The 72,089-nt window shown below is 42.4% G+C and overlaps 2 protein-coding genes across 2 annotated transcripts; one reads left to right on the top strand and one right to left on the bottom strand.

Moving 5' to 3' along the window:
• Nucleotides 1–11,749: 11,749 nt before the first annotated feature.
• On the bottom strand, nt 11,750–13,639 carry LOC141001622 (ras-related and estrogen-regulated growth inhibitor-like protein). Its single transcript, XM_073472759.1, has 4 exons — nt 13,581–13,639; nt 13,438–13,491; nt 13,268–13,344; nt 11,750–12,214 (listed from the first exon to the last, which is right to left on the bottom strand). The coding sequence occupies exons 1-4, from the start codon at nt 13,627–13,629 to the stop codon at nt 11,786–11,788; spliced, it is 609 nt and encodes a 202-aa protein (XP_073328860.1). The 5' UTR covers nt 13,630–13,639; the 3' UTR covers nt 11,750–11,785.
• Nucleotides 13,640–29,108: 15,469 nt separating this feature from the next.
• slco3a1a (solute carrier organic anion transporter family member 3A1a) lies at nt 29,109–65,883 on the top strand. The gene is made up of 11 exons (XM_073472758.1): nt 29,109–29,192; nt 29,371–29,561; nt 36,394–36,841; nt 58,573–58,671; nt 58,762–59,034; nt 59,648–59,812; nt 59,903–60,101; nt 62,073–62,241; nt 62,734–62,906; nt 63,016–63,080; nt 64,081–65,883. Exons 2-11 carry the CDS (start codon nt 29,403–29,405, stop codon nt 64,431–64,433), a joined length of 2,103 nt encoding a protein of 700 aa, XP_073328859.1. The 5' UTR covers nt 29,109–29,192; nt 29,371–29,402; the 3' UTR covers nt 64,434–65,883.
• The last annotated feature ends 6,206 nt before the right edge of the window (nt 65,884–72,089 follow it).

Below are 72,089 nucleotides of genomic sequence, written 5' to 3'. Positions count from 1 at the left end.
AGACAAACAATCAGACAGAGCTCGCTCGTTCAGGGAAGAGTTCACTGGGGAGGTTTTTTTGGACACAGCTGCCCTCCTGTGGTTATTCTCAGAAAATGGGCTTCATTCAACTCAAATTGATTTTTGATGCTGCTTTAAATTGCTTTTAATGTGCGGCCAGTTTTGTTATTGTGTTCATCCTTTGTGTACACAGCTTGTAGCTGGTTTTGATTGATTATTAACATAACACAAGATAATAACAAATAATGATAATTAATTATTATTTCTTATTTATTAAAATCATCTAAAGATAATTTAGACCATCATGAAATCACCACATAAGACTGAACCCTTATGCATCAGTGTAAGAGTGAATAAAATGAGCTTCATGTGTGAATAATTTTGTTGTCATAAATCTGTTGCATGACCTCTAATTTGCTTTGGGAACGTGATGCCCCATCTTATTTACCCATCATCAGATGATTTAGCTAATGATGATAAGTGGTGATGGGAGGTAGGAAGTCATGCCCCACTTCTAATTTTCTTGTACAGCAGTTGAGTGCTTTCCCTTTCAGATAGTGACGTTTACTGGGAGCAGGAGTCTGTGCTGCTGGCCTGCTGCCCGGCTCAGAAGACTTTGGACTCTGGACAGCACTCTGCGCAGTGAAGCTTACGATCAGATGGCTGTCGGCTTTGCTCTGGCACACAAACAAGCATTAAGGGACCTGGTCTTACACATCTACTGTGTGTCATTATCATAGAGAGAGTGTAGTCAGCTTCACCTCTTTGACACTGTGTTGAAGAGCTTTTAGGACTTTACAGGATAGGTTTTTATTTCCCAAATGATCATGTCAAGATCAACTTTATATAACAATTATGGTTTCCTTTGTAAGAAAATTGTAAGAAAAGATTAATTCACAAAAACAGTCCAGCATCTTGGGAAATACGCTACCGGTATCAGATTGATCCATTCAATATGAAACTACAGCCAGCAGCTGCAGAGCTTAGCGTAGGACACAGACTGGAAACAGGTAGTCTAGATCTGGATAACTGTAGCTTTTCGACTTGGGGTTTTTTGTACAAAACAAGATAAAACCTTATAATAAGTGACCCTAGTTGGATTTTGTTACTACTGGACAGTTAATAAAATGGCATTGTACATTTCTGAAAACCAGATATGCTAAGTTTGCACATTTCATTCATTTTTAAGCACAAAACCACTGGATTTCCAGATCAATGGTAGGACTTTACTCCAAAACAAATCTCAGGAACAGGTTAACAGAACAGAAGACTTGACAAAGAGTGAACTTAAGACTGGACTAATAAGGGGGTGACATGCAGGTGGAGAGAGGAGGAGAAACAAGTGGAGAAAAGAAGAGAGCAGTGAAGGAGCAGATGAGCTTGGATTAACTCTGGGAACTGGGCCGGGCTGATGAGACTGATGCAACACAGGTGTGGAGGGAAAAGCAGGCTGGAGAGCAGCACAGGAACACAGAATTAAAACAGAATGAAAGACACAACAAAAGCCCAGAAAACACATAAAACACACTCTATCTGCAGGTAATTTACTCCATCTGCAAAGGAACCATCAAAATTAAAAATCATATTCCTTCGATTGCAGTGACATCCACCATTAGGATGTTAGTCTACATGAAGAAACTATTTGTAGGATTTCACGACTTTGGAGCCTTCAGTGGTCGCATCAGAAAAGACATGGTCCAAACTGCCCACTATGGCCAAATTAGAAAAAACTACTTCATCACAGCTGCTTTCCTGGATGACTTCAGGTTTTCAGAGATAACCGCAGCACAGTTCATGATGACTGATGAGTTCCTCATTTCTCCTGACACAGGGGGTGACTGCTGTCTCCCCCAAATCTGTTAAACCTTTTTCTGCTTTTTGACGTTGTTGATTGCATTCTGCTTATTCACTCAGAAAATTGGTTTTGGCTCACTAATAACGCCCTGAATGTGATTACATCAGATTTTCGAACCTCAGAAGTGGATGAGGGTACTTTGTTTAATCAGCATCAGATTAAAGTTTTGTCTCCCCCTAAGGATTCCTGTTTGGCAAGAAGAGTTTAAATCATAATATAATTTTATGATTATATTATTCTGTCATTGTGTGGCACCTCCTCCAGGTGCTGTTTTTTTTTCCTACCACAGTCCAAAGACATGCATAATGATCATCTGCAAAGTCTCTAAACCGTCCTCGGGTAAGTGAGTCTGTCTTTTTGATAGCACTGAAGCCAATTATCAGTCCAAGGTGTTTTCCTGCCTTTGGCTCATAAACAGAAAAATTTCCATGCAGATTAATTTAACCTCAAGGATTGCTTGTTTTTCTTTCACTTAAACAAAAACTGTATTTTCAACTCATATTAGCTCGATTCTCCATAACATTTCACCCATCGGTAGACATCTAGTGTGAACCTGAGAGATTCTTCAATCAATTGCATTCTTCACATTCAGTGCACATTCCCTGCAACCCCCCTGTTCTCAGCATAATTCAGAGGATGAATATCCGACAAAAGGGGGCTGTTACGCAACATGGGACCCCTGCAGTAAGGTCAGCCTGGCAGTCGGCCAAGGCTGTTAAGATGTATATGCATACTGAGAGGACACAGTATGCACCTGCTGTGTGAAGTATGTCGCATGTAAACTGGATATGATGTAAAACACGCCGAGCCAAGCCATCATTAAAGGATCAGTCCAGGACACAACAACCTTTACAACATTTCTGTGGATGATAAAACAATTTCAGCAATCAGAGAGTCCCGTCTCCTATTCAATTAAAGGGTAACTCCACAAATTTTACGCATTTAAGTGTGTTTACAGGTCTTTATGTGAAAAAAGTAGTATAAAGCCTTTTGTGGCTCCAGACGAAGCTGCATGTGATCTGATGAATATCCTCCAGTGAACAGTGAAAAAAAAAGAACAAAGGCATGGGGAAAAAGGTAATATCATCGTTTCTGCTGAATTGATTTTGATCATTTGTTTTTATAAAACTGTCAATAATGAGTCCAACAGTGTTACAGGAGTGAAATGCTGGACCAGGACCGCTTTTCAAAACCTGGCGCCTACATCACTGCCTCAAAGGGCTTTATACTTTTTTTTCACATATGCAGTGGTACTCCAAAAGACCCATAAACACACTTTCATGTGTAAAATTAGTGGAGATATTCTTCAAAGTATCCTTAAGAGACTCAATCATGTTAACTTCCACTGATAATGAATTGAAAATAGATTTTTAATTGTGTTTATTCAACAATGTGAGAATGTTGCATGCTATCAAGAAATTATTATTATTTATCTCAGATAAATTGAGCTGCAAATGAATCAGAAAAAAATACCTGGCTGTTCAAAGAACAGGATTTCAAATTACAGACTTATGTGTTATGTACTGTAAATCTATTTAAAATATTTAGTCAAGTCATCAGAAAGACACATTCAGTGTTTGTCCTTGTTGATCTATAGTTTAAAGGCCCTGAAAATCTATTTTCTCAATCGACATCTTGTTGTCCTTCTTAATCTTTAAGTTAGAGCTCGTACAATTTGATGATTGCAGCGTACCAAAAACACACATACCAGACATTTGTCATACAGTTGTAGTTTGGTTAGGTTTAGGCGACAAATTAATAGCTGGATTAAAATAAGTATGTTACTAATTTAACTTAACTTACATATTTATGTATCTAATTTACGTGCCTAACATAAGTTACGTTATGTACGTGATGTAAGTTAAGTTGGTTACTGAGTAAGATAACAAGACAAGAACAGTGGTCTCCTGAGCAAATGTCCTGTGTTTGTTTACCCATCTGCCCGGCCCCTCTCCTGATGCAGACTTTGTACACCACAGCACCTGACTACCTGCTTTGTAATAACTAGTACAGCCACTAGAGGACGGTGTGACATGACTATGGGTTGTAATAGGCTGCTTCATGAGGACGGGCTGAGAACAGTTTCTGTTGCATGCACTGGTCAGAGTTCAGCATTACTTGGATCAAAATTTGAAGACAGCGTGGGATTTTTGCTTATTTAGTCATGAATAATGAAGGTAATCTCGTAATAGTTAAGGTCAGAGATCAAGTTCTGAAGGGCTTTAAATTCTTTGCTTTGCTTTTGTAAATCATTACTAATAATTCCTGGCAACCTCACAGTAACAAGACTCCAGGAAATCACTGCACAGGGCCAAGAAATAGTCCTACAAATACAGTGACATCCATAAAACCACAACATGTCGTTTTACATTTTTAGTTTTTTGTACATTATTACATACTGGAAGTGGTATCAATCTTCTCATTAATCCTCAGCGAAAATGCAAACATGGGTTTTAAAAATAACCTGCAGGAGAGCAGGCAGAAGAGGGCGGCTTCAGTTCAAAAACAGACATTTTCTCTAAAAACCCAGTCAGCCGAGGCCTCATGAGCTCTGTTTTCAGATGAGTTGTCCTTCTAAGAAATGTTATTGTACTAGCATTATAGACTAGAGAGTTAAAACATCTTCCTGTCAGTAACGTCCAGTATCATGTGTGCCTCTTTATAAGACCAATATAGCCAGTTAGTCCAGGCAGTGTCTGCTGCAGGAGGGGGGCACCCTTTCAACCTCCTTACACCCATTACAGTGTGATGAGTCACTCATCCCCACGCCTGATTTAATTTACCGTCTCACGTGCGAAAATCTGTCTCACTTCAACTCCACGTGAACCCCTCATGTGAGGGGAAACGTTTTCCCAACTCAATCACCCATTTTATATTAGATCAAAGCATTATGTGCCATGCCCTCCAGACATGACTACCCTGCGCTCCGTGGAGTAAAAAGGCTCAAATGAATATTCTCTTGATCTGCCAGATCATGTTGTTTCTGATGCAAAATACAAATCCTTTGTTTCACCATCTAATTATCCTTGATGGAGAAAACGATGTAAATTACAATCCTTTTTAATCATCGTGTAAGCTGTTTGTGGAGCTTTTTATGAATATGTATGACAAAGGGAGGTGAGCTTAAGACTTAAGAGACTGAAGAGACTAAAGAGACTAAAGAGAAGTGTCTCTGTGATAAATGTCGACATGCATATATCATTCTGAGCGTGTTTCTTCTCATAAACCTATTATACACGTCAACAGCGCTTGACAGCTTGTGAAAATAAACCTCCGCCTTGCTGCCTTTAAGACAGTTTGACACAAGACAAATGGAAAAACTAGAAATGCAATAAAAACCCGACATGAGTGTGTAGAAAGTTTTCATGCAAGAGAGTTAAAGCCTAACACGAAAAAGTACAAAGTGTGACTGAACTTTGAACCGTCACTACTTTCACCGCTGGGGGTTAAATTACGGTTACTGTGTGCTGGAAAGCTGCTGAGCTGTGGAGCGCTGCAGGGGGTCCTTAAGTCTTTGCAGGGGAGCGTAGCAAAGGTAAAAGGGCATAAGCAAAGGGATAGTTGGCATTTTTGAACAGTTAACACATTTCTTATTAAATCTGTTTAGCGAAAAGGCTCATTGAGCACCTTACTTTGTTTTACAGTCCGCACATTCCAGACCCCCTGCGTAAAGCCTTTATTAGGAAACTGAAAGTCATTGTCAGGTGGACAAAGCCTGTAATGCCACAAGGTAAGAGTCCAGGTGTGAGCCTGCCTCAGCTCCAACACAGGATTCAGACAAACAGGTTTGGTAAATGACAAAGTTCTGAGTATTTTACTCCTAGAAGTGAGTGAGTTGACGCAACACGGCATCGTATAACAAGGTTGAAACACAGTAAATACACATTTGTTCAAAACTGAGTGAAGACCTGGCTCTTACTGTCTGCAGTTTATCATGTAAAGGAATAGTTCAACATTTGGGGAAAGATGCTTCTATGCTTGCTCATACCTTCTTCGTACCTTTCTTGTGTCTGTATGCTAAATAAAGCTCACTAATTAAAACGTAATATCACATTTGTTGATCCATACAGTAACTGATTTGTAAAAATGTCCTGTTTTCTTGGGTTTTATTATTTGGGACTACTTCTCGGATAGGAGCAGGTGCCAGACAATCAGCACAGGGTTCTATCTCAATGCTAACTCATCTTGTCTTCTCATCTAAAATGGGCAAGTGTCTTTCCCAAAATGTCGACATAGTGAATGTATATTGTCCATGAAAGCAGCACGTAAGCTTTGCAGCAACCACAAAAACATTTTAAGTTAGCTTTTACTTAGAAAGAGGCAGTTAATAAAACTAGAGCAAGAAAGACATTTAAAGAAAAGCTCTCTGGTGACATAGCTCAAGCTAAATTTTATACTTCTACTTTTTCTTCATGAAAAATATCAGTCTTGTCTACGTAATACAGAAATCGTTTAAGAGTGGTATATTTGCACACGTTCAGCTACCTGTCAAGTCATCAAATTGTCTATTTCAAGAGCATTACTTGTACAAATAGTGGATGAACTGACAGACTCAATGAACTAAAACAAATGGTCATAGTTAATCCTATACACTCTTTAAAATCAGCTTCATTTCATATTTGTTCATTTTTGTATTAGTACAGTACTGTCTGTCACTGCAGGTCTCACCTTCTCCTCTGTTTCATTTCTCTGTTTATCCGCTCTATGAACCAGCTGACCTCCTAGCCCATATATCTCATTTAAGGTTGTTTACACAGTAATGAAATAAGGCCTGCCTGTATTTAATAAGGTAAAATAAAATTACGTTGTCTTGCTGCATTGATCAGTTATGTCTCTTGAAAATGTGCAGGCAGCCGGGCAGTGAACAGCATCTGGTGGAGGTCTGAAATGTGACCTGAAGCTGTGAGACAATGACACGTGTGGGATTGTTTTAGTATATCTGTGTTACTAGAATCTCCCAAAAAAATGAATGAAGTTTGGTGTATTTTCACTTGATTTTAATATCAGTCAGCTGCTTTATCAGAGAATTTAGAAATCGTTTCATGCTGTTTATTCTCCATGTAAGAAAAAATATGAGGATCGGCTGCACTGTTTACTTGTTTACTCGTGTCTCTAAAGCCACAGATACACTAAATACCAGCTGGCACATTAATCCTCAGCTGCCTTTCAGTGATGTTACTGTAGCTGCTCAGCTCTGTGTTGGATGTTCACACTAATTAAGAAATTATGAAGGCCAGACTATTAAGGATGATAAATAGTTTGCCCTGCTGATTGTTTGCTCTGGATTTGTTTTAAGGTCTTAAAGGGTAACTCCGCCAATTTTACCTACAATTCAACTTTGTTCACACATGCAGTAGTATTCCCCAAGACCTGTAGACACACTTTAACGTATAAAATTGGTGGAGTTACCCTTTAAGGATTGCTTTTTGTACTGTTTTGGTGACACCGTCCTTGTTCACTCACCTCATTCTTCCGCTCAGTGACTTTGACTTCATTTTCATATTCAGTCATGGTCCAGTGGTTTAGTTACTAATTGACTAAACACTAACGGGTGAAACTCGCACTACACGATTCAGAATGTGTCACAGTGACAGATGCACGATGGTCTCACTTCTGGGATTCAATTTACTAAAACGGTGTTGCAAACAAAACACATCCGGAAGGTGGAGGAGTGAAAACAGCTTCTTGTTGTTTGTGTTTGAACTTGCTGACGGCAGGTTAAAACTCTGGTGTGAATGACATTAACCCACAGTTAGTGGTGACGTGATGGCTGGTTTCTCACCCTGAGGCTTGTTTCAAAGGTGGTGACCTATTGTTGCTGACCACAGCATCTACAGGAGATATAACAACACATACTGCAAGGACCTTTTAACTGGTTATGAAACAGTTTCAGATAATTACTGATGCCCCTTTATAATAAGTCAACGGGACTCCACGTGAGAAGATTGGCCATTTCTATGTAGTTATTTTAATGCCTGTCATCAGGTTGGCTTATGAATTATGGATTCTGTGTAGTAACCTCTTTCTCTAAGTATGTTTTCCACCTTTTTCTATAAATTAGATTGTATTTTATTATGAGGATATTTCCGTACTATGTGCGCTGATATCTTTGATATTTATAATATTTACTGTCATTGTATAAATTCTGACTTTTGTAATGTAGCGAACTGTATCACCCTCTTCTAATTCAATGTTTTCTGCTGGTTTGATACGCATCTTAATGAGGAAACGTATGTACTTTGTATTATATTTTGTATCCATCTACATTCTGTATCTACAGTTGTCCTCTGTAGTACTGTGACAGCCACACTTTGTATTCTGATCTTCACATTTTTTGGGATCTCACTGTCTTATGCAAAATGCTAATGTAAAATAGTTTTGTACAGTGGTATTGTCTCTTTGTTGTTTTTAACATAATTGTAAATAAAATAAAGTGTCAGTTGTATCGTAGTGTGCGCTGGAATATTGATTTTTATGAACATACTGTATATCAGATTGTGTTACACATAACCCCAGCAAGGTGTAGTAGAAAAAGTGGCCCCTGGGTGAATGTAATAGATATGTGAGATATGATGTGAGAGGCTTTGAAGTGTAGCGCCCACATATATTTCACTGGTTCAGTTTATACGTCAAACTAATGTTCAGATTTTTACGGGGCAGCGAGTGTCACGTGCCGCGTGCAGTACCGTTAAATAATACGAGCAACTTGCACTGTAATACAGAGGATGAGCAGCACTCGCCAAGAATATTGTGCTAACGATGCATTTTCTTGGCACCTTATCGTAGATTAAATGTGTTTAATGATGTAAAGTGCGTCACTGCTGAGCTTTCGCAGCTTTTTACCAAAGCAAAATGGCAAATTGCCTGGTTACTTTTTTCCCCCATGTGCTTAGAAGCATTTCAGGCGACATTAAAGTGTCATAAAAGTATCCTTTGTGGCACAGAAGTGTCAGATAAGTGTGTTTAATTTCAAGGGTTAAGATGCTAATTAAGATGCCAATGTTTTATTTTAATTACATGATAATCAAATGCATCTTCAGCATTGAGTGGCATGAAAAGCTAATTATAAGCTCAATTCTTTTCATCTCCAACTGAAAGGTGTGATTTCCAAATGTCACACGTTCATAGTTTAGCGCAGACATCTTCCCTGTAAGTGTCAGTTTCATTTTGGCAGCACATCGAGACACGTCATTTCAGCTCCAGTGAAGCTGAAGGCAGCTCTCGCAGGTGAAACATCTTTGTCATGTTTCTTTTTATCTAGGATCCCGTTGTGAAGCGACCCGGAGAGGTCAGAGACTGTGACAAGAACCTGCAGGGGCCAGACTGTCTATGCCCAAGTCTTAAGTGTTAACCTCAACCTTGTTCCTGTCAGATTCCTGGTACAAAAGAATAGAAAAGAGGGGGACTTGGCACCAGCTTACCTGCCATTTGCCCTCCCATGCTATTACGTTAACAACCACCAAGATAAACATCTTCCTAAAGGACAGGGCTCGAAGGGAGGAATAGATGAATAAATGTTTCTACCGCCAAACATTGAGGGTCAGAGCAAGTTTACTGGGGCAGGCCGGCGACAAATTAGAGGAATTTTTCAGGGGGAATGGTCTCCTAGTTTCAGAGAGGGTTCACAGACCCTCAAAAAGAGGACGAGGTCTTAGCATAATTTAAGATCCGGGGAGGACAGGAGGAGAAGTGAGAGGGTTTCATCGGGTGTTTTTATGTTTTACAGCCAATATCACCTGTGTGGACAATCCCAATCATTGCATTTGGTATTTAGCTACAAGTTTTTGGTTGTTTAAATGCTTATATACATTTTTAAAATGTTATATACAACTAATTTCATTCCTATTACTAAAAATATCCTCAGTTAACAACTATCTGCACCCGCTGGTCTTGCAGACACGTGTCATTGCTGCCAGAAGAGCATTTTTATTGTGATAAAAGCAGTTTTTTTATTTTCTGTAAATGCGATGGCTGGAGTTCAGCGTCAGGACAGACGCAGCACCGCTCTCGGGATGAGAGGAGGCAGCTCCACTGAAGGTTTTCTGGCTGATTTAAAAGTCTGAGCAGAATCATTTCCACATACTCGCACAAATGAGGATGCTTCTCTTGGCCAGATTTTCCAAATTTGTGAGTCAGTACCTGGTCCCGTGGTATTGTGCTAGAAGGAAGTCTATATTTACGATCCAATCCAATCTAAACGCCTCCCAGTGCATTTGCTAGAGGGAAAATGGACGCCCACAGCTAACGGATGTTTGTGAGGCAAGTGTGTGAACTTCACAACCAGCTACAGCAGGTCATTAACAGATAAGGCCACTGAGAAAAAGATGGGAGGAAAAAGGCTCGTACTGCATGCTCGTAAAAAAGACTTCTATCAAGCACAAGTCAACTGAACAGAAATAACAATGGCAGCTACAAATGGATCGCAGCGTTCGATCATGAGATCTGATTTTACTTTCCACTGTCGACCTGGAAAGTCGGAAGCATTTCACCAACTCCAACATCAAAATCCAAGCTGGCTTCTTTTGAAATCAACGGCTGTGAAAGCTGTGAAATACACCGTTTACAGTGTAGTACAAAGTACCCAAAGTCAAAAGACATCATATTAAAATATTAATTAAATGTACTGTCTGGACGATTGTGTCTGATATTCAGTATTTTTCTGATATTCAGAATGTGTTTTCTTTTTTCTTTTTTTTTACAATTGCCAATGAAACAAATTAATTTATGTAATCTGAAAAGTAACTAGTAACTTAAGTTATCAAGTACATTTAGTGAGTAAAAGTGCAGTATTTTAGTCTCCAAATCACATCGTATAGGTATAAGTATAAAGTCGCAGAAAATGGAAATACTCGAGTAAAGTACCTCAAAATTCTACTTAAGTACTTAAGCTACTTTCCATCACTGACTGTTTAATAGCACTTCTGTCGTATTTGTGTCCAATTAAATGAGTCTTACAAACAGTCCTGTCTCACCTCTTTCTGTGAATACGTTAGCTAACAATCTCTAACTTGGCTACCACTGGTAAACCAACTTGTTGTACTGGTCACCTCTGGTATGACGTCATTCCCAATCCAGACTTCCGACTGCCGAGCTAAATGGAGTCCAGATCCACACTTCTGATTTGAAGCTGACCTGTTATTGTCACACTTTACAGGGAATATGAGCTCCTTCTCCTGACCTATCAAGAACTATTCATTGCTGGAAATCAAATGTTTGATTGTTGAAGAATCAACAGAAATGAAAGTAACACTTTTGTCAACATTTTATGCTTTATTTAAATCCTCGTCAGTCATAAAACATGGTTTAGACAAACAACACATTTCAGTACATGAGCCATAATCAATTAATTAAATGTGAGAGAGCTCATAAATATAAAAAAAACACTCAGTTTGTTCATTTTTAGTGTTTAGACTTGAATAAATACAACTATGTAGGTTTTACTCTTCAGGAATTGATGCACTTGATTGGGCAGGACACTTTTCAGTCACTATTTCCAGCATTAGAAAAGATTCACTTGTGAACTGAGAAGTTTTCTTCAGTATTTGGATGTTATCTTTGGTCATCAACGTAAGAAAAGGCACAGTTAATTTGTGCATAGAATTTCTTTCAATCTGACGCCACAGCTGGTATATTAAACATCATTTCATCAGTCTTATGTAGCTTGAAGTGCTGTCACCAGAAAACATCCGTAACCTCTGTGACATTGACCGTCTTCGTCTTTTCTCAGGCTTTATTTTCTTCTCTGGAGTCTTTTCACACTTCTTAGTGGAACACAGCTCCCATCTCTGCAGCGTCTCCGCCTCGAGAGACTTCACTGTTGCCTTTGGTACAGGAAACATGTGACACATTTGGCAGACGGCGACATCCGTCCAGTGTAACCTCTCTTCTGCTGATTCATAGAAAACTCCCTCCTCCTCTGTCACGGTTTTGCTAAAAGGAGTCTGTCCGTCTCCTCGCGAACACCGCAGACATGCTTTTCACGATGCCCCTGAGGCCCAGAGGCCTCTTCATTGTCAGCTTAGCGTCCTTCATCCTGTCCACCAGCCCGTGAAACACCATGAGCACGCTGTGGTAGTTCTCGGCCGCCGACACCTCGTAGAAGTGGCAGTCTGTCTTGAGAGCCAGCAGCCAGCCCTCCTCGCTCAGCACCGTCCGCCTGTGGTGCAGGTCCCTCTTGTTGCCCACGATCACTATGGGCGCTTTGTCTGCGTTCAGGTAGTCTTTGGTGGACTTGATGAACTGAATGAGCCTGCTGACGGTGTTGAAACTGGCCCTGTCGCAGATGCTGTAGACCAGAACGTAACCGTCTGCCCACTGGACCTTCTTCTTCTCGAGGAGTGACGCCTCCACTGACAAATCCTGTGAAATCAAGAGATTTCAGTTGAGCAGCCAGTGGTGGAAAGTAATAGGATACATTTACTCAGGTATCAAAAAATTGCATAGTGCACCTTTAAACTAAACTTTCCTTGTTTTCTGGTTAAACTTTTTCTTTTATTTAGATACAAAATAATATTGAATAAATTCTTTACATAAAGTCAACATCAACATATTTTGTATAGTTGATGATTTGTTGAACCAAAGTTTCATTTTTTCAATAATGCATTTTTGTCAGTGATGTAAAAAGTACCCAAAAGTTATATTACTTGAGTACAAGTTAAGTTATCACTTTAATAAAAGTGGAAGTCACCTATGTGAATAATACTTTAGAGTAAAAGTCTGAAAGTTACTGATATTATATGTACTTAAGTATCAAAAGTACAAGTAAAGGTAAAAAAAAAACATACATTTACATGTATTCAGCTTTTTTCTGATTATCAAAATCAGCATTTTTTTTATTTGCTGGCCAATAAAATAAATATATTTAAGAATATGCTAAAGTAAATACAAATAAAAGTAATGAGAGTTATGGAGTAAATGTAGTGGAGTAAAAGTACAATAATAAAGTAGAGCAGAGAATGGAAATACTCAAGTTAAGTACAAGTACTGCTACATTTAAATGCTGATTACGGATTATTAAGGCTATACATCTGATCAGTCATAGAATGTAACTAAGTACTTTTACTCCAGTACTGTACTTAAGTATACATTTCAGAGACTTCCACTCCCCTACATTTTTTCAGGCACATATTGTACTTTTACTCCACAAAAAGTTTTGATTACTCTAGTTACTAGTTACTTCACAGATTACAAGCTGCATCAAAGCCAAAGTAGTGTATTTTTACACAATATCTTTACTTTTACTCAAGTATGACTTTTGGGTACTTTATACAACACTGCATCTGATACTCAGGGCACATTTTGCTGAACTTCTACTCAATTTTGAATGAAGTACTTTTCACATTGTAGTATTTGACTTGTACTGTAGCTGAGGATCTGTCATAGACACTGTCAGGTAGTTATTAGTCTCCTCACCTCTGTATAAGGTGAATCCCAGATGTTGAGAGTGAGTTCCCTCCCATCCACCATGAAACTGTGACTGTAGATGGACTCTGCGGGACATAAAGCGAAGTTATTTGAAAGTTAATTGAAGTTGAAAGGGCTGCAATGCATCGATGTGAATAAAAACAGGAGTGGACACTCACCAATATCTCCGTACTCTCCGATGAATCTGCGCGTTAAGAGGCGCACAGTCAGAGCTGGAAAACACACAAACAATCTTTAACACACAGTGCACAACAGAAACACACACGTATAACTATTCTCACATCAGAAGACGTGTTTTCACCTGATTTCCCGACGCTTTCAGTCCCCAAGACGACAATGTTGGCATCCATTTTCAGTGAAACAGCTGTGTGGAGCCGCTCAGCTCCATGTGAGGTGGAGGAGGTGGAGGTGGTGGAGGAGGCTGCTGCTGCTGCTGCTGCTGGCTCAGAGCGGCTCTTATAGGACAGACAGAGCAGTGGGCGGGGGGAACAAACCACACCACCTCGATCAGCTCCATCACCTCCACCTCAACAACATCAACAACAGCAGTAATTGAATGGTGTCTCCCTCACGTGGTCCAGCTTCTCGCGCCAGACGCCGCAGGGGCTCGCTCCAGTGAGCAGGTGAATGAAAAGTCCATCTACCTCTGAGCTCCAGTGTTCACCCAGAAATAACAGATGCATCCATTTCCTGGTTTATTTTAAGGATACCAGAGGTGGAAAGTAACTGAGTACGTGTATTCAAGTACTATACGCAAGTATGCATTCAAGGTACTTACTTTAGCATTTCTGTTTACTTCTGCTAAACTACTTCTCATACATCTTTTTTAGTTACTAGTTACTTTTCAGATTACAGTTTGTCATGCCCTTCCAGTCCAAAAATCAGCTAAAAAAAAATAAAACATTTAAAGGAACAGTTCACCCCAAAAATTAAATTCAGTCATTATCTACTATGATAATAATAATAACAACAACTTTATTTATTTCTAAACGAGGTTATAAAGTGCTTCACTGGTTAAAATAAGCTTCACAGAATACATGAGAGAAAAACAAAAAATAAAAACATTAATTCACTGGCTGATTTTTTTATGCCTAAACAAACTAAATAAACAAACCCTCTTTGTTTTCATGACTGAATAAACAAACTGACCTTAAAGGACAACACGATTTCACACTGTTTTACTTATATGTGGTGGACCCTGCCACCTTTCTAGCTTCAAACAGTGTTCTGGATGTTATTTTCCCCTGAGAACAGCTTGTTTATTCACATATGGAAAAATAAATATTCCTGAGTTTGTATTATTACCTCATTAAGGTTGTAAATGCATCTCCAAAACTACACAGTGCCCCTTCCAGGCTGTAAAATCAGCAGCCACCACAAGGGGGGAGTAGACTTCAATAAATGTTTCCCACAACAGCTGACTTTATTTTGCTTCCTGGAGCCAGAAAAGGCAGGGGAAGCAGACTGGGCTCTGATTGGCTGAACAGAGACAGACCCTCAGATAATTGGCTGGTTTGGTGTGTGTGTGTGTGTGTGTGTGTGTGTGTGTGTGATTTGTCTTTATCACCTCCAGCTTTACTTTCTCCTCTGTGGGCTACAATTTCCTGCTTTAATCTGATTTCTCGCAGTAACCTGGTTTCTTGTTTGCATGTAAACAGCAAATACAGCGACGTATAAATCACACAGGATCACGTCAGGTATCATTTTAGATGCACCTTTACTGAAACATGCTCTTCTGCGTCACCCTCTGATTATTTCTTCCACATTTTACAGCTGTCCTCCGGTAAGACGAGCTCCATAGCTGCTTTTTATAAGCTGCAACAGTGAAACCAGATCACAGAAACCCTTCATATCATCCCTGATATCACATCCCCTCTCTTATATATCTTGGAAATAAGATTATTCCGAGGCTGGAAGCTCGGATTCAAATATTTTCCAATGTTTATATGACGGTTATGACTGATTCTGTATCATAAAGTCTGCACATCGTATGTAGAAACCTTTACAGTTTTACCCTGAAGGGGTTTTGGTTGAGAACACTGCAAACAATGTAATGTTTTAGTGTGTGACAAGATAAATGTGTTCATTACTTATTTAGCGTATGTGTAAGTTGCAGTAATTGTTTATCCCTGTTTATTGGTGCAGTAACTGTGAGTGTACTTATGATAAGGAACACAATGAGAGCCAGTTTAAAGGAAAGGGTACTTCAGATGGTTTTTAAATGTCTATATTTATCATTTTGAGAGGTTTTTAGCACATGCGGCGCTGACTCAGTGAAATTTAGAGATAAATAAGCCCATAATGTATGCAATTATGTTCACCACATGCAAGCCCATATAGGTTATATCACAACCATATGCATCATAATTAACGTCATGTCCATACGATTAAATTATGTGTGTGAAACTATTCACAGTCGAGAGTATGAATGTGTATCATCAAGACGCCTTTTTAAAGATTTGAATAAGCCAGTCGTCACATTTCCAGAGCTGCTGTATCATTACGACACGTCTGTGTGAAATTCATCAGATATCAGAGGCACATTAAGTTTCCTGGCCCAACCAAGGTGCCACATTCATGAAAATTCATACTGCACAGCTGCAGAGACACTAACAGTGGTGAGAAATGTTTCTGGTCCCGAATCACCAAACATATTATATTATATGTGTTTACGATGAGACCAAAAGAGGGAATTTAATACATCCATCTGTAGTTCATTTTGCTCGTCTTACAGCGCTTCTGCTAATGTCCTTCACTGGAGAGAATACTCGCCTCATAACAGCTTGTTTAACTGCAAGTCCTCTGTGTCCCAATAAAACTTTATTTGTCTTAACAGATGCTTAACAACACAGTTTGAGCTGCAGCTGATTGCATTATTTTCTTTATAGTTCTCCGAATCTCTATTGTTTGTCGCCGCTCTCGTCTTTTTCCACATCATTCAAGATAATTGAATTCCTCCAAAGGGAGAAGATTATGTTGAATGACAAACTTCACTGCCAACAAATTGAATCTAGTCACTGGTAAATAAATAACTTATGCAAATGAGTGCTGGGGGTTCACGAGGACGCTCACCCTTGTTAGAATAAGTAGTGTGTAAATAATGGCGAGGCAAACTGAACTCTAACTTTCAAACTGGACAGTTAAAGGACGTCTGACTGTTTCCTGCATGTGCTGAATGTTTGAATATATTAAAAGTGGAAATTCGGGGCTTTAATGAAGCCAAACATTTTTATCTCGCGTGCTCCATATTTCATTTCTCAGCGCTTTAATGCCCAACAGGACTTTGAAAAGAGAGACATTTTTGGGTTGATCATTTCAAAAGACCCAGGTGTTGCTGCGGGTATTTAGGTTAATACCAAGCATATTTATTAGCACATTAAAATTCATATTTTCCCACAATAATTTAGAGGAATAAAGACTCAAACCTCTGCAATATTCAGAGGTATAGTAGTAATATAACCCCCAACAAGGTCTTGTTCATCCAAAGCTGTTTCACAGGAAGCTGCTGCGGCACAGCGGCTGTATGCTTATGCAAATAAATCTTCTTATGGACTTAACTTATACTCACTCTATGTATGTGATAATTCCACTTTTCCTGTTTCAGGGCTGCGATAAGGAAATAAACTGGAAACTATCCTCTAGATAAAAGACGTCCGATGGCAGGACTTATTTAAATGAACGCTCAATTTGCAATTCCAATTGAAATGGGCCAGGAGGATGAAACTGAACTGATGTGAGGCAGTAGTGTGAGATGTGTGTACACATTTAATTTAGAGTCATGTTCAGCTCATTTTAAAACTATTAAGCAACGTAAGTGTGTTATAGGATGTCGGGTAAGAAGACAAAAACATACCACATGTTGAAAGAGATGGTTCATACCCACTGAAAATATGTTTCACCTCTCTGAGAACACTCACTGCAGTCCTGAGGAAAGAAACATGGCAGCCGATAGACAATTTCTTCTGTCAACACATACAGACAAACTGTAGAGAGTTTCCTTACAGTGTTCTGGACTCAAAGCCGTGTTGTTTGTCTGTTTTGGCTGCTTGGGGGCAGCAGAACCAGCTCTTAACAAAACATTGACATATTACCACTTTATAAATGTTTCCCATGTGTCAGCAGCCTGCGTACACATCCAGCAGAGCGACGTTAGCATTCATCTACAGTTGTGTTTTCGGGGCTACCTGCCTACCTTACAGCTGCCAACAAAAGAATTAAGCTGAGGGCCTTCTTTCCATCTGGTGTCTAGTCCTTCGATATAACAGCATTGCTTTATGCTAGATGGTAACATTAGCATGCTAATACTTTGGATTTTTTGGGTATAATGTTTACCATGTCCACCATCTTAGTTAAGCATGTTAGCATGCTAACATTTGCTAATGAGCACTAAACACAGAGTACGACTGAGGTTGATGGGGATGACATTAGTTTTGTATTGGGAAACAAGCTGTGATGATTCCCTGAGGGGAACACGAATGTATAACGAATTTCATGGCAATCTATCCCGCCTAAAATGTCAACCTCATGGTGGCGCTAGAGGAAAGTCAGAGGATCACAAAAATCTGTAGCATTCATCTTCTGGAGACCACGAATGTCTGTACAAATGTTTATCACAATCTATCTCACAGTTGTTGAGATATTTTAGTCCGGACTAGAGTAACGGAACGACCAACGGTAATTTCCCTCCCTGATGCCGCACCGCTAGCACGGCATAAAGCATTTGATCAAAGCAGCTTGCACTGTCTGAACAGAAGTGTTTAGACTGGAAGTGCATATTTAGTCTGCATTTTGTAAAACAATGAGCTATTAAATGGAATATTTATATCAGTAGAGGATGCAGAACAGAAATCTATATTTGGACGTCTGCATGCGAAGATGGATTGAGATTTCAGTCCAAAGCAAATGGATAATTTCTTCAGGACTAATCAGTTGCTTGCAGCTGATAAAACTGGAAGCATCCATCATCAGCGGCCACTTATACTCTGATGCTTTCATTAGACAGCTGCGGTACAGGACTAGAGAAGGGGGGAAGAGCAGGCCATTAGCATGTCATTTCCCAGGCAGGAAGGAAGCTTTCAGACTCGCACTGTCAGAATTACAGGATGAGGAAAAAAGGACCAGGGCACACCACCTTTTATATACAGAGACTGAAATAAGTCCTCCTCTAACCCTGCCAGCATCGCCAGGGGAGGAGGAGGAAAGAGACCTCTCCAAACAACACTGGAAAATATATAAAGTGGTGAATAAACGACTGTAATTCAGTTAATTCTGTTTTTATCTTACATCTGATTGAAGATATGAGTTTGAGTTGTTGTTCCTGCAGATACAACAATATTTAATCCCTCCACATCATATAAAACATGTGACTTAATGTCTCAAATGCAGCGCTCCACTTTGCCAACGTCCTCGACGAAAAACGCATCTCTTCCAGGCTGCCGTCCCACCGCGGCCGAGTTTGTCAGGCAACCAAATGTTCACGTGTTGCTTTTAGTTTGGTTGCATTTGACTTTAAGAATGGTTATGCGCATACTGGGAAAAGTGCTGCCTGAATATTTCATGGTATAAATATGGTAAGTGGTTCGTAATGGTCCCCGGAGGCTCTTCAGAATTTCACATAATGTCCTCTCCATCATTCCCATGTTTCCTACTCAGTTTGCGCCCCTGGGCCGGAGAGCCACTGAATGTTTTCCACACCTAAACCACTTTTTTAGGAAATAGTCGTAGATAGTAGACAGCACATTCACTATTTTAACATTATAAGACCTTAAAGATAATCAGAGAATGCCCTTTTAAGGAAATGAGGATTGGATTGTGTGTATTTTGGAGCAAAAAATCAGATAAACACTTAAAAAAAAGCAGCATAAACTGAAATTCTGAAGCTCTGCTATTCAGTGTGTTGAGTCTAAAAACACGAGTCTTACTTGAGGAGTGCTTTTTAAGCACGCGGGATAATATTTACTCACTCATCTTTAAATTGGCTGTAGATGAGAGGAGAATTAGATTACTGCTGTGATGCAGGAAGGTCAGTGAGAGGCACTGAGTAGCTTCCTGCTTATTTGCATATATTCAGTGGATGCAAATGTGCTTGAGACAGACTGGGACAACAACACCGCCCATGTTCAACAGGAACGCACCGCTCGAGAGAGATCACACGCAAACCTATTCGCTCCAGGTGGCTTCTTGAAATTTCTATCTAGTCTTCTTAGAAATACTTCAAATCTTAAAAAGGTGCGCTGAGATTCTTGTTCTCATTAGAGCAAATGCGGCAATAATGATATTTAATGTGGCGTTGCTTGATGTAAGACATTCAGATGTATGCTCTTTACTGTGACTAGGAGCACCGCTGATGCCAGAGAAGTCACATGAATATCTTGTGCTGCGCTGAGCAAAAAAATCTGCAAGTGAATTATCTCTTCGGTTGCATGAAATCATCTTAACTCTGGACAGCCTCCAGTGACAGAGAGCCTTTTGGATGTGGCGCCCAATTAGTCAGCTTTTCAACGTGAATTATCAGCCCACCACATGCCAAACATTGACAATCAAAATGTCAGCGACTAAAATATCTCTCTTGCAAAAAAGGGAGTGATGAAAACTGCTGAGTGAGGGGATGAAGCCGAAGAAAACTGCTTTGCTGTTACCTCGTGCTGTTTCGTGTTTGGAGACCGAGCTGCAGAGGTGGTGGTGCTGGTTACTGTTTCTCATGAGGGTGGCTGCCGGATCCCACCCTGTGGATAACCCCACCCATCCTAAACAAAGCTTTGCTTTAACTTCCCCCTTAAAGTCCAGAATGGCGACGTTTGAATTATGAGCCTGTTCCTCTGTAGTTGCCAGTTGCAGCTGAGCCATAGCACGAAGTCTTTAATTAAAGGGATTACAGGCCTGTGGTAAACTCACATTTGAAAAAAAAAAAACAGTCACATGACAAAACATATACTTCTGTCACTAAAAGCTTTCTGCTCGTACTCTGCAGCTGCTGGGGCTGCGTTCTCAGTGTTCCTGCCTCAGGTGTTTATTTTCAGTCGGATAACTTTCACCTGCGATGACTGATTTTCAACACAATGCCGATATTGCGATACGTTCTCACTCCCAACTCATCGAATCTGGCAGCTTTGTCAGTGTGCTACTCGCAGTGATGCACTACCTACAACCTATAGCATCAGTTCTGCGCATGAATGGGTCCTCGGTCATGTTATCAATACATATCCAGCTTCCGGTAAACTTTCAAAATAATGTTTCTTGACGAATAGTTCACACGTTGTGACTTATTATGACGTTTGCACTGTTATTAATGTGGTGCAATGGTCAATGGTCTGTGACTCACTGACAGTCTTCCCACCGGACGCTTGCATTGTGGTTGCTTTGAAAGCCCAGAGCAGCTTATACAGACACTAAAGGGCACCTTGTGCATCTGTATGAGAAGCCAAAGGGATGTGACAAAACATCGGTATCTGATGACCTGGGAATGAGAATGCCAGCCTCGTCGCTCGGATGAAATATTAGCAGTTAATGTTGACAGATACGTTGACATTTATACGTGTCAGAAGCTACCTACCATATGGACATGTCTACAAAACCTTTCACATTACATGTTTACGACCTGACTTTCACAGGGGATGGTGGTGGAGTTACAGGCGAGAAGGCTGCCAAGCTGGCGACCACAGCTGGAGACGGCCTTTTCAACATTCGTAAGCGTGACGAGTAGACCTCAGTGCATCTCCAGCTGTGTTTGCGGCAGCCATAGCAGGTATTTTAAGCAAAAATATGATCTTTTCCGAACCCTTACCAAGTGGTTTTTGTGCCTAAACATAACAAGAGCATAAAAACAGTACATCAAATAACTGCCGTGTCATGAAGCAGACAAATCCTGCAGTTATCACACCGATGGAAAATATGGCTGAGGCGATACCTGCGGTCATATTCTGCCCGAAAGTCCGAGATGAACATGTCCAAAACAAGAACTTTAACATTTTTTGTACCTCCAGACATGTGATCAATTTGAAAAAATGAATATTTCTAAACAAACATAAGGATCTCCTGAGGGCAGACCATTAGTTTAGGCTCAGCTGTAGCATGTTTCGTCAAGAAAGTGCTCCAGAGGCATGTGACTGCTGCTTGAGGTTATATAAGGTTTATTTCTTAAACTTCTTAACATGAGATACACAGTATACTGTACAGTCGTTCTTATTTTAAGCTGTTTAACTACGTCTGAGTTTGTTTGCCTTCAGCCTTGGAACACTTCAATTTGTACAGCAAACATGGGATTATCCCGCGACAGTAAAAAAAAAAAAAAAAAGCACTTTGGGAGCATTTTCAGGGGACATTTGTACATTTCTGGTTCACATCGTTATAAAGCTATAAAACGAGGCTCAAGAGGTCATAAAAGCTTGAACATGAGTCAACGCTGTGCAGTCGCTCCAGGATGGACATGCTGATGACATCAGGGTGCCTCAACTCTGCGGTTTCTCGCTTTGGGAGCAAGTTGTTCATGTTTGCAAATATTGTTTTGACAGACAAAAAAAAAAAACACAACTGTGACTCGTTGAAGTCTGACTTAAACGTCCTCTCCGCGGCTCCCCGGGGCTATCTATTCTGTCCTGCCATTGTTTTCATCTCGCCCCACTTGTAACTCAAAACTTATTCCTTTTTTCCTTCCCATGCTCAGCTGGCTCACAGCGCTCCCTCTTCTTTGCTGGCCCTTTTGTGTGCGCATGCCATCCGACTCGTCTTTCTGGTTTTTAGCTTCATTTTTCTTCCCTCCCTGTTCGTGCGTTCGTGTTGCACTTCAAACATTGTGTCTCATTCCCACGAAGCAGGTTGGGCTGGTGTCTAAAATGACAGCAATAACATCTGTGTTTTTTTTTCAGAATGCCAACTCCGCTGGGTGGAGTGACTTTTTGATATCACATGTTCCAGGTTGGATTAAAGCTGAGTGAGTAGCAGCTTCTTAAGGCGTGGTTGCGTCTGGATACGAGCACGTGCGTCTCCAGGCTTTATTTACCCTCGGGGAGGGAAGTGGACCACGTTTTATACATGCAACGTTTGAAAGTACTTCTCCCCAGCAGCGCAGACAATATTACTCTATTTTAAAACCACACGCTGGCCCCTCTGTTGATACCGGTGTAAAAATAGACGGCAGAGCGGCGGCATGAAATGGTTTAAAATGTGGAACAGACAGCAGCCAGCTATATTTAGACAGGACGCAATAAAAAAAAAAAAAAAAGTGCCTGGTGACATTTTAGTAACTCCACATCGAAGCTGCAAATGCCTTTTGACTGTCCTAACATTCATGCATTATTCATGCGGCCTGAAGATCTGCTGATGTCTAAGGAGAAGCTTCACTCCTGGTAACTGTGATCAAAACCGACTGTGGCGGTAAACGCTGGCGCTCTGTTTGAGTCTGACCTCTCAATTACTCTGCCTCTTGTCGGTGTTGTTACAAACGCGAGATAAAAACTCAACAGTCACAGCTGATTATAAAGTGAAGTGCCAGTTAAAAATAAATCAAACACTTAACGCAGATGGCTTCTAATTACGTGGCTTCACTCCAGCAGTGCGTCTTTGTTTGCTCGCCACATGATGGGACTGAATATGGTCCAGGCACTCAGGGTTGACAAAGTTATGTGAGGGGAGGCATTTTCACAATATTCTCGCAGTGTCTGTGAGGTTTTAAGTAAGCGGCGTCCTCTGCAGAGGCTGCCAGGTGACATTCCAGCTCAGCAGCACCAGCACGGCTGAGTGATGCAGCGCCTGAGGCCGGACCGGCTGATCATTGGTCTGAGAGAGACGGCTTTGGGCTCGGTGTGAATGAGGAATTTGGCACTGCCTGAACACGCAGGGGAATTATTGGAGAACTGGTTTTAGTCGGATACTGTTAGAAATGAGGAAACTGTACAAACGTGTGTCTTTTTTTCACGCTGCATGTGTTAGGTGATTCTTCAGGCGTCATAAAAATGACAGCAGTGGTAGTGATCATTATCAGTAATACCGGGTAGTCTGGATGATTTTTTTGTGCTAGCTTGCTGAGAGTTAGACGAGAAGAACAACATTGCTCTCACTGTGCGTTAGCCGAAGACAGAGGGCAATCAGGTTAGCCTGAAGACTAGAAACAGGCAGAAACAGCTAGCCTCTGTCCAAAGTGAACAATCCTGCCTACCAAAACATCTTAAAGCTCAGAAAAACACTTTATATCCTGTTTGTTTACTCCATACAAAAAATGGGAAGGTAAAAGGAACACTTAGAGGCATGCTTGGCAACCTCACAATGACGGTAAGACTCCGGGAAGTCGCTGCTCTTGGCCGCTGTTTGCCAAGTAAAAGGAGCACGTAAATCCCCTGCAAAAAACCTGCTTTTCATTTTAACGTTTTGATCCAGGTTAAGCCAGTGAGACACACTGTTGTTCATCAGTGAGCTTCAAATGTGCTGGTAGCTGGGTTTTTATGCATTGAAGCGAGTCAGGCTAGCTGTTTCCACGTCTCCAGTCCAAAGCTAACAGCTAAGCTAACAGTCATTTAGTCCTCCAAATGAAAGTTGAGGTTTATTTTTTTATATTTCTTGAAAGACTATTTTACTGTTTTTCATTGGCTCCAGCTTCAGTCCTCAATATCAATATGGAAACATTCCTGTAAAGTGTTTAGAGCCTGTAGGAAGGTTTGTAGGAAGGTGCAGAATAAAAGTCTCTTTTCCGTAAAAACATTATTATGATCTATTATTATTAAACATTAAATTACAATATTAAACATTACAATGCTAGCATGTGCGACGTGTTAATGTCGGCTAGCTAGCGTTAGCGAGGTTAACGTTTCAATCATAATATTTCAGGGTTCACATTGTTTCCCACAGACCCAACGACAGTGGTGCCACCATTTTTGGCACGGATTTTCCCATCCTAATTTAAGATTAATAACAAAGAGCTTTCCTCAGATCGGATGGTTCTGTTACAGCTAAATTTCTGTCCCAAGATGAGATTTTTTTTTTCCTAAGTGCAGTTACGAAACATGTTTCTGCAATACTGATCATCTGAAATGTCCTCCTAAACTGACATTAAGTGGGATTTCAGACTTGCATAATGACTGTAATGAGGCCCTACAGTATTTTGACAATAAAACTGAAAGTTATAGTTGGATTACCATGACAGAAAAATGTTTATCACACACCAGTCAGCATCTATAAGACGCAGCAGCAGCAGCAGCAGCAGCAGCAGTCACCCATACTGACGACCGACTGTGTTTTTACTCTAACTCACAGTCTCACATTTGCAAATCAATAATAAGCCCATAGTTCAAAACATAAGCAGAAAGTCCTTTTGCACCGAGCCTGCTGCCCATATCCTCCCGAAACCGTTTCCATGGCAACCGCTGTGGCGTAAGAGATTTTGGGACGGATGCCGAGATGTAATGACAGATGAAGATGAGGGCTGTGAAACCATCGTTTGACTTTTTCTTTAAACACCACAGCTCCGGTGAGACGAGTGCTCGCTGTGGAAAAACATCCTCAGTGACTGAATCAGATGTTTCCACTGAAGATCAGGTTTGAATTAGTGTTTTTTTTGTGGGAGCACAGTAAAAAAAAACAAAAAAAAAAACATTCTCCTGGAAAAATGTGAGAAAAAGTACCGTATGTCCTGAAAAAAGAATAACCTTGCTTTTTGTAAACACTGTGAATAACAGGTAGTGCAGGCGTGTTCTCCTCAAAGGCTCAAACAGGAAAAGTTTCTGTAAAGCAGCATTGTTTGTGCTCCCAGTTGTCCCTCAAACTTCTCCCATTTCCCAGTATCTCCCAGCAGACGGGCTGGGCTTCTTTTCCACAATCCACCCTTTTCCAAATCCTATAAATAGCAGCTGTTTCACAGGGCCGAAACAATAGTCTGCAGGCTTTTCCATTCATACATTCCTGGCACCGGTCCGAGCCGTCGCCGCCCACCACTTGTTACTACCTGACTCATGTCCCTGCACGTCTACTGTATGTAAACAGTGCTGCACACACACAAACACCGTTGGATTTATGATCTCACACACACACATTTGGGCATTATGTTTCAACCCTGCTCTTTTCTGTTAGAAACTGATCTGAACCTGATTTTGTTACAATAATAAAGGAGCCACTCGACGGGTAAAGACTCGTCAGGCAGGGAAACATGGGAGGAAGAGAGAGAGTGGTGTGATATATGACATGGATGAAATGTCCCAGACTGGAATAGAACTGGGAACGCTGCAGTGGGACAGCATGTCTCTTTCCACTATAGGCCACCACGACACCCTAACCCCAAAACATCCAGTTAAAGTGAAACTCTCGCCAAAATGTGACCTAGGCTTTTTTTGTGAAGGAACCCGAGTCAAACCTAAGTGCAAAAGCATAATTACGACGAAAAAGCCACTTTTAAGATTTACCGTATTTTCGTTTTCGGGTCAAAATCATTTTCAATGGCGTGCTAGGGGCAACATTACGGTAGCATCAAAATCGCTATTTTTAAAACAGTAAGAAGACTCGACACAACATGAAACTTTGCTCGTAGTATCACCAGGGTCTCTACACATGAACGCGAGCATTGAGAACATTGTTTTTTGTACAGTTTACTACAATGAAGGTTTTTGAACAACTCACGCTAGCTTTTGCTTGCTCCGCTCGTTGCCGTCCTGCCAGGCGAGATGCGTCGATCCCCGAGTGCGACTTAACGCGGAGCTTTCCTCCTTCACTCTCCTCCATGAGTTTCACTTTAACCTGCTCAAAACAACACAAACATTGATTTATTTTAAAGCTCCTACACACCTGAAGTCCACCAACACAGGTGTTTGTTTTCACAACTCTTCAAGGCTGAGTTTCATCCAAAAGTTTCACCCCAAACTGCTCCTGGTGTGCTGGTCGGCCACCGCCATCAGTGTTTGTATGTATGTATTACTGCTAAATGCCCTAAATGTCAATGTAGTTTCTAACCTCTATACAGCGGGTCAAGTGGGCATAAATGTCTGTTTTGGAAAGTTACAGAAAGTAAAGTGTAACTGTGACTTCTGGGGTCACAAGTAAAAAAAGGTTGGGAGATTTAGCGTATGAAGAACACGGGGAAGTGATGGGGTCCTGACCACACGCAGCTTTTAACGGACTTTCAACCATTAATCTGCTTGATTTCAAACAATCCTTTTGAAACCAACACGTGGCCCCAAACAACACCACATCAGATTTACATTCCTCATTACGCCGCTCGTTAGCTTCCCATGTTTACATACTTGTCTGAGTTTTCGGCACGTCAGCGCTCGCTGGGATTTTAACGCTGCAACACACACAGTCCGTGTGAATCGAGCTCCTGACTGCCGGCTTGACAGTCTACGTTTTTTTTGCTCTTCCCAGCAGGCCGGACGTAGGAAGCAACGTGCAGGAGTGTGGGAAGGGTTTCTGTGTGGGAGTGTGCTGGTCGAGAGCGAGGGAGGGAGCGACTATGATTGATGATCAGTTTGCGTTGGACACCTGCCATGACTCCAGTCTGAGAGTCAGGGGGGCTGCCCTGAATCACAGCCGACCGTTAAATCATGCAGCGATCAATAATAGTCCTCATTGTGCAGCGGTTCATCTGTAGTTTTAAGGAAGTGAGACAGAGTTTGTTTCAGGTCCTCTGAGTTTACTATAATAATGGAACTGTGACCCGTGATCTGAAATATCTGGCAAACAATAAATCTACAAACCATCTCGCATGTTACTGTGGTGTTACGACCACTTTTTAAATCTCCAGTGTGATTTAAAAACATACTCCGCAGTTCATCAAACCACCAGCTCATCTCCTTGACCTTTACGTGTCCTCCTGCTGCTGCTGCCGCCGCCGCTGCTGCTGCTCATAAAACCCTCACAGCCTTTACTCAACATTTGTTTATCATCCTGTTTAGTTCCACCCCATCATCATCACATTATGTGGTCACATTACATCATAGCCACTGCAGTACCTCATCCCAGACACGCTGACAACATTATAATCCAATAATAAGTATTGGAAACATGACAGCTTCTGCTATAACCCCAGCGAAGCATTACAGAGCAAGGGCTGCGGCGATTAGTCGATTAGTCGATCAGCTGAGCGACAGATTTCATCGATAACTATTCTGATATTTGATTGATTGTTTAAAGGAATTGTTTTGGGACAGTTAGATGACGACATTGAAACCACTCTCATGTTTTCTGTGATAATTATAAAGCTATAGCTGGTTAGCTTAGCTTAGCATAAAGACTGGAAACGGGGGAAATGGCTAGCCTCGCTCATTTGCCTCCTAGCACCTGTAAAGTTCAATAATTAGCACGCTATATCTGGTTTATTTTATCTGTACAGAAACCAATATGTGAGCAAAACATATTTTGGTGCCTTATTATGTCCTGGTAAGAGTTAGCCAGGCTAGCTGTTTCTACTTTTCCAGGCTTTATCCAGTCTTCTCATCTTACTCTTGACAAGAGAGTGAATAAGTGCTTTTCTAAATATATGGTACTTTAATTTTAGTTGAAATTTAACTGAAATCATCAACAGAATGTGATAATTTGAGAACAATTTGGAGTTATGATGTCTGTGTATTGTTCTGCAGAGATATATCTACTTAAGTTAGCATGCTAACCAGCTAGCCCCTGTGCTAATGCCAACACCTCACGAGTTCCCAATCTGAACAGCTGCACGGAAAAACTGAGCTTACTTGCTAGCAGCAGCTACAGTTAGCAGCAGTTAGCGGTTGCTCTAGTGATGTGCTGCCCCCTATTTGTTTTGAGTATGAATTCAATGGTGGTCAATTCTTACATATTTCACCTTTAAATCAAATTTAATTTATGAATTCATTGTTTAGTCTATCAGGGGCGAGTAAACCTAGTAAATATTAGGGGTGTAACGATACATCGATCCGGATCGATATATCGATTCACAATCAACAACGCAAAAGCACTGATGCAAAGTGAAAACATTGTTAAGATATGCCTTTATTTTGAAAAAAAATATGATATCATCTCATATCGATCGCAGGCCGCTGTATCGTATCGTATTGGATTGAGATCGTGTCGTGGCAGACTGTGTGATATCGGCACATATCATGTCGCCGTCCAAAGAATCGATATAATATCGTATCGTAAGATCGTATATCAGACTGTAAAATCCAAAGATATTCTGTGTCCAATGATATAAAATAAAAGCATCACACTCTCACACTGGAGAGGCCTGAACGGGAAAATGTTTCACATATTTCCCTCATAAACGACTTAAAAGCGATTCATTGATGATCAAAACAGTTCCCAGATATTTTCTGTTGATTGATTTCATGAGGTATGGGGCCCAGCTCCAACTAAAATAATCCTCATGCTGCCCTGAGACTCCACAGACAATAATCCCTGTAGATTTATTGTGTTGGGGGGGAGGAGGAGGAACATGATCATTAAAAAAAATGGCAGCAAATCACTTTAAACTCGCTGTGAAGCTCGGGAACACACGCACACGCCGGGTCCCGCAGGACTACTGGAGTGGATTTTTTTTTCTCGAGTCAGAGGGAAGTTGAGCAGACTTGTGAAGCTGCTGCACAGCGCCGCTAGGGCCGCGAGGAGGAGGGTGGAGAGGAGCGGAGAGGAGCGGAGAGGAGAGGAGAGGTGGCGCACAGGCAGAGAGCGAGTCATTGTGCGCGAAGGAGCGTGACAGTCCGGAGCGGCAGGAGTTAGAAGAGAGAGGAGAAGAAGAAGAAGAAGCCCTGTTGACCAGACCTCTTCACCTGCGAGCTCAAACACGCAAAAACCGCGCGACAGGAACAAGGACATGCGATGTGACAGAGATTTACGCGCCCGTGGTTCACTTACACCTTCAGGGAGTTCACATGTTCCTGCGCGTCGACGGGGAAGCGATGTTTAGGCGCAGACGAGCCGGCACAGCACCGCGGAGAGTTTGGATGTGTGTTTCGTAGCTTTGTCAGATGTAAGAAATACAAAATTATAGAAAAAAAAACCGGGAGAAACAGCGACGAGGAGGAGCGCCGCCGCGCATGTAGAGCCTTCAGGCGCGGGAGGGAGGGGTTTTGTTTTTTTTGGAAACACTGTACCAGCCAGTGTCTTCATGCGGTCATCCTGCTCTCGTGTGTTTCGCTTTCTCGCAGTGCTGTGTGGGTAAAGGAAAAAGTGAGCGAGGATGCAGGTGAAGAAGCACCGGGACTCGGACCGGAGCGGCGGGAACATGTTGGAAGGAGACGGCCTCCGGAAAAACTCCTCATGCTTCTCAAATATCAAGATATTCTTGATATCGGAATGCGCCCTCATGTTGGCACAGGGCACCGTCGGAGCATACCTGGTGAGTGCAACACAGGACTCTGAGCTGAGACCCTGCCGGAGTCACAGTCTGACTTGTGTTTTGGGTTTTGCATGTGTGTGTTCCTGCTGCTCAGTGAAACATAGACAGAGAAATGTCAAATACAGCCTGCAGGACACGTTTCACGCTGCTCAACTCTGCTGTTTGTTGTAGTTGTGAGGGAAAACATCCAGCTGATTGTGTGAGAAAATGTCTTAATTTATCTTTTAATGTGTTTGAGTACAACTAAATCAAACTTGGCAGCTTTAATCTCTGGTTTGTATCAATAATAAGAGTCTTGTTATGTTCACGAAGGGTAATTCCTACCAAAGATGTCCTTCAAGGTCAAGGACCCCTCACATATCTTTCTTATCTCCTGCTTTTTTTTCTACTTTTGCTCATTCTTTCACTTTTACCATTCTTCTGTAAGGTTTTAAACGTGACTTCTCTTCTTCTAAAACCTCTAAATGTCATTTCTGTGATGAAAACATAAAAACACAGACAAATGTCACTCGTGTAGACGCTCTAATATAGATTTTGTGGGACAAAAGCTCCCAGAAGTGCTCCAAAATATTCCTCAAAGCGTCCCAGAGGAGCTTCCTCCCCCCCAGCCTCGGGCAAGCCCCACTGTGAACTTTTAGTTTCAACATTAGCGATGTTTGTCCTCCAAGAAACACTCGCAATTAATAGACTAAACTCCTCCGAATGCCTTGGCCATATTTGGAGTGGAACATCTTATCTTCTCTGCGAGTGGACCTGCAGAGCATCAAGCATCCCATGGCGTCAGAGCACGGCGGGTCGAAGCCATGGAAGATATTCTTCCTCTTTACTGTGCTTTTTCTGATAAAACAGGTAGTGCAGTTCTGCTTTTGTGCGGCACGTTAGGTCAGGGACACCTGTTCAAACAGTCGGAACAATAAAAACCAGGAGTTTCAGGTGAGGTTTGGGATCATTGAAGCACACGAACACATGAGGCTTTCTGGTCGGTTTACATGAGCTAATTTACATGGAGCTTAATTTACATGGGCAGGACATGAGGTGCCTGGGTCGGTGACAATCTGGTGAACTGGTGTCGACCTACATGAGCTACTCTGCCTCTGATTGGATGATGGAGCTTAAGAGCGTTTGCTGGCAGCGAAGGGACAAAAGTGAACTATCATGGTCCTCTTGCTTTCTGTGAGCTGCTTACAGTACAAGACACTTAGCAGCGTGCTGGGCGTCCTGATTTAGCAGCCTTGGCCGCAAGTGAACAGACGGAGACGGACAACCTGCACAGGAAAACACCACAGAGGTGCAGATTCGAGTCTGTTCCCTGATTTTATTTTGGGGTTTTTTTCACTTCTCGTAAAGTCACTTTGATATTTTTATCGTTTTTCGTGTCTATACGAAGAGAGACGAAGTAAATAGTTAAATGAATTGGCTGACAGGACGTTAGGGCTGCAACAAATACCATATTTCCATTTTTTATTAATAATTTTGTCTATAAATGTCATAAAATAGTGAGAAAATGCTAATTGTTTAACCCCAGAGCCTGAAAAGTGTCTGTTTTATGTCTGACTATAAGTCTTCAAACAAAGAAGTATTCAGTTTACCATGATTTATTACATAATGAAGCAGCAAATCTCCCATTAGAAGCTGAAAACTGAGAAATTGTAGCTTTTTTTCCCCTCTGTTTTTACTTGACGACAGGTTTAAATGACTAAACAATTGCAGAAACAATTAATGATTGATTTACTGACTGATTTTTCATCCGATTATCAGAGGCTTTAACACAAGAGATCAATGCAATCCCTTATCTACAACCAGTACATTGATGTAATGACTATAAACTGTAGTTTTAAAATTCATGTCAGTTAGTCCAAAGACAATCATGAATCGATAGAGAGAATAATCGTTGGTGGAGTCCGAGGGGTGCAGGATCAAACAGGAAATAATGTTGAGCTGAAGAGTCGGAGGTGCACTGATCCCAAATCCATCATGTGACCGATGAGTTGATTAGATCTGGTACAAGTGGACTTATTTTGCACCTGTGAATATTTTGTTTTGACCTACGACTCTATAATGATCCAAAATACGAGGACCGACTCCCACTTCTCTGCAGCAATTGCATCAGACTTTAATTGCAGGAGATGACGCTCCACATTATTAAGCCCTGGGAGGCTCTGTTTGTGACCTGTGTTGTGTGTATGCAGCACCTGAGTGTCTGAGCTCTGCTGGTTATAGTAACGCCTCCCTGATGAGAACCAAATCCGACACTTCAGAGCTCGAGCTGCAAAGTGCGACAAACACCTGAACCCGAACCTGAACTGTGGGCTGTCAGACAGGGCTCGCACTGAATCACGGAGACATGTCCACATCAGATATCAGTATTAATAGCTGATGTGATGCTCACTTAGTCATTTTATCCATTTATTATTTAAGTGTATGAGGAGATGTCAGACCATTCAGTAGACACACAGACTGTAAATCAAAACAAACTTTATTATCGGTGTGTCTCGCCTTGTTAATTACATAATGCACGGGTGTGGCCATTAACAGATTACCTGCCTTCAGGTGACCTTGAGAAAGTGTAAAAGTTTTAAAAATAGCATGTTTAGAATTAATAAATAGGTAGTTTTTTCAGAATCTGCTGTACCGTATGTGACATATCTACACGGCTAATACTAGAGATGTAGCTTCTTTTAGACGCCCATAAAAGAGCAATTTAAAATAGCTCTTTAAAACAGCTTATTCGTAGCCGTTAAAGCACCTTTAGCTAACCTTTAGTCAACCTTCAGTAGGTTACACCCCATAAAACTGAGTGGAAATGTTTCCAAATAGCCGCAGCATCAGTTATTAACAGCTGCCGTGCCTTTGCAAATAGCCACATTTCAGCACTTTCACGTCAGTGCTAAAACTTAATGTGCTGAGGTAAATGTCAGCATTGAGCTGATGATACAGACTCTCGGTACCTTCTGTACAAACTCTGTGGAAGTGTTCAGACACGACTTGTTTTTTTTTTCTGCGAGTTGACGGGACGTCACGCAGCATGACGTGGTTTGTTTTGTTGCCGTGCAACAGATTAAACATTTCCACAGTTTGAGTCAGTGCGGCTGCGACCACTGACCAGTGTGCGCTCGATTTTTCCTATATAATTTATCCCGGGTATAATCCTCCTGGAAAAAGGCTGCCTGTTTAAGTCAGAGTGGACAAACACGTTGAAACTGGCTTAACTCATCCAGAGTGTTTCCACCGCCGCTCACTCGGGGCTGGATTGGATGATGGCTCCTCTGCTTTGCCCTGCTGTGAAGCTAAAGCCACAGTGTCAGCAGGTTGCTGGGGCTCGTTTTTTCTGAGGACCGGATGAGAACTGAACGTTGCGATCAGACCCCAGCCGGGCGGAGCCAGCCAGGCGTAAATGCTGCCCGTCCAGTGTGTTCGCATTTGTGAGAAAGAGCCACCCAAGGGGCAGAGACGTCATGACTCATTCTGAAGTTTTCTATCCACTCAACTTCACCAAAGGCACTCCGGCATGAACCGCTCCCAACAATCATCCTCCCCGTGCTTTGATCTGGAGCGAAGGAGTCTCTGCAGTTGTGTTGAGAGCAGCTGCAAGAGCGACCTGCTGTCACTTCTGCTTCTTAAAAGTCACAGAGGACAATGTTTTCTCAACTCTAATGACAAGGCGAACCGGCTGTACACTGTCTGCTCTTGTTGACAATGTTGCCTCATCATCTACTCGCCTGTTGTGCGTTAAATATGGCCTCGAAGGGGACAGTGCAGAACAGAATAGGGAGGAGAGTGGTTATAACAAGGGTGTGATCAGGTGGCATTGTTAGAAACAGCTGACAGAACTGAAGGGTTCGTGGTTTCTTCTCTGCTTCATGACAGAGAGGTCAGAAAAACCTCTCCAGCAAGTCACACTGCCTCATGCCGCAGAATAAAGTCACAGCCAGAACTTAAAACTCTTAAATGTCAATTTCATGGTCATGACTGATTCAGCGGAGTGTGGATTGCAGCTGTTCACAGACATAATGGAGGAAACAAAGAGGAGATAGTGTTTAAAATGTCACTGAGGTCAAAGGTGGATGATACACGCTGAATTTAACACCAAAGTATCTGTTTAAAGGACAAGTTCACCCCAAAATAGAAAAATCATTTAACATCTACTCACCCTGGCGCTGCTAGAAATTCAGGTGACTTGTTTTAAAACTTTAAAACAACAGGAAACATAACATGAAATGGCTCCATACAGCTTGTCCGGTGTAATCCAAGTTTCGGAAAGCCCTGAGATCCCGAATTGATTTGAAAAGACGTTATTTACACTGATTTTAAAGCCACGTTCTTCACTGTAGCTGCTAAGCCAAAAGCGTGAGCGCACACCCTGTCTGAAGTGGGTGCCGAAGCTCGACGACGTATCAAGGATGTAAATATTATCTCTTCAAATCAATTTGTGGGTTTTTTTGCATTTTAAAACAAGTCCCTATCTACTTCAGTTGTTTAGGAGAATGCTGTTTTGCTGTGAAGCTCCAGACGTGTTTTGTGGACTGCGAAACTTCACAAGACTTTCCATCAGCATGAGGCTGAGAAGATAATGATTTTTTATGTTTGGGGGAACTTAACCTTTAAGAACATTGTGGTGCAGACAGTGAGCAGTGTTTTATGTAGATCAGAGTTCAGTGATTAGTCAGTCAGCCATTGATAATCGATTCATTGTTTCCATCATTTTACAAGTAAAAATGTCAAACATCTGCCGGCTCAAAGCCTTTTAAATGTGAGGATTTGCTGCCTTTCTTTGTCATTTATGACAGTAAATGAAGAGTCTTTGGGCTTTAGACTGCTGGTTGGACAAAAGAAGCAATTTGCAGACGTCGCTTTGGGATCTGGGAAATTGTGATGATAGCAAAGCATCTTTCTTAATGTCAAGTTAAAGGTAAAATACAAGTGCATGAAAAATAAAGGGTACACTTCCACATTTCTCCTTGAAGCGCCGTGTTCAAACACAGCTCCATCCGATCCCTAATCAACTGTGTACATCAAACTGGCATAATTGAGCATTTGATGGAAAAAAAAATGTTCCAGCGGCGCAAACCGCAAGTCGATTCATCTTTTCAGCGAAGTCACTCGTTCCAGAAGGGGATGTTTGTGTTGGCAGGAGGCTTTTTTTAGAGCTCAATCAAAACTCTTTAACGGAGCCATGTGGGGAATGGAAAAATTGTGATGTCTTTTCAAGGACAGTTTGGGACACTGCTCTGAAAATAGCTTGATAACCGTTTAAATGTGACTCTTGTGGTTCACATGGCACGGAGACCGTTCCCACGTTGCTCTGCTTCACAACAGATTGGTTTGAAAAGTCTTTTAAAATACAACGATGAACTAAATATTTTCACAGTAATTAATCTCTGACAACTGCTGTTAACAAACAAGGACCTGAACGGGGCTAAACAACGCTGTGTTTGCTTCAGCTGGAAGTTGCTGGTCGGCTCGAGCTCGTGTGTGGCTGACAGCTGGTGAAGAGAGAGAGAGGAGCTTGTGATGAGCTGTTCTCGCTGAAGCCATGGAAGAAAAAAAGATGCAGTGCCCAGCTAATCAGAAACAGAGGCCTGTTTCCAGGGAGAAGCCGCAGCCTGTTATTCCAATGGAAAGACATAGTTGTAATGACTGATGACGAAAACACACACTTTTCTTCCAAGAGCTTGTCCAAAAGAATCAAACACAGCACAGGCACCCATTTAGTCGTGTGTGAACTGTATCTGGGTACACCGTCTGCGTAATGGCACCTGATCCTTTGTGTTTTAAACCTGGTATTGTAGAGCGTTTCTGTTCTCTTATGTTCATTATGTGATCAGATCTAAATATAGAAATTAGTGGAGCTGGCAGACTTATCAGCAAACATCGTTCAAGTCAACCATAAATGGGAGTCATTCTTTCGCTCGGTGAAGAAGCCTCGCTGCTACGAGCTTTGGCTGTGCTTACTGAAAGGAAAAAAAAGTTACTTTAAAGGAAAATTCGGTCGTCGCGTACTCGGCACTCGTGCAGATGGAAAGTCAGGTGAAGTTTAGCAGTAGTCCACAAAACATTTCTCGAGCTTCACAGCGAAAAAGCGTTGCAGCGTTCTCCTAAACAACTGGAGTAGATGGGGACTTGTTTCAAAACGCTTAAAAACAACCAAAAAATCCACATAAAATGGATTCATACAGCTCGTCAGGTGTAATCCAAGTCCCTGAAAGCTCAAAGAAGAAGCTCAAAGAGATCACAAATTGATTTGAAATGACTTCATTCACACCTCTAATGCGCAGTCGACTGCATGCACCCACTCACTCTATTATCTTAGCAGCTATAGTGAAAATTTCAGCCTAAAACAACAGGGTGTAAATAAAGTCTTTTCAAATCAATTTGAGATCTCAGGGCTTCTAGACATCATGACACATGAGCTGTTTGGAGCCATTATATTGTGTTTTTAGCAAGAATGCTGCTCATTTTTGTGCGAATTTCTCCTTTAAGCAAGCAGGAAGTGGTAGTTAGGTGACTACCGAACATATTTCACAGCTTTTTTTTCTCCTTTAGATTGTGGTCACACTGTGGTTGAGAAACGAGCACAATGTGAGACAGACCACCTCTGTGAGCTGCAAGACATTCAGTGTGTATTTATACCGTGCCAGCTGTAAACAGTACCGAGTGAATGCTTATGACCCTGTACATACAAATCATATGATGAATTTTCTCATTCATTTGGTGGGATTGGATTCCCTTGTTTATGATTTTGTATTTGTTTGCACAGAAACAATTATTTTAGCTTCATTCAGCACCGTTCCCATGACCCTGGTTTGATGTTGTGTCCCTGCCTTGTTTTCAGGTGAGTGTGCTGACCACCCTGGAGCGGCGGTTCAACCTGCAGAGTGCTGACGTAGGAGTGATAGCCAGCAGCTTCGAGATAGGCAACCTGGCACTGATCCTGTTTGTCAGCTACTTTGGGGCCAAAGCACATCGACCCCGCCTGATTGGCTGCGGGGGCATCGTCATGGCGCTCGGCGCCCTTCTATCAGCTCTTCCTGAGTTTCTGACTAATCAGTATGAGATACGGGAAACGTGGAGGACTGACTTAGGTCGGGATGTTTGCTCCAACACCAGCAGCAACGAGGCTGAGGACAATGTGTGCGCCAACAAGGCCAACACTAACATGATGTACCTGCTGCTGATCGGAGCCCAGGTCCTGCTGGGGATCGGAGCCACGCCGGTGCAGCCCTTGGGGGTGTCCTACATTGATGATCACGTGAAGAAGAAAGACTCGTCACTCTATATAGGTGAGCCATGTTCATAAAACTGCACAGACACAATGTTACCAGTCTACTTTGTGCCTACTTTTGTTGGGGGGGGGGGGGAGGTTTCCGAAGGCCACAGCTGTTGAGAAACATCAGCTGAGTGAAATTACTGTTCAAGAAAAAAGATGATTATCTCGCTGGAAATTAATAATCTGCGCAGCGGCACACTGATTTCCCAGGGCAACTAAAACTGGTACAGCGCAAAGTCAACCGTGAACGTGTTTGTTCATCACCTTCAGGTGCAATGTTTGCATAGTTTGAGTCAACACAGTATATATACGGTATGTGTGCTCTTCTGCTGCACACCGTCTCCCTTTGTTCAACGCGCGGGCCTGTTCACAGTGCCAGGTGAGCAGATATTGGCGCTTTTTAATCTCCATTACAGCGGTTTCAGTGGCGAAGAGGCCAGATGCGGGTTAAATGTGTCTGCTTCGCTCAATCCTCCCTCAAAGGCGAGATGCTGCTGATGCGGCTCTTCGCGGTTTAAAGGTGCATTCAAAGTGCTTTCTGTGCAAAGTTCTGAACACACAATGGCTGTTCAGGGATATGTATTTGCTGTGATGTGTATATTTTGCTATTTTGGTGTACAGAAGGTAGCTTCACTTTGCCCATTAAGCCATGTAGGGATTTTCACTCCTCTTGCTTTTTTCTGTGAATCCATGCCAGAAATTTAAACCCAGTGAGAGATGTTACCGTGCTAATACACATAACAGTGTATTCTGCTTAAAGAAGACCAATAGATGTTGAGGGAAGTTTGACATTTTCTCTTGTCTGTATGCTAAAGCTGGAGCTCGCAGTGAGTTAGCTTAGCTTCGCACAGAGACTGGCAATAAAGGAGAAAGAGTTAGCTTGGCTCAGTCCAAGGCTACTGAAACAGCACAGTTAACCTTAATGTGTTTAATCAGTATAAAAAAACAAGAATTTGCAGTTTTATGGAGAGTTATGAGCTGGTTTTATGCTAGGCTAACTGGCATATTTATCATACACACGAGAGCGGTATCAAGTTTCTCATCTAACTTAAGGCGATGAAAGCGAATAAGTGTTTTTCTCAAATGTCAAAATGTTCCTTTAAGTCTGAGGCTAGCGCTCTTGCATGGTAACGCTTTTATGAGAGCGGAGGAGTCACCCCGCGGACCACCGCCACAGATCCATTTAATAGCATGTTTCCTTGTTTTGTCGCGGACCTGCCCGCTTGTTGTCCAGACTGCCACATCAGCCTTTTGATGGAGTGGATGAGATGTGTCTGCATAGTGTTTGCTGTTTGTTATCAGTGTGGAGCAGAGACAATGAGGGGCTGAATGGAGCCATGAGTTCAGGCTGGCACTCACCCTCTTCTGATACATTCGCGCAGCAGCATGCTGTGTGGCGGCCTTTTGTCACTCAAATACAGATGTGACCTGCTGAACAAAGGCAGCAGTGTGCTCTGTAATCTCAAGCCCAAAGCTGGTTTTCTTAATTGCCGTTTGTTGTGTTTATTTGTCCTGAACATGAGCGCGTTTTTTTACACGCACAAAAAAAGCACCTCGAGCTTTGTTTGAAACAATAAAAGCGGCCGGAAAAACGTACCACAAAAAGGGCTTTGACGTTTTGGCACCGGCGATGTGGCTTGTTTGCGGGAGGGAAGTGGACTGCAATTGATTGAAGTTTGGCAAGCGTATGTGAAGGGGAGATTTGGTTCTGTCCTCCTCTGATAAGCTGCAAGGAGAGTTGGAGGAAAAACAAGCGGTGAGCAGCGAGGAACAATGTGGTATTGAGTCGCGCTCAGCTGATCGTCCTAATCCTTCTGCTGCAGGCATGTCATGTGCCCCCAGCTGCATGAATGGAGTAGATTGTGTGAAATTCACTGAGATTTCCTTTCACATACTGATAATGTATTTGGATTATTCATCAGTTTACGTTAACAAGTTCACATTGTTGTCGCTGTGGCACAAAGTTTTGTCTCGAAACACAAAGTATTTGCATATTTCCTGTAGGTTTGGAACGGTTTCTGTTGGCCTCCGGTCTTATATTTTTAGTTTGAAAGCACTGTGAACACACCTGGATACGAGTCCCACAACATGTAATTTAGGAGATGAGCATCGCTTCATTGTGGAGAGGATCAATCATCCTCAAATTCATGTTATTTTGTGTCTGCAAACAGGTTTTTTTGCAGAAGGTATGAGCGGAAAAGGAAAGGAAAACACCTCTCGAATGTGAGACCAGAAACTTGACACGTGTCTCTCAGAACAGCAGGAGACAGATGTGCCTTATAGACACGTACAGTAAAACTTCCTCTGCTACAACAAGTGTGTGATTACAAGTGTGTGTGTGGACTCCCTTCACAGCTTTGAGTGTTGAACCTGCTTCACACACACCCAGTTTGAGACGGGTTATCACTGTAATCCTTTTAATTCACTTTAATTATGTGCTATCACATAATTTTAAGTTCAGCGCGAGGTGAAAACATCCCGATTAACCCTGATTCACGACACATGACACCGAGTGTAATTGACGCTGCTTCTCTTCTCACCCGCCTGCCGCTGTTGTCGGCGGCACATTTTCGCCCGGTGACGTGTTATTGTTAAAATTAGAGCCTGAGCTAAATTGCCAGGTGAGAAAGCGCGTGTTCGACGGAGGGCGAGTCCCCGCCCCTTTTAAGAGCGCGGCGGTGCAGGCGGAGCAGAGCCGAGAGCCCTGGAGAAGAGCCATAATTACAGAGCGAGGCAGGAATGCCAACCAGCCAGCAATGAGGTGGGTCTGAGTGGGCCGGGACGCACACGCATACCACACAGGCCTGTGAAAAACAACTCCTCCAGAGGCTCCGGCTGCCTGCTTTTACTGTGTATACTGCAGCAGACACGGCTTACTGCTGTTTAAACAGCTGTGAAACACACTCAAGTGAAGTCTGCTGCGACTTTTGAGCGAGCATTTTGTCCCTGTCAGGTTGAGATACGATCACCGTCATTGTTTAGATATTTTTTTTTTTTAAGGACCGTACCGCCAAGTGGTGCACGTTCTTCTTAAAAGGAAACACTTCACCGTTGAATGCCACCACCATCAGAGTCGTACGTAAACACACGTACTTTATAGGGTGGTGTTGTTTTGGTTTGTTTCCCATGTCTAGACGTAGGCACTCGTCTCTTGCCAAGGGAAATAAATATGATTGGACAGATTGCGTCAACAGGATCTCTATTCCCACTGCTCCATGACCTTTCACTATCCACTGCTAATTCTGGCTCTTCCCACAGGACCCCTGACTGCATAAATATACTGTACAGGACACACAGAGAAGGGCTTAAAGCTGACGTTGTGTGTCATACAGCACAAAAACTCCACCCTGGCTGCCTCCACAGGTTTCCTTTTAAATAGCCTTGGATTTGGTCATTAAACTGTAATGTGCAGTATGTCGTGCCTGTGATCTACAGCAGGACGCGTACGGTGGAGAGTAAAAGGGTGACATTAATTAATTCATCAGCGTCACGGCTTTTTATGTAAAATCCCACAGATTTGGACACGTAAACGTCGGCTCGTTGCATAATACATATAAGAAATGTATGATCAGATTTAAAAGTGCTGACGGAGGAGAGGCTTAAAGTGCAATTTACCAAAGCAGCTGCTTCTACTGCGAGTAGAAGAAGCTGCTTCACCATATACGTAACCGAATATTGTGTTTTATATTGAGGTGACCGGATTTCTGTTATTAAATTTTGAGGACATCCAGTTCAGTGGTCAGTAAATCATTTTAAATATCCAATTTTATTATCTATGAAAACGGAGAAGGCAAACAAACCACACAACAAAACACTCCGCAGGCACACTGTGATTACAGAAACACTTCAGATAAGACACTGTTCTCCCTCTCTTCATGTTTCCTTCTCACTCCCTTCATCCTCCTCTCCTATCTTTCAAAGGTGGGTCGAGCGATTCTGAGGAAAGATAGTGAATTGTCGAGTCGTTAACTGTGTTTATCCAGAATCCATCTTTACGTGAGCTGGAGCAGTGGTTAGTGTAGTTGCCTCTTAGTAAGAGGTCCCAGCTGGGGACCGGCCTTGTTGTTTGCTCTCCCCGCTCTTGCCAACAGGTGGGCTCTGTGGCCCGGTCTTTATTGCAACAAGAAATAATATTTCACTTTGTGGTCTGTTTTTACACACTGGCAACCGCTCCAGCCAGGGACAGACAACCAAAAATGGGCACAATCCCTGTAAAAAAGGGTTGTTTGGTCACCCTACACTATACAGAGCATACCCACCCAAATAAGCTTATTTTAAAGTGCATAAAGCGGTAACATCACTGCTCTGTCTTTGACTAACCGCCACAAATCAGCCAATGACGCAACACAAAAAGAGCCACTGATGTTCAACAATCCATATTAGCTTTTTAGCTAAGGTCTCCTTCCTTTCTACAAATAAAGACACGTCTAGCGGCCTGCTGGACGAGCTGCCAAACATCTACTTAGAAGAAGTGTTAGGCTAGCTAGTTAGCTCATGAGCTCATTGAGCAATTCAAAACATAACCTGCTCATGTCAACAATGGTTAGTGTTGAGGCTGAGTGTTACCCTCCTCACTCTTCAATACCGCTGCTAATAAAAACCTGCCTCTGACTTGTAAACTGTGGTTTGTTTACATTCGGTCTCCGAGCCTCGCCGGCTTAGCTGTCAATCAAACACACACACACACACACACACACACACACACACACACACACACACATCCACCCACTCAGAGGCTTGAATGCTAAGCGAGCATTTTCTGATATGTCCAGAGACCTTCTTCATTTCATTATTGAATAAATTAACAGTGAAAACGACGACTTGGTGCACCGATGACAGACAGCAGTCACAGGATGCAGCAGCAGCTCCGACAGCCGAGAGCATGAAGTGCTTCTGAGTTTTACTGGCGAACACAAGCCTTCTGGAGCGTCTGTGGCCGACATGCTCGCTCGCTCTCTGTTTCTCTCTCTCGCACAGCCCAAACTACCAAACTAGGAATGACAGACGAGCTGTGGGGGAACACAGAGGTCCTTTTTTTCCGTTGTGGCCTGAGAGAAAGATAACCGCTTCTACCTGGAGAGCAAAAACCATAAAAAATTTGCCTTTCATATCTTTGTATTATTGCTGCCAACCGCTGGTTTGTGTTTTATTTTCAGGCTGTATCTCTGTCTTTCAAATTTGAAGATATATTTCATGATATTTCTGTTCACTTCAGCTCTGCGGGGATAAATTTAGTTTTAGGTTTGTTAGGGGGGGGAAAAAAAACGATAGTCGGCAGTCGAAGTGACAAAGGTCCCAGAGGGATCCTCGAGAGACTTGTCGACATTCCTGCTAAAATGCTCTGACTCCAAACAGTTGCTGCAGCAGGGCGTTTATATAAGCTACTTAAACTCAGCGCATGTTAATGTCATCTTGAAGGATTAGTTTCTAAATGGGTTTTTCCGTCCCTGCCATAAGCTGCGTGCTGAGTTTGCCTAGCAACACAGTTTGTTTTATCTCAAGATGATAAACGGCCGTCGTGGTGAACGTTCATCAGCCAGCCGCTGCTTCTCTGCATCCCCGTAATGAACCAACGTGCACCGTGTGTGACAGAACGCTCCCTCGTCTGCTGTTTAAATGACCCAGTCGGGCCCCGGGGCCTAGAGAGGGTAATGAATATGAGATTAACTTGTGTCCAACTGGTCAACAGCATGTTGCTGTTGTCTCAAAGCTAATCAGTAATTATCCACAAATACTCTCATTTAAAGGAGTCAGACAGAAAGTGAGCTAAAATGATGCTGAGCAGGAGGAGACCTCACCCTTCACAGTCGTTGTGATTGATTTACGACTTCCTCAAGTTAAGGTCTCATTGAATTTGAGCAGAGGAAGATGTTTCAGTCCCGTCCTGCCGAGCAAATGTGTTCACTGTTAGTAATTTTAGATTCTTCAGTAGCCGCCGTCTTGCTTGTTTACACGTGGTTCTGATATGAATCGGCCGGGGCGGGTGTGTGCGAAGCTATCTGTTCGTGTTAAATGAGCCTCGGAGGGGTGTGGACTTGGCGCGAGGTTGATTTTTACATTCCCAGATCTGTGCAGTGTGTCGGGCCGTGTAGTAGCCTCACGAGGACTCGTCATCTGGCTGCTCGTCTGAAGTGAATCACCTCCCGCACTCAATCTGCTGTGTTTGTGGGATAGTAGTGCAGTGACACCACGATTACGCCGGTTGCATGTGTTGCTACGATCTGCACGGTCCTGTCTGTTGGGTGTTCGGCCGGTCAGATCAGACGTAAACATCCCCAAGGTTTCACTTAATCCTCACATTTTGTTTTTTTGGCAGCTTACACACAAAATAGAGGAAAGCAGCTGAACATATGTCGACCGATGAAGCCTCCCATGAAGACACAGTAGATACGGGGGTGGGACAAAATATCTATACAAAGATATAATACACACTGGCGCCAAAGAACGATATTTTTATTTAAACATGGAGGCGCTCTAAACGGATTCCCCCGACAGTTTGACATTTACCAGTCGTCACTGTCAACTTCTCTCAACTTAATATACACAGACTGTGTTTATACAGATTTTAGTGAGACATAGTTGAGATATTTTAACTCCAGAGCTGTTTCTGTCAGTGTGTGTGATAAAAAGGGACTCAGCTATGCACTTTTTTATACACTGTTTTATCTCTTTTATCTCACTGTTTATGTCAGATTCTGTGAAACTGACTCCACGATGCAGGAAATAAATACACAATTCCTACACTTTTATCTTTTTAGGGTTATTTTGTATTCTTGAGTCGACACTGACATTTCAAACTTTGATACAATACCTTGAAAAATACTGATATTCAATATTATTTAGCGGAAAACTGGGCAGGAAATTGTAGATTTTTTTATTAAATGATTAATATAATAAGGCTATAACATGACTGTGATGTACAGTATCAGCAGCAGAAAGACTGTAGTAAACATTAAATTGCACTTTATTGAAACATTAGTTTTTTTTTCTCTTAAAAATAATGTGTGTGTGTCCAAAGTGCACATGGTTCTGGTAGGACTGGTGTATCGATACTCCAAAATTTTGTTTTGAAACAGTTTCAAATATTCAGAATTAGATCGTCGGCAAAATATCGTGAATCAAACCTCGTAGACTTAAGAAAGTTGGCTCTTACTTCTGAGTTAACCTGGCGTAGCACGACTCACCTGTTCGACTATAATCTAAGTGTGAAATCAATCGGTCCGACAGGTCATTTTTTACAGCTCCACTGATGAACTCCTCTGGCCCGGTGAACCTTTTATTCCTCGACTGGACCCTGACAGATCTGAGAACGTGTGAGTTTTGAAGCCAGTAAATAGGTCAGACCTCTGTTGGAAGTGGATCAGTGTTGGATAAAAGATATGACACCCTGAGGCCGTCTCACCAGAGCCGTATGTTGGAGCCTCTTGCTATAGCCGCGAGCATGTTGTCTTTTTTTTTTTTCCTCCTATCAGATCGCCATCTGCAACAGCGGAGACGAGGCTCAGCGGCCTGAAAGGTGCCGCACGTGGCATCCTGCTGCATCGTGTTTGGGCCTAATCATTGCTTGTGGCACCTTTTTTTTTTTTTTATTTCCTCTACCCATCATGTTTCCCTCTGTGGCCTCAGTAAACCTCACCAAGCCACCATGCTGCCTTCTCAAGGCAATCTGGGTCACAGGCTCTGTCACTGCTGATTAAAAAGGGGATTTTTTTTTTTTTTGTCATCCATTGGGGGAGGAGCGTGGGGATAAGAGGTGGGAGGAGACGGATCATAAACACGGCAGCATCAGCGAGCCGTTGCCACAGAAACGGCCAGTTGTTATGCTGTTGTTGTTGTTTTTTTTTTGTTTGGTACTATTGGATTGAGATGCTCGCTCCTTCCTCCGCTCCTGCTGTGGAGGATGCAGCTGTCACTCTCAGTCTCTGCCAGATCCTTCAAACCACAGCTAGTTTTTTTTTTAAAAACCCACACGAAGCTGCCGGTCAGCTCCCATCTCGGGCTTTCTCTCCTCGCTTTTCATTCTGAAAACGAGCCGCTAAGTTAATTTATCATTCTTTAAAAATGAGCAGCTAAGAGTGCGACAAGTTTACGCCCTTGGTGAAGGACTTTGCTCAGGAAAATACAGATTCATGCTGCGCTCATGGCTTTACCACAAATCCCAAGCCTCATTGATTGAGTGGTGTGTAAGTGGTTGCTCTCTGGGCTCCTAGGATTACTCAGAAGCATGTTCAGCACTTAATCCCCATATCACTGATGGCGGAGGGTGAGGGATAACAGCGCCTAATTAAATGGACTCTGATCAATAGGGGTGGGCAGTAATTATAATTAACTGTTTGATTCAGTCAACTTTTTATTTGCTTCATGTGTAAACAGAGGCGAGTCTGTCCTGGGTTGTCTGGCTTCACCCTGATCCGGCAGGTTCTGCTGGAGTTTTTCATTCCCCGATGCTGCTTGGTTTACAACCTCGAGTTATAAATCAAACTGTTGTTCAGGAAGCATTTTAGATCTGTCTGAAGAGTTCAGTCTCATCTGCTGTTCTTTGGTTTGGTCGTTTTGGATCTGGTTCCTTGTCGGCAACAAACCAGATAAAAATCTCTTATCCAATCTTTTAACGATAGTTACTGTTTTTTATTGGCCAACGTGTGCTGAAGGACGAACTGAATAGATTGTTGTGGTCAAAGGTCACACCAGCGTCTAATAGGATATGATGATTGATGCACAATGACATCATAATATTCTGTAAAAAATGTTCTTGCCGTTATTCAACCAGGCATATACAACCACGAGGCGTTTATTCTGGTTAACTGTCGCCTTTATCTATTGATCAGCTGTAACTGATGGTGTCTGCACTCTGTCCGAGATGGTTTGTTGGACGTAGAGGCACCACTCTTTAATCCCTAAAGTGAGAAGAAGAAGAGAACTGATGCATATAATCAAAATATTTTGGGTTTATGAGCTTAAATGTTCTTAAACTTCTGGCTTTTAGAGCATGTAGCACTCAAAACAAGCAGTAGGGCTGGTAAATATATTAATATTATTATAATAATCCTGATTAGACTAAATATCAGAACCTAGATATATATTGTGTATCGTGATATAGCCTTAAAATATTGCAGTGTTACTTTAAGGCCGTATCGCTCCAGCCCTACGAAGTAAGAAGGTTGAAACTGGATAATTTAGTGACTTCATCCTCCTCACATCTGTCCTTCCCCACCGATTCTCCTCTTCCTCAGGATGCGGCCCACTTGGCGTACCGTTATAATTGGTGGCGGACACGGTGCCGTACAACCGGTCCGAATACCGTGCGCCTGGTTCTCACATGCTCTCCGAGTAAAGGGGAAACAGGCTGTTGGCACCTCTATCCTGATAATTAGGCCACGCCACCTGCTGAAGAAGCCGTAACCAGCTGCTGCCGAAGAGGCCCGAACCTCTCAGCGCTCCTCGTCTTCAATAGAGCAGCTGCGACTCTCCAGCGGAGAGAGAGAGACGTACGCTCTCTGGTCTTGTGCCCTTTTTTTCTCCTCCAAGCCCTTCATCCCACCACCCGACTTGCCCAACAATGGAGCCCGTGGGTCGCTCCGTCTCGGGCTCCGAGAAAACATCTGACGCAAGATTACAAACAGATCACTGTGACGGGGCAGAGCGACAAGGCTTCGGTCTGTTGCATTAACTCCTACACAGCCGTCTATCGGCGGCTCTCTCCCTCCTCTGCTGACCCGGCGTTCACAGAGCTGGCAGTCTGACCGACTCCTCTGAGCTTCTCGGCATCACATCAGCGCCCTGTTTGAAAACACGCCCGGTCTGTTTATGTAATCTTATGGCACAGAAACCCGTCATTATTATTATTATTGTAACAGCAGTGGAAGCTCAGCATTACTGTAATATTTGAAAACAACCTGGCAGCGTCGAGTCACTGGAACAATTAATTAAAATCATTATAATGATTCGTTTGGGTTCCCGACACAAAAGGAGATCATTTTATTAATTAGCGCTGTGGATTTTAAATCCGTAGGACGGGAAACAAATGGACTTCAGTCAGAGCTAACTAATGCTGGTGCCATTTAGGTTAATGAGGGCTTTCACTGCTTCCTGGAATAGTTGGTGAGTGATGACACGAGGTTAATTGGACTCAGAGATTAAGTTACTGCACGTCAGGTCAAAGCAGCCTAATGCCGTCGACCTGCGAGGCGGAAGACGACCCTGGCAGACAAATGTGCACAAGACAACGCTCGTCACATGTTCGGATGTGCCGTGTTTACTTTTACTCGAAATAATAGCAAAATTGCATTACGGCTAAGTGCAATATCCGAGTCACAAGAGGCTGGAAGTAAAATGTGACGAAACAGGATTATAATGAAGCTGCAGAGATGTTCTGACCCACAAATCTTTGCTTTCCAGAAGCAACTTTCAATAAAAAATGACAATTTTGATGCAAAAATGATGTTTGTAATCACAGTGATGCTGACATTTTCTTTTCTCACAATGATGGGAACGTTTAAAGAGCTCATTGAGGAATGTATCGATATATCAGCTGATTGGTACCAGCCGATATTCGCCTTGTTGATCGCCGTCGACCGTCGGCAGATACGACGGCATTCACACCGGCACGCTCACGAGCTTCTTCCTGGTGACATCCCTGCCATGACTCTGTAAGGTTTTCTAACTACTGAATAACTATTTTAATTGATTAGGTAGTTGTATCAATATCGGCATCAGCTATTGGCCAAGTTCTTAATGTTTCAACATCGTTATCGGCCCACAATCGGATCACATAAGTCTCAGTTTTAGACGAGAAGTCAGCTGAGTGATTGAAGGAAAAAAGATCCAACGGAAAATTCTTTCGGGCCCAAAGGTAAAAACCCACACAGACTTTTTGTTCCACCGCAGACATTTTGATTTGTCACAGTTGGACGAGCACGGGCGTCACTAATAACATTAACGACGGCTCTGCTCTGCCGTGTCGTGCATGCTGACGGCGAGCGAGCAGCACCAGGACCAGGACCCTGAAACTGAAGCAGCTGATTTTACACCTTGTCCAGCTGCGACACCGTGAAAAGCATTTATTAAACCTCGTCTCAGGACAGTGTGGACGTGTGCCGGCTGGTTCTGACTGACATTTCCTCGACTCTCTTGCACCTGTAACGTTGACTTTTACGCCCGTATGAGTGTGCAAGACCTTTAATACGATGGATGATGCTGAGTCTTTAAATCCCCCGACAACTTTGGCCAACTCGAGCAGATATTTGAGGATCATTTCAGCGGGTAGGGTTAAAGAAATACCACTCGATGCTGTAACAGATTAAGTAGTTTGACGTCGGACCTCCGTTTAAACACGATAGCTGCTTTTTAAACAATCATCCCATTTTTTAATTTCCCTCACGCCTGTTTGTTGACGTTTCTGCTTTTATAATCAAGAACGTTTCCTTTCCAATATTCAGACCGACACAGGATACGAACGCACTCGCACAGACTTTCCTCGTCTCCCAAAGTTTAATACGACGGCTCTTCTCTGTCTTATATAACACAAGAGAGTCGGATTTCCATCTATTTTTTTTTTTTAGATTAGAAAAAGCATTTATTTCCATGACGGTGCTTCACTGTTCAGCTCTGCCGTGTATCTCACTCGATAAAACCTTTTTTTTTCCCTCTCTCTCTCTCTTCCCGTCCTGCTGCAGTTGTGTTTCACTTAAGTGATTTTTCTCTGTATTGTCGTCCACAGAGTCATGAGATGTGGCAGCTCAGTCATCTCAGCGCCTGAATTATAAAACAGGACAGAGATCTGTCGGGCACAGTCGATCTTCAGTCGGCATTTGCTGTTTTTTTTCTACCTCTGATACAAAACGGACGTCAACTTACCATTTATTTGGGTTTCAAGCTCTGAAATATAGAGAAATATAAGTCCGAGGTAACTTCGTCAAATGTCTCAACCCCAAGATGTTAAATTAACGCAGAGAAAAGCAGCAAACCGTCACGTTTGAGACGCTTGAACCAGAAAATGTTGTGCATTTTTGCTTAAAAATGGCAAATTAAGGGTTTAATGGACTGATTGTTTCAGCTCTGATAACAGATAGTTGTTGTCCTTTTGTGTTTTAACGCACTACTTGAACTAATACATATATATTTGTTTTTTATTGGTTTTTTTTATCCATGAAGGTTCAGAAACTATAAGACAAGTTTAAGAATCTAACATATTCACACAGATTACAGTAAAATCGGCATCTAGAGAAAAGTTTTAGTGCTTTTATTGAGCTGATGTGAATATTTATGCTGTGAACGTTGACTTCATCATGTGCACTCATAACGAGCCTCGTGCACCTGACATCGGGAAGTGAAACGGTGGAAGTGGAAGTCGTCCTGGCGTCTGTATCTTTGTTTAATTAAAGAAGATAATGTGGTAAAACTCTGTACAGTATGTACTTTAATCTTGTTATCAGCAGTCTAGACTCATATCAGGAGTCTTGTTCACACAGCGAGGAAGTGAAGCCTTCAGCAAGGCCCCGACGCTCACCTCACCTCCCGTTTCACCCCTCGGAGGCTTAGATTGAGCCAGAGCTCGGCTTAACGTGACGACGGGGTGTCGAGGGGGGAAGAGAAGCCGGTGTGTGTCGGGCCGGCCGGCCGGCCGGCTGGACCGAGCTCTGCAGTAAACCCCGCCGCTCATCCTCAGGGTCAAAATGCTAATAGTTTTAAACGTGTCCTTAAGCTGCACTTTTTAAATCGCGCCCATATGGCACCGGCGAAACCGTCCCGACACTCGTCTGCTGGAAGACGAGTGTCGGGACGGACCAGAAGATGCCGTTGCGATGTCAGATGGCGGTCGGGACGTGTGCGGGGAAGGGATGTTTCAAATTTTTGGGATGTTTTGACGTAAGCGGAAGTTAAAGCAGGATGATCCTGATGTAATGGCATTTGAATGTGAGTTGAGAGCCTACTTTAAGCTTTGGCTTGTTATTTAGGTCATGGCTGTGCAGAGCCAACAGGGTTACTGTCGGGTACAGCTGACCAACGAGCCGTCTCAGTCGTCCCCCCCCGCCTTCACTCACCAGTTAAGAGCCGGAACAATGACTTGTTAATTAATTAGCTGAACAACAGGGACGTTATCAGGAACCAATGCCAATTTTCCACTTTATTACCTCTTTTAGGATTAAAACAGGCATTTTTTCAGAAAATAATCCACTGATTCATCAATAAACCACGAGATGAGCCAAAATAAAACACTTAAAAACCTTTTGGATTGTCTGAAAATCATCCCAAAGGCGTCAACACGGCTGAAAATACATATTAAATCATCTAATTACATGTAAAATACTGCAAACTTTGCTTTTATAGGGATCGTTTTTGAAAATACCTCGTGAGACTTCCCGTCTACGGTGTGATTAATATTTTCCTTGACACCTGATGTCGACGTTGATGCTAAAAGCCACTCAGGTGGGCCGAGGCTTCACTTCCTGGGGTGAAAGCTGCTGTCTAATGCTGTTAGTTCTGACTTATGGATCACTGAAGATTTAGTCGGCTTAATATCCTCTGTACCTCATCAAAATAGACTTCACCTCAGAGGCGACCTTTGCACGACTTTTACCTGTTTGTTATTAATCCCGTCGGCGTGACGTCGGCAGAGTTTACATAACAGCCATCTGCATAAACCGGAGTCACACCGCGATCACGTCTGACTCTCGGGGGGGTTTTGTGTCACACTAAATGTTTAAAGAATTCAAAGTCAATCGTATTTAATCTCGGTGAAGGAGATTTACTCGTTTAAAATTGGCTCGTTTCCTGTCAAGTTTGTTTGTTGTTGTTCACAGGTTCACACGTCGGGTGTCAACCGAGTGTCAGGGAGTCACCGAGCAGGAGTCTGCAGGATTAGAGCGCCGGTAGTATATCGTTAGGCCTGTCACGATAACAAATTTTGCTGGACGATAAATTGTCCTAGAAATTATTGCGATAAACGATAATATTGTCGCTTTGAGACCATTTTTCAACTAATATAATGATAATGGCAAAATAATGCAAGTACACCCTTTCAAAGATCAATAAACCTTTATTTCTAAAGAATATTTAATATTGGAATGTGAAGAAGACATTTTAAATATCCAAAATAAATAAAGATGGAGGTTGTGGCCAAAGCAATTGAGCCATGGCCAGCCACGGTTCCTTACTGCAGCAACAATGTTAGCACCATTGTCTGTAGTGATGCGGAGGCGTGACGGTACACGTGATGATGATGACGTATGTGTTTTTTTCAAGGTGTTTCCCCGGTGTCCTCCTGTTAATCTAAACATGTACCAGCTGTCTGTTTATAATCATATGGATGCTGTTATAATGTGTTGTGATTGAGATCCTGACCCACCAAACATCCTGGAAAGTGACAAAGTTACGTTTTTCTATCATTTACATAATTACATAATCGCCATCAGTAAACTGGACGCTGTCTGACTATTTCACTCTCGGGAGGGCTGACCGTCACCATGACAACAGTAACTGACCGTCGCAGTGATTTTTTTCACCGCGACAAACACTTGGTGAGTTAAAGTTTTTTGCCGGGGACAGACGCTGTTTTTCGGGCAGAAATGTGACAAAGAGTCGGTCAGACCGACAGGCTGACAGACACTTCTCCACGAATAACTGCGGTATTTTTTTCCTCACATAAGTTGCCAAAGACACGACCAGTTACTACGTTACTGTTGTTTGGTCCTGTAACGTTGCTTTGTGGGACATTTATCTTTATTTTGTTGAGTGAAGGATCTGTACAGTTATCAGACACCAACACCATCAGATCAACACGCCCTCGCTCCGTGCCGCCAGCTCAGTTCGCCAATACTGCGCCTCTGATACCTCCGGAGGCGCAGCGAAATTTCACCCCTCGCCACATCTGAAACTTTCACACAAAGGCGGATGCGGAGAATTGGCGCAGGAACCCCGCATGCAAACGGCAGTGTGAATGGGGATGGTGACTGACACGAGGAAAACAAACAAGCATGCAAATGGAAATTATCGAGGCCGGCAAAATTATCGAGCTCATTTTAATTTATCGTACGATTAATTGATTTATTGATTATTGTGACAGGCCTATATATCGTCCAAAGATAGGAGAGGAAGTGGTGCTCGGGTTAGATCTGCTTTGACAAATGTAAGATAAGAGTTTCGTCAGTTCCCCTTCAGAGCGCCTGAAGACAAACGACTTTGAGATCGAGATCAGATGTGACGGCGCAAAGACGTGCGAGAAAGAAACGGGAAGAGACGAAACTTCACAGAGCAGTTCTGTCGTAATGCAAGTTTCGTTTCATGCGTTTCCTGAAATAAAGTGATTAACATGTACAGAACTGATAGAGATGAATGGGTTACTATGATCGTGACATCATGCAGGTTCGGTGTGTGCCTCGCTGTGTTATTAACAGATGTAGGAGGCTGTAGTTTGAGAGCCACAGACTGTGTCGCTCGTGAATCACGTACCACGACCTGATGTCTGAATGTGCTGCACCTTTTTAATGAAGGTGAAAAAAACTGCAGCAGGTTTTTTGAATTGTAGAAAATGGAGCACGTGTTGACATGAGCCTTTTTTAACAGGTGTAGGTGGAGAGTATTGACCTGTTAAATAAACCCACAGGCCTGTAAGCTGGCGGTCTTTTGGTTTGTCTTCTGAACAGCTGTGGTTAATTACATGATGATACACTGATGTGATGTGAAAGAAGACGACATGTGGCCAACTCTACCGCTTTTTTTTTTCTGATGTGTGTAACCGATCCAGTTAAATTCACTCTGCAGCCACTTTATGTAGCTTCTGCGTCTAAAATCAGTACTTACAAATGAACTGTGTCCTCTCGCGTAACACCAGAGCGCTGATGGACACGTTGACGACCACCTGTCGCTCTGCTTGCAGGTAGAAACTAGCACATGTCATGTTTGAGTCGCCATTTTGTCAAAATGCAGAGCTCTGCACATGTTTGCTGCCTAGCTTGTAGTCCGTAGCCTGGCTACAATGGCACAGTAAGAAAATAACGGATACTAACGGACGGCTAACACCATCAGCTAACATGCTATCTAAGAATAAGTGGCTAACACCATCAGCTAACACCATGGTAGCTTACAATAACCAGCTATGGCATCAACAAACAACACACTAGGTTACAATAAAAAGCTTACACATCAGCTAACAACATGCTATCAAATGTTAACAAGTTAATACCATCATTAGACAATATGCTAGCTAATGATATAACTAGCTAACCCTATTGTCTAATAACATGCTAGCTAACACCATCAGCAAACAGGGTTATTGTTAGCTAACAACATTAGCTACCATATCATCTGCAGATGGTATTAGGCTGACTGGTTATTGTAAGATAGCATATTGTTTGTTGATTTTGTTAGCTAGTTATTATAAGCTATCATTGCTTACAATCACTAGCTAATACTATCAGCTAACAACATGCTATCTAACAATAACCAGCTTAGCATCTATGCATGTATTATAAGAGACTGACAGACCTTTCCGGCCTTCAAACCACAGATACAGAGCGGTGAGGCTCAGTCACAAATCACAACAGTTGCTGTTCACACCTGAAAACAGCTGCATGCTGCTTCTGTGCAGCTGATGAGAGCAGAGGAAGCGTTGCCAGGAAGCAGATGTTTGTTAGGTGTGGCGTGTGAGCTGAAGAGCTCTCGTCTGAACCTTTTTGTGTAACTGTCAGTGTGAATGATACCTCTCTGGACATGCAGAAAATGGCCTCTGCTCTCAGTCAGACTTCTCCGGCCTGTTTGAGTGTCTTCAATCTTAAAAAACCGTCTCCACACTTCTCGCACAGAGGATGTTATGACCTGATGTACGGCAGAAGAGGAAGCCTGGGCTTTTTGTTTGAAAGCTCTTTAAATCACACGGTCTTAAACTTTACAGTCGCTGTAAATGTCACCTTGAAAACAGTCGACCTTCTGACACGAAGGGCTCTTTGCTCTTAACTTCATCATTTAGCTCACTCTCGGTTTCAGTCTGGCCTCGTCGTGAAAGTGGCACAAGCTGTTGTTTGGCCTCCCACATCGCGCTGTCCCTCTGCTCTTATTGAGCTTCGGGGGATTACCGAGCCAACTTGAGCAGGATTAATGGAGGAGAAGGAGGAATTCCTTTTGTACAGTGAGGGCAGGACATAAACTGAGGACGGTGCAGCCGTAATGCATCCGACACTTCGATTACCGCCAGCCTTTTTTTAACCTTTATCGTCTAAAACCTCTCGGCTCAGATGGTGCAAAGAAACTTTTGCAACTATAGATTTTTAACTGCCACCTGTTACCATCTCTTCCAGTATATCACGGTTTAATCTCTGCACGGTGTTTTCACAAAGCTATAAATACAAGATGGACCTGCTTGCATGTGGTCATGCACTTCTGTGGAAATGCTCTCCAAGTGTGAAGATAAACAGCATGACGTCGGCGACCGAAACCCACAAGCGCTTCTTGTGAATCACCGCCCGATCTACAGTTTTCACAAGAAACCCAACCCATCCTCCGTGTTCGAGGGAACGCGTGGGTCTAATATGCAAACTTCCCAGATATAGTGCAGAAGGATATGGGGATGCATCTGCGGGGTTAATTAATATCCGAACCGGGACGAGGCCTCACGGACGGCAGCGTTCCCAAGCCTTTTTTTCCACCGCTCTCTAAACAAATTAGAACGAGACAAAAACACTAGAGCTGAGCTTTGTTATTGAATTACATCTGACATGCTCCCCTGAGAGTGTAATTCACAGGACACTAAAAAAGGCTCGAGCGAACTACAACATGAACAAATTAGTTTGTTTTGTACTTATCTCGTAACAGGCCCGCCGGAAGGGGAAAAGGGATTTGGAGGCGGTTTTTTGGAGGAGTGTAGTGTGTTGCAAAGATTACCCACGGCTGTGGTCGTGCATTGTCCTTCATGGAGATTTAATGTGCTCAGCTTAGGTTTTCCCTTTTTTGTTTTTTCTCCCTTCAGCTTAACCTTGTCCGTGATGAACATGAAATATGTCCCTTGACAGCCTGTACGAGCACAGTTGTCTTTTTTATCTTTGACCTGAGAGCAAGAGTCAGTTATTTGAAATACAAAATAATAACTGTAGCACAGAGATGGATGAGGAAGACGTTTTTAATAACAGTGACCAGGCTTGTCAGTAATGACCAAATCAACCTGTCTTTACATAGGAGAATTTAACTTAAAGAAATTGTTTGACTTTTTTTTTTTGGGATATATCCTTATTCGTACAGAGCTGGAGTCAGGAGGCACTTAGCTTAGCTTAGCATAAAGACTGGAAGGAGAGGCAAACAGGCAGCCTAAACAACAAATATTGTATTTACTCCCTATAAAACTACACAGTTGTTAGAAAAAAGCTTAATTCTTTGGACTGAGACAAGCTAGCTGTTTTCTACCTTTGCCAGTCTTTACGCTAAGCTAAGCTAACTTGCTGCAGGCTGTTGCTGCATTACCGTACCGTTAGCTACATTAGGAAGTCTCGTGTCTGTATTGAAAATGGAAAGCTAACGTGGCTCCGAACAAAAACAAAGTGTAACACCTTCAGGGTGTGGTTTAATCTGGGGTTATGTGCCCGACTACTTCGTGGTGGGACACATTGACTTCCTGGAGTCTCCTCTGGTTGCCTGGCTAGCTGTTTCCCCTTGCTTCCACCTTTTGTGCTAAGCTAAGCTAACCACCTCCTGGGTCTAGCTCGATACTTAATGGACAGACATGGACATGTTAACTAATGAGAAGTGCACTATAAACTAAGGTTGAGCGACAGCCTACAACATGTGCAGGAAAACTGTTTTTGTTTATTAATTGATAGATGCGATAAGATTATCTAGCTAGCTTACAGTACTAGCATGCTAATGTTTGCCTAGCTTGCACAAGTAGTTTCTAATGTCTCATGTGCTGCCTAAAAAATTTCAAAACAAAGTGACACCCTTGGGTATCGGTATTCTCACCGCGCTCACAGCAAAATAAACATATTTTACAAAATGTTGAACTATTCCTTTAAGTGAAAACTGGAGATTTGGCCACGTAGAGGTAGAAACAATGTTATTATCTCGAGCAAAATGGAGGCAAGACTACACTGAAGCAGTGTTGGACTTTTGTTTTGACTACGAGCTCCAGTTCATGTTCATGCTAGCTTAATCCCACTGTGAAAGCGCCCTGGTCGCCGCATGCTTCCCCTCCGCCGGCTTCCAGCTTAAGTTTTTGAGTCGATCTTTCATGTGAAGATTATCATCGAATTCAAAATTGCGTTCCCTCTTGTTTCCCTTTGCAGCAGCAGCAGATTGATAAGGAGGCATGCTCCCTCATAGATTACTGATCTCTTCCTCATGCGAGGCTCGCGCCGCGGCACGCCGTTATCATCAAGGAGGCAGCGTTGCTCAAAGCGACCAGGGGTTGCTGGCACGGCTCTCTGAGGGAAACATGTATCCTCTCAGTGGCTGTGGACTCGCGGGGCCTCTAGCTGAGGCGTCATCTCCTGGAAGGTGATTTCGCTAACTGAATTTCCTCTTTGAGGTCTGGCCTGTGGTGAATGCAATTGTGATGTTGTTGCTATGAGAAGACAACACTCGGTTTCTAAGGAAACACTCGAAATAGAGGGTGCACCGGCCTCATTTGCAACACCGCAGGCAAATGTGCCAGTCTTGCAGCCCCTTCTGTCATGAAAGTGCTGGTTAAGCTGCACAGTTTCACTGGTAACTAGCCGCAGCACCTCTTTCCTGCGTGCCCGTGTGTGTTTGTGGGTGTGAATCCCACCGTTTGTGTGTGTCCCTTGAGCTCAGTTGTTTTAAACTTTGACATCAGGCATGAAAAAAAGCCTCTGCCCGCTTTTCCTATACCAGAACTCAGAGTTTAGCAGCAGGACGAGGTAAAAACCTGTCAAGCTCTGGCGCCTCGTGGACACACTTTGCTCACTTCCGTGGTCAAAGTGTCAACCGCAAAGATGTTTCAGTTGATGCATGTGAAAAAAACCCGGCAGCATGTTCCCATCCTGACACTTAAAATCCCTTTTTCTTTCGTTTCGCTCCTCGCCCTCGCCGAAACGAGTCAGTTTATGTGGCAATATAGGTAGAGAGCCACGCCTAAAGACCTCTAAACAGTTTCCTTTATGCGGAAAGAGTAAACTATTCATGAGAACGAGGCCGCGATAATGTCGATGCGTCGACTCCCTTCCTATGTGGGTGGTCAAGGCAGGAAGCAGACTTTCACATTCGCTCTAAACACTAGCAGAGATGCACAAAGCTTAGTCACAGTTTCCACGCTTGTTCATTAAGTGGCTCGCTCCTGGCATCCAAACAGCATCTTACTGGAGACGGCGTGCTGATAGCAGCGATGTGCAGGCCAACCTGCAGCCAATAAAAGAGGATGTTTTCTGTTGCTGCAGCGCCGGAGGGAGGGAAAAGGGAACGGCAGAGATGATTTTATCTCATTTTGAATGTAATTTGAAGGCTGGCGTGGCCGTTTCTCGTGAGCGGCGGTGGTCAAACTTAGATCTGGTTTTGTGCGGCTGCAGTCTAATAATACCACAGATCACAGGACTTACAGTCAGGGAGAAATTTGTCTCCCAAATTGAGCTTTGAGTCTTCATTATGTGCCTGCAAGTCTGAGTCACGGTGCCAGACTCCTCGCCCCGCTGACAGCGCTCTAATGAGGATTTTTGGACCAGGCTCCACATTTTTTTTTATATCTCTCCAGCTGCCCACTAGGCCGAGAACAAACAGGGCCGAGAGAGAGGAGCCGGCGTCTGCAGTCAGGTGTCGCCCTGACAGCGTGTGTTTGTATCTGTTTGTTCGGCGTGTTGCTCTGCGAGGACGAGAAGCCACGTGATCGTGACAAAAAAACCGAGCGCGGCGGCTGCTGCTGCTGCACTCGCCTTGTGGTTTGAAGCGGCTGATTTGATCTTTCATGACAACCAAAATGTTTCCATGTTTTGCTCTGGTGCTTTGTACTGTAACCGCCCGGGAAAAGGACACACACACACAGCGAGAAGCAGAGCGGGAGTGAAGCAGAAGCAGAAATGGTTCCTCAAATGTGAAGATTTGCAGCTTTTTAGGATCGTTTGTAGGACAAAGTTTTTAGATTTCTCTACACTTGATCAACTAAAGCACCCAGTAATACATTTTAATTATTAGCTTAGTCTTAACTTTAAACATGAACTAACTGTCTACATACCCAGCTGGTGTTGGTGCAACCAGTGAAAGTGTTTAGTTGCACTTGACAGATTTTTGGGTGCATGTGTGACCAAAGTAGTCGCACCCTGGAGCCCTGTGATAATAAAAAGATATATGAAACACAGGCTGGACACTGTTGAAGAGAGATTTATTATGAAATGACTCACGCACGTACTGCTTAAAATGGACTATAAGACGTATATATTATATATAAGAGCGTCTATAAGACCCTCCACAGAGACACGACCACTTGAGGCTGTGGACTTTCACATAGCTTTCCTTGATTGCTTTGCATTTCTTGTTGTTTTCTAAGTCATTCATGAATTTGCTGACTTCATCAGCAGCGTTCGTACGTGCAGAAGTTGATACCTGTTATTGAGGTCATGGGGACATTGTCTGCACAGAGGATCCCTTGTACATCTTTTTGTTTACCGGGCAGGTTTTATGTCATCATCCAGGAAGCATTAACAGAATCATTCAGAGCATCTCGTGATTTTTTTGTCTGTGACCTGCTGTTGTTTTTGTGCTCGTCTTTCTGAAAGTGTCATACTTTTAAACTTGACGTTTGTTCCCGTGCAGGAATCCTCTTCTCCACGCTGGTGTTCGGGCCGGCCTGCGGCTTCATCCTCGGCTCCCTCTGCACTAAGTTCTACGTGGACGCCATCTTCATCGACACCAGTGAGTTCAACGCCTCTCCTGTGTTTGTTTTTAAATGCGTTCCCTCCTCTGTGCTCTGTGTATTGACTTCCCGCCCCTGCCTCTCCACAGGTAAGCTGCTCATCACTCCAGACGACCCGCGGTGGATCGGGGCCTGGTGGGCCGGCTTCCTCCTGTGCGGTGCCTTACTCTTCTGCTCGGCTCTCTTCATGTTCGGCTTCCCTCAGTCGCTGCCGACCAAGGAGAGAGAGGAGGGGGTGGACAGCGAGCAGGTTATGCTTCCTCCCTCTCTCAATTCAGAGTATGAGGCTCCAAAGTCGAGTAATGGGGTCGTACGCAACCACGAGCCTGCCAACGGCGCCACCTGCTGTCAGCAACTCAGGGGTGAGTGTGTGAGAGAGCCTGTGGAGTACTGACCCAGAAATGTTCTGTTAGTGTTTAAACATTTTAAATATATATATATATATATATATATATATATATATATATATATATATATATATATATATATATATATATATATATATATATATATATATAAAAGAAAAGAATACCACAATGAAGTAATGTAGTACAGCGCTGTAAATGTTAAAGTACTATAAGTAAAATTTACTTTAAGCATAGAAAGTAAAAGCACCCGTAATGCAGATTGTCCCCAGTCAGAGCTGTATTATTATATGTATCGGGTGTGGAAGTAACTAATTACGGCTACTCAAATTACTGTATTTAAGTTTTCGAGTATTCTGTAATTTTCCTCTCACTTAAGTTTGCATTAAACCGTGTTATATAAACCCTTTTGGTTGAACGCCTGCGACTGATAATGTATTAAACATCAACGGTTAAAAAGTAACTAAAACCCTGAGTAGTGTTTGAGAAGAATACTTTGTACTATTACTTAAGTATTTTTTAATATGAGACATGAGAATCACGTCTGTCCTGTCCTGCTCACCAACATGCTGATATTTATGGTCGTCCTCTCTTATTTCTTTCTGTCTAGTGATCCCCAAGGTGACCAAGCACCTCCTGTCGAACCCCGTCTTCACCTGCATCATCCTGGCGGCCTGCATGGAGATCGCGGTCGTGGCCGGCTTCGCAGCCTTTCTGGGGAAATACCTCGAGCAGCAGTTCAACCTCACCACCACCTCGGCGAACCAGCTGCTAGGTCCGTCTCCACAGCAGCCTCGCACATGCAACTTCACACATTTGTGTATACCGGTATAATAAACACTATTGGTGCAAATTTATCTTCAAGGTATGACCGCCATCCCATGTGCGTGTCTGGGGATCTTCATGGGCGGTCTGCTGGTGAAGAAGCTGAACCTGTCGGCGTTGGGAGCCATCCGCATGGCCATGCTGGTCAACCTGATCTCCACTGCCTGCTACGTCTCCTTCCTGTTCCTGGGCTGTGACACCGGTCCGGTCGCAGGAGTGACGGTCAGTTATGGCAACAGGTAAGAATAAAATCATATTTCTTAGACTTATCACACCACAGAGGGCTCATAAGTAGACATTTCTTTGTTAACAAGCCAGAAGATTTGGGAACGACTGGGTTAAAGCAATGTTATTCTGATATTTAAATATATTTGTAAGTAGTGAAAGAGACTTTACGACACCTTGAAGTGCGTGCAGCATGGTCACGCTGTATGCAAGTTATCTGGTTTGACTTCCTGGATAACTGGTCTGATGACACGCTCGACATAACTGAACATTTTCCAGTTTAGCAAAGAGTCACACTCAACTTCAGCAGATCAGGAACTGAGTATTGTGTTGAAGATGAGATTAAATACCTTACCTATATACCATACAGTACATTATATACAATAAATAATCATAAAGTTAATGTATAGATATGTTATCGTACGCTCCTGGACAGGAGCGAGTGAGTGACTGTGACTGATTTTTTAACATTTCTGTCCGATCATAAAGTCCCAGCACTTCTAATAAATAAATATGAGCTGTGAGAAGCTGCTGCCAAGGCCAGAGGACTTCATTGGAGGTGAACCACGGAGGGTTCATGTGTAAATGAAAATTCTTATCGCTGCCGGTCATTGGAGCACAGTGGGCTCACTTTTTATTCAAACTACTTTGTGTGGTTTAACGGAGTCCATAAAAAGATTTTTCTATTCAGAAAGTGACCTCGTGTTGCTCCGGGCTGCACAGACTGAATACGAATACAGCAGAGCGAACCGGTCTCCGGCCCTGCGACCGTGTTTTAGAGCTGAAAGTTATTATTCAGCAGGACTTTTCTGTCACTCTCGTATTGATTAACTGATCAACTGTATCTACCGACCACTGTCGCTGTCTGTTTATGTTTTTCGAGAGCTGAGAATTATTTAAAACATCGACTCCAAATGAAAAAACTTTGAATATGACACAATTAGGATTCAAATAGTAAATATCTGACCTAGACTCAGAGCGCCCATTAAAAATGTGTGATAAAACCGAAGGCTTTGTTTGAAAACACTTCCTCTAAAGCCGGAGGGTTTTCTGAAAAACATGACAGAAGTGTCAACGCCGACTAAAACCTTTCTATTTCTCAGCCTCTGGAGCGGATAGACACTTGAAATAAAAACCATTTAAAAGGCAACAGCTTCCTAAATGTAAGGTTTTTTTCCGGTCTCCTCCTCTGTGATCGCAAACTGAACATCTTATTAGGATTTGGACTGTTTGTTGAATGAAAAAAGAGATTTTTGAAACCTGCGATGCTCATTCTTCAGTTTCATAGATCAAATGCTTTAATCCGTTAATCAAGAAAAGATTAGAAGATTAGATGAGATTGATTTAATAATTAAAATGTTGCAGCTCTGATCACAGCTACACTTGATACAACAGCACCACAGTATCAAACACCAGAGGCCAACAGATATAGGAGGAAGGGAGAAGAGAAAGTAAATTAAAGCGAGGAGGATAATTTATCCTTTTTCACAGTAAATATCTTAAAAAGCTCACTCACATACACAAAACAAATCACTGTCGTTTACAAGCGAATCCATGTGTGTCCACCCCTTTGGGATAAGACCATTTATTGCCTCGAGACCTGTGTTAGTAGGATGTATCCGTGTGCATTTTCATCCTAGATTGATGTTTTTTCCAGCAGTTCAGCTCTACATGTGTCCGAGGTGTCTTCACTTGACTTGCCTGGTTTTGAATCTTTGTACAACAGACACATTTTAGTCTTAAGCGTTTGTATTTTCAGTGTTTGTTTGTTTGTTCGGTGGTCCTGTTGAAGTACTGACTCCTCTTTGATTTGTTGCCCTGAACCAAAACAGGTTTAGCAAAGTTTCCATGGAGATTCTAAATTTAGACCAGAGGCCTGTAGTATCACCGATTACGGGCCGAGAGGGCTCCTTTTGATTTTGTTTGTTTCTCACACAGCTGTAGTCGGTAAGGATGCTCATCTCTCTCTCTCTCTCTTTGTTCAGGACTCTGCGAGTGGGCGAGAAACCCGACGCTCAGTGCATCAGTCACTGCAACTGCCTCACCTCCTCCATCAGCCCCGTGTGCGGCTCCAACGGCGTCACCTACCTGTCCGCCTGCTTCGCCGGCTGCACCCGAACGGGAGCCGCTCGGGGCACGTCGCGCAACGCTCAGGTCTTTAACCCAAGATGTGATAGTGGCAGGAAAAGAAAATGGGGGCATTGTATTGCAGATGAAAACTTACCCAGTGAATGCAGATGATGCAAACTTTTCCTTGAACTTATTAAAAATGTTTTATATTCTTTGATAGGAGAGTTCAAAGTAAAAGAGTCGCAGTGTTTCATAGTTCTGTCGTCAGCTATCGCACGCCGGGCAATCAAGTCTTACCGTGGTTTGTCTCGAGATCAGATGCCGACTGCAGATTAGTGTCTTCTATATTCAAATCACACGCAGAGAGAATTTCTCTCAGCTCAGCAGCACGAAAATGTCACTTTTACTGCCTTCTCACTGCAGTTAGAGCAGTTTATTTTACTTCTCAAAGTGCAGACCACCAGGCCTTCCTTCACATATGAAAATAGGAAAATAACACGTTTTTTTCCTGTAATTCGTTTTACTCGTTTCGCCTTCGACCGCTTCTTGAATCGTCTTTTTTTTTTCTCCCCACAGAACCTGACTGGATGTAGTTGTATATCCGCCGACAGTGAATTCGCCACAGCGGTTCCAGGGAAATGTCCGACACCGGGCTGCCAAGAGGCTTTCCTCATCTTCCTGTGTGTGATCTGTGCTTGCAGCCTGGTCGGAGCCATGGCCCAGACTCCCTCTGTTATCATCCTAATCAGGTATGCCTGTGGATATAACCGTATGAGAGTGTGTGTCTGTGTTTGTAAAGAGTTTCTTGCAAAGAATCTAATAAAAACCCATAATTGATTCTATCTGCTTCTCTTGAAGGACCGTGAGCCCTGAACTGAAGTCATACGCACTCGGAGTGTTGTTCCTGTTGCTGCGACTTCTCGGTAAGAGCTTTTATCGGATGACACATCCATTTTAGATGCTGCGGGTCTGTCTCATTTGATAATCTCATCACTCATGCAAATACGTGACTCGGTCGACCTGAGATGCTCTGTTTCTTTTATTTATTGCCAAATGGAGAACAAACAAATCAGATCAACCATCGAGCTTCACTGTTGGACAAGCTAATGCACACTCGGGAGTGGGAGTAATAATGGGATTAAGAGAGTCTAAATCGGATTTTTGAGACGCACGCAGGTCAGCGTTTCCGTTTGGTGCCGGTCCGGGAAGATTTGTCCTGGACAAACGGGAGAAATTCTGGTCAAATATTATCCGTGTTAACGAGCTGAGAAAGACACGGAGTGCCAAAAGCTTCGGAGAATGAAACTCTCATCATCTACAGTTGATTGTTGAGATAGTTGAAAGGTGACCTCACAAAACACAGTCTTGGACATAGCTTAATGATTCATACAATAATGTTAAACATGTTAAAATGTTCTGGTCGTTATTGAAGGTTATTGAATAAGATGATTCACTGTCTTACTCGGAGTTGGATGAGGAGATTGATTTACATTCACGCATAGCAACACCAGTTTTCCCCATTTCCAGGCTGTACGCTAAGCTAAGTTTCACAGCTGCTGACTGTAGCTACATATTTACCTTACATGAATGAGAGTGATAATTATCTTACCGTCTAACTCTGCAAGAAATGTCAAATGTCACGCTGTTCCTTTAAGAATGATCTGAAAATCGCTGCTCTAAAATCAATGTGTCTCATCAGTGTCTCGCTTGTAAGAGAGAGCAGAGAGAAGGAAAACCAAATCAAACAAAAAAAGCATAGATATGAAGTTTAAAATCAGCTGAGGTACAGCATACTGATGTCAACAGTGAAAGAAAAAGGCCTAATGAACTGTTATCGACCCAGAATGCATATAAACTAGTATTTCATATGTTTTAACGGATCAGAAAGAGTTTGTGTGCTCAGCCTCTGTTTCTGTTTCACAGGATTCATCCCCCCTCCTCTGATCTTCGGTGCTGGGATCGACTCTACTTGCCTTTTCTGGAGTTCAGACTGCGGCGAAAAGGGTGCCTGCCTGCTGTACGACAACGTCAAATACAGGCACCTGTACGTGAGCCTCGCCATCATCCTCAAGGGCGTCGCCTTCCTCCTCTACAGCACCACGTGGTACTGCTTACGCAGGAACTACAAGAAGTACATCAAAGGTCACGAGGTCTTCATGACGCCAGCTGAGTTTTACCCCTCGCTCACAGACGGCCCCAAACAAGTCGACAGGACAAAGTTTATATATAACCTAGAGGACCATGAGTTTTGCGAAAATATGGAGTCAGTTTTATAGTTTGTTATGCAAGACAAAAAAGGACAATGTGGACATTCACATTCTCTCAAAGGACTATTTTATGATTTTATTCCTCTTTTCTTGAAAAGGATAAAATAAAAGTTTTTGATAAAGGCAATCTATTTAATGGCCCGTTCAGGTCTCAGGACACGTGGCGTGTCCACTGCGCACCAACGTCCTCGGTAAACTTTCGAAAGGGTCCATTTTTTAGTCGTTTACGTATCAGCGAGGTGTTGTCCAGTGAATTCCTTTGTTGACTTGGTGGTAGAAGACGACTACAGTACTGTCCGGCTCAGTCCTAGTTGATTATTAGTCAGTGGACATGATGCTACTACAACTAGAGTTGCCATATTGTTTTAGGGGTCTGTCATGACTCCGGTGATCCAGTGTGATAAATGACAGCTTCCTTTCAGTCAGTGCACTGTGTGTCCTGTCTGTCGCTCTCTCTCAAAAAAAAAATGAGATTTTTACGAGACAAGTTTGGGTGGCTCTTCAGTTTATTCATATTTAAAAAAAAAAAAAGTTGCCAAGTGTTTACAAACTAATAGTTGATCCGTTTCAATGCATTTGATTTGAATGCAGGAAGGTTTCTCCTAAAACGAGGACAGAAACACCCTCACCGGGTTGTTATAGTGGCCTATTAGATGTTTTTAACTGTCAGAAATCAAGTCTAATACCTTTAAACAAGCGAGTGTTTTCACGTCATCGTGCACTGTTCAGTTTCTCGTTCTCTTGCTGGATCACAGGCCCTGTTTTTGATACTGTAGACTAGACTGTGAAGTCTCGTCTCATAGGTGCAATTCACGTCACATAGGTCCGTGTTTATTACTAGTTTTGTGTCAGACGGCAGGTTTGTTTTTCATTCTAGAAGTTTGATTTCATTTCCACGTTTGTTTGTACATCTTGCAGAGTTTATTCAGCCTAATATGTCTTAATAAGGGATTATTCAATGAGAATGTTAATTATATTTTTTTTCTTCTGACGTTTGCGCCTAGTGGAAAAGAAGAAAAAACCGAGAGAGATATTTCTTTGTGTTTGGACATTCGAGTAAAAGAGATGAGGAGTATTAATATATTTGTATCGTTAGGCCCAGAATGTTTATTTAGATTGTATTTGAAAGGAAAGTATAAAAGAAATATAATCTAATTGTCTGAGAGGTGTCAGATGCCACAAAAGATTTGGGACTATTCATAGTGATGAAATGTTGCATTGTTGTGGGGGAAAAAAAGAAAAGAAATATAATCAGTACCTCCAAACCTGTATTATTTGGGATAAAAGTTACAGAAATGCTACAGGAGGCTGCGTGTAGCACACTGAATTTATTCCTGGACATTTGAACGACTGATCTCTCTGCAGTTAAAAGTTTTGGCATCGTCCCTTTTCTTACACTTTTTGTATGGCAACATATCATTTATTTTACTCTGGAAATAAATTATTTTTCAGAAAAATATGTTCAGTTGTGTGTGTTTTTTGCATCCTTCTTTATAGACTTTGTCCAGTGTATTCATATTGTGTTTGGTCTGGTTTGGTTTCACGATGAACAATCTTACACATAACCACTGTTGCAACTAAAGTTATCAAATACATTTAGTGAGTAAAAAGTACAATATTTGCCTCCAAACTGTAGTGGAGTGGAAGTACTTGATAAAGTAGCAGAAGATGAAAATTCTCAAGCAAAGTACAAGTACCTCAAATACTCAAAGTACTTGATTAGTTGTACTTAGCTACATTCCATCACTGCACGTAACAAACTTCTCCAAATATTCACACACAAAAAAGAAAACATAAGACAAAATCAGTCCAAGAAGGGAGATGAACATGGAGAAACTAAGAGTATGAGATTAATTAAAATAAAGCAACTACATAAAACTATGACACGCTAAAAACATAGAGTTCATATAACTCATTTTTACTTGATGACCTGATCATGACTGTATTTGGCCATGCAAATCTTTGTTATGAGAAAGCAGCACTTTTTGACAACACACTCACTACTTCTAATCTAATGTTGGTTGAAAGTCTCAAACGGCACTGGAGAAGAGATGGTGGCGAAAAATAAGGACAAACCGCGCTAAAAGGGTGAAATAATGGACACTACAGCAACAGGCTCGAAGGGCTTTTCCTTTTTTTGTTCACTGCTCTCGCACTGATTCACTCAGCTGAACAACCAAGTAGAGCGATTTCTCCCACAGATCAGCTCTTCCGCCTGTTCTACGCGCTCAGTGGATCAAAAAGCCGCCAACGAGGGCCGACTAGTGCCAACGGTGGGCGACACACTGCAGCAGCTAGGTCCACAGGTGCTCTCCCACAGCCCGGTAATGCAAACATTTTATGATGAATACTCTGCTTGATAATCGGCAGATATTAAGTAGGATGAAGTTATTTTATATAAAATACCTGTTAAATGGACCTACACTGACTGTCAGTGTCCATTCATGGCTCATCACCTACACCTATAAGTGCTCACTTAGTAAGATGTGAAGTACTGAACCGGGAAATAAATGGACCACACAAGCACAGGGTGTCCTCATATTTTGATCCGCACAGCAGATGCAAAGCTCCGAGTTTGGCTTTTAGATTTTAGCATTCAGTCACTACTTTTTAAAAAAGCCACAGACTGCGGCTCAGTGATTTATTTTCTCTTAAAAAAGCTTCCTAGGATGGTTGAGTTGTGGTTGTGTGTTGGAGGGTTAGGTGAGTCGCGGTTATCGCTGCATTAATTTGCTCATTTTAAGACCCCACCTCTTATCAAAGATGTTTGTTTGTAACCTCAGACAGAAGGTTATCTGTTCCATCTCATATTTCCCAGATCTTTTGGGGTCCACAGACGGTGTTTTGGCGGTTAAATTACAATGCATTTCATCTATCAAGATCTATACGGTGAGTCTTGAGGGATGTCAGATGTGGAAGCGATTGGCTGTTTCTCCGGCAGTGTTAATGTGTGTTGGGCCCGTCTGCCAGCCGTCTGCTGACAGTAACTTTGCATTTGTCAGGGTTGACCTTCCGGTCCTCCCTTGATATTTTTTGTTGCATCTCAGCCTCCTGTGCTTCTTTTAAAGGGGCTCTATGTAACTATGAGTAATCTGCATGTGTTAATAACTTCTTATTGGCCATATGTGAGCAAAAATGAGACTGTCCCCGTCCGTTTAACGTAAAGAACATAAAAAGAAACCGAATAAGATATATTAGAAAATAAGAAGAGGCTAAAATGGAATAAGCTACAAACTATGAATGAATACATTTAATTGAATTTATTAAAAATAACATGTCAACAAGTTTTCTGGGAAGAATAAAAACTCAGTGTTGCTCCTCTTGGTTTTATTACCGGGGACAGTGTTGCCCAGAGGTCGCAGATCATAAATGTATTTTGGCCCTAAGCCGTCTTGGTCTTTATAGACCAAAATCAATTCTCAGGCATACAAGAAGCCAGTGTAAGGTTGTGACAGCTGGACTGATGTGATCCACTCCCCGGTGTTCTGATTCAGCTCCAGCCGTCCGGGTTGACCTTTTACAGAGACCTGTAAAAACCCCACGACAGCAGACGAGTCTGCCCGAAAGATCAAAGTGTGGACAGGTTTTTCTCCTGCTGAGATTTTAAATCATGTATCTCTTGATATATTCTTTAAACTGACATTTGGCAGATTTTGCAGTTGTCCTAAAGTGGATTTTATCCTCACATACATCACAATCGTCAAGTGATTTGGACCATTTTTATTCCACTGCGAGGAAACCACAAAGTCTTCAGCAGGGCTCAGAATGTTTTGGGTTTTTTTTCCAGAAAACATGTCAAGAGATATTTTATCACATCCAGTCCATGAATCCTTTGGTCAGGTGTCTGTATTCGCTCTCTCCCCTGACCAAAGGTTTGATGTGCTCAGTGCCCTCTATGTGCTGTAATGATCCATTAGCATTGTGATGGTCGCTGAAGTGTGGAGTCATTGGGTAGTCGCGTTCGAGTCATTATAATAAAAGCTTTTTAATATTTTCCTTCCTTGCCTTGACTTTTTTTTTCCTTTTTTTGGTTTGCCTCTGGTTTTTGAAGTGGTCCTTTCCCATTTGCCAAGGACATCCGACACAAGTATTACCTACATTATATTACATGATATTTTGGCGATACTGTGTGTGAGCGATACTTTAAATTTAAAGCAACATTATGTAACTTTACCTTAAAAACATTTTGATGTTTGGGTGAATGCTGAATTCACCCAAACATCACCTTTCACCCTGTTACAAGACATTGTATTTATGACAGTGGTGTTGCACTCAGAAACTGTAGGGGGCGCCAAATCTCACAAAATGGCAAATTCTACATAATGCTGCTTTAAATATATAAAAGTTGAATCTGAGTTTTGAATCTGAGATACTTATTAGGTTTTTATACCTTTAAAAATGATTTAAAATATACGTAAAACATTAAATGGCAGCAGTTGATGTTCTTGTCCCCTCTGCAGGGCCCCCTGGTGGCCGGGAGGTCACAGGCGTGTGCCTTGAATCCCTGCTTTCACATTTACTGACATTTTGCCCTGGACTGTATGTGAGCGGCACTTCAAATTTAAGTGGACAGAAACATGAAATAATAGATGACATTTCTTTGTAGCCAACAATCACATCCCGAAATATTTTCAAAAGGTCACCCTCCGTGTTTCAAACAAGCAGCTGTCACAGCTGCACACAGCCAATTAGAGGCTGACCTGAGTGTGTCACAGCAGCACAGAGCCAGCGGGGGGTTTGGTTTAGTACCTTCAGGCATGTCGCCTTTTTACACAGTGCACGTTTTTTAATTTGAAGACCGAACAGAGAATTTGGAGCTAGAATTTTTTGAAATGAATCAAAATAATTACTTCGCAGTCCCTCTGAAGTCCAAAACAACAGAGCCAAAAACTCCCACAGGAGGATCATCAGGCACCGTTTCCTTGTTATCCTTATCAAATCTAACAAAACACAGTCCCGTGGACTGGTTTCATTAAATCAGCCACAGAAACTGCCTTTTATCAAAACATGTCACATCTGATATCACTTGATATCAGTGTGTGTTGTATGTTTCTGTGTGTGTGTGGTTGTCAGGAGGTTGTAAAGTCTAATAATAGCACAATGACACGCTTCAACAAGACAAAAAAGCCCGCGTATGACAACAGCAGCGGTATCAGCAGCATCTGCCTCAGTTAACAACACACTCTCTGATACACACCTCACTGCTGATGCTCGTCATATCAAAGACACACAAAACACAACTAGGAGTCTGCGGGAAAGTGTCCTCGCGAAGTGAAAGTCAAAACACAAGAAGAAGAAGAAGAAGAAGCAAGGAAGCAACCTGGAAAACGAAGCTGCTACAAGCAAGGGTTTTCTCTTTTAATCAAGAGGCGGCAATTAGCCTAATGGGTGCTTTAGTGAGACGAACTGTTACACAACAGCTCCGGCAGGACAAATAAAGCAATAAATCCTCAGCGGAGAGCTTTGATTTATGTCTTTCTTCTCATATTGTCGAGGGGATACGCTGAATATCAATCTAGTGGAGTGAGGTCAGCCTGCTGACATTTCGATTTTCATGCTCGGTTTTTCACTGTAAGATCACAAACTGTCGAAGATGAGAGAGATTCATGTGAGATTTTACATTTAAAGTGTCAAGTGTCACAGTTTAAACACTGAATCAGCATTAGAGAGTGTAGTACTACCAGGATAAACATGGTTTAGTCTCACTCTCAAGGCTCCAGCTGCACTTTTCACTTTATGTAAATTAGCCCTTTATCCATGTCTGTGAAACACAATTGTGTAGTTAATACATGAACACAGCCTCTTTACATATTAACCGTGTGGTCAGCTATCCTGTGGTTAAATATATGATAATGATGAGAGGCAGTGCATGTTTATTAACTGTAATACAAACCCATTTAGACACAAGGATTTACAGGAGCATTGAAATCATTTAAAAACGAGACATTAAAGGTGCAATATGTAAGAATTTAGTCGAAAACATTGAATAATCAACTTAAAAATAACAGTTTTTGACATTATGACGTTTATGTATTGTGTTGCAGAGTAACTAAAGATCTCTGAAGTTAGCATGCTAACCACCTAGCCCCATCCCTCTCCTTAGTGCGAGCTCCTGTGCTAGCAGTGTGTATCCAAATCCAACACTCCCTGGGTGCTCCGAGCTCCGAGTACAGACCACTATTGGTGCACGGCTAACGGAGCTAACTAGCTGTTGGCAGCCACAGTTAGCTAGCAGTTAGCGGTTACACTAGTGACACAAATAGTTACGATTTAAAAATGAAAAAGAAATGATGTGTCTTTGTTATTGTAAAGCCACAGTATACAGTAATGTCTTGAGTTTTAGCAGACCTCAGGTGTTCAGGGCGCTTTGTTCCACAGGTGGGGAGCGTAAAAATGAAAGGAGCTTCACCTTGCTTGGTTTGGATCCAAAGTCCTGAGGGATGATAATTATGATGATGATCGAACGTATAATGCAATCTGGCTACAGTGTTCTCACATACTGCAGTTAATTACACTGATAGCTTCCACTGCAGTTAATGTAGCTGTGATATTTAAAACGGCCACCGTGCACAAACACGTGTAACTTTGAATTAAAATGTAAACATGTGTTTACTCGGTGCTTAATTAGGCAGCAATTTGTGCACTCTGTTGCTCTCAGGGAAATGGGCCTCTGCTGCGGCTCCAACATTAACATTTATGTGCGAAGGAGTCGCAGGAAACTGCAAGAAAGAGCGGTGCCAGCTTCTTCAGGATAAACTGGAGCTTTCAAAAATCTATATTCAAAGACAGAGCAGAGCTGCCGGTAGTAACAGTTATACAAAGATATACGGTCTGATGCATTTCCTTTTCCATCATCAGCACTCTTGCCATTTTGTACACTGGAATTCCCTGAGCGATGCAACAGAAATGAGAAATGTAATCTTCAAAAACATTACTTTGGAAATGAGAGCAGCGTACAACATTTATCACTTACAGGGAATATCTTACCCAAACATGAAAAAGAGAGAAGCTCGGATTACTTTCATCTCAGCTTGCCTCCCGACTATTGAAGTTATCCATAAATGTTAAACCTCAAACCTCATTCGAGTGGTTTGTAGCTGCAGGATTAATAAGTATTCAGATCTTTAAACGAAGTAAAAATGTACACACACTATCTGTTAAAGTCCAGCATTCAAAATCCTAAAAAAGTGCAAATGTATCACCAGCAAAATGTATTTAAAGTACTGCAGTATGTGCAGCAATGTATGTATTTAGACTTTTAACACTAATTCATCAAAGTGAAGCTACTTTTAACAACAGTCTGACAGTACACATTCGTTTAATCATTGCTCTTTTGGGATATGACTAACAGCTGCTGAATGTCCCATTTATTGTGTACTTGAAGCGGTCAAAAACAAGATTTCCTCACTTATTGTCCGAACAGTCGAGTGTGTCGCCCTAAATCATCAGTTACAGTGATTGCGCTCCTTCACAGCAGCCACTTCGAAACAGAAACAGGATATGAAGAAGGTCCAATATGATCCAGATCTTCTTCAACAGTCCAGCTGCTCTGTAGTGCCGTCAGACGGCTCTTCAGCTTCCTGCTTAAAGGTCACTTTGTTAACTTCCTGACTAAAGTGACCTTTAATGATCGCAGTGGTGGGAAGTACATTTACTCAAGTACTT

The sequence above is a fragment of the Pagrus major genome, chromosome 8 (genome assembly GCF_040436345.1).
Source record: "Pagrus major chromosome 8, Pma_NU_1.0".
Lineage (NCBI taxonomy): Eukaryota > Metazoa > Chordata > Actinopteri > Spariformes > Sparidae > Pagrus > Pagrus major.
Note: the sequence above shows the minus strand (reverse complement) of the source record. Positions and strands in the feature narration are given on the sequence as shown.

Coding starts and splice junctions, on each gene's coding strand:
- LOC141001622 (XM_073472759.1), bottom strand. CDS start 13,629: ATGGATGCCAACATTGTCGTCTTGGGGACTGAAAGCGTCGGGAAATCA. Junction 13,345..13,437: donor CGGAGAGTACGGAGATATTG/GTGAGTGTCCAC, acceptor TATGTCCCGCAG/AGTCCATCTACAGTCACAGT. Junction 12,215..13,267: donor GGGATTCACCTTATACAGAG/GTGAGGAGACTA, acceptor TTGATTTCACAG/GATTTGTCAGTGGAGGCGTC.
- slco3a1a (XM_073472758.1), top strand. CDS start 29,403: ATGCAGGTGAAGAAGCACCGGGACTCGGACCGGAGCGGCGGGAACATG. Junction 59,035..59,647: donor CTGCTGTCAGCAACTCAGGG/GTGAGTGTGTGA, acceptor CTTTCTGTCTAG/TGATCCCCAAGGTGACCAAG. Junction 59,813..59,902: donor CTCGGCGAACCAGCTGCTAG/GTCCGTCTCCAC, acceptor TTTATCTTCAAG/GTATGACCGCCATCCCATGT.